Source organism: Lactuca serriola, chromosome 5 (assembly GCF_051521515.1).
Source record: "Lactuca serriola cultivar US96UC23 chromosome 5, Lser_US96UC23_V15, whole genome shotgun sequence".
NCBI classification, from domain to species: domain Eukaryota; kingdom Viridiplantae; phylum Streptophyta; class Magnoliopsida; order Asterales; family Asteraceae; genus Lactuca; species Lactuca serriola.
The window spans coordinates 328,290,709-328,362,797 of record NC_136412.1 but is presented as its reverse complement, the minus strand read 5'-3'; the positions used below and the strand labels follow the sequence as shown (position 1 = coordinate 328,362,797).

The following is a 72,089-nucleotide window of genomic DNA, read 5'->3' as shown; positions in this document are numbered from 1 at the left end:
GTGTTGTTGAAAAAATCATTCCGGTGACAACTGAAACTGTTACCTTTGAGTTTGCATGGGCATCCTTAGATGATAAAGTTGAAAATTCAAGTTGTGTCTCCTCTGATTCTTGTGAACCGAATTCCTTAGTTGTCTCAAAAATGAAATTGGTTCCAATTAATCTTGAGTTTAATTATCCATCCGTAGGACAAACTTCAAAATCCTTATCTCACACGAAGAGTAAACCAATGCCGAATAGGAAGGATATTGTAGATCCCAAAGTAGAAGCTAGAAATGCACATAAAAAGGAAGTTAAGAATAGACAAAATTCCAGGTTCCTTGAAAACTCCACAAAGAGTGTATCTAGGAATTCTCATACATCTACCCATAGCCAAAACTCCTTTACTCCCACTAGGATCCTCAAAAGACCTTCTAAATCTCTCGGTCATATATAACCCAAGAAAGTAGTCAGCTCTACTCAGCCTAAATCTCATGTGAATGCCATGACTGTCCAAAACACTTCTCCCCGGACCGTTTCATCTGTTTTTATTGCTAAATCTGATGGCAAAATTTTTAAACCCAATCTTTCAAAAACCAATGTGTCATCAAGCAAATCCGAAAATGTAAAGAAAACAAAGTTTTCAAAATCTTCAAAGAAAAATCTTGTGTGGAAAGTCAAATATCTCATTGATGAAACAACAATTCTGGAGGTTACAACTGTTTCCAATGCTCCGGAAGTCAAAGGTCCGAAGAAGATTGTTCACAACCCTCAAGTCATTGAATATGACTACTAGATAGATGAAAAGACATTAGCCTTCTATCTGTTTCCAAAGAAATCAAAATGTACCACTAGGAAACACAAAGTTGTTCCTAAGTCACAATCAAAGTCCAAAGCCCGTGCTTATGTCCCAAAGTCTAATCCGGAGCCTAAAAACTCCATTACTCACTAATTTTGTAGGCACTTTGTGCTTTGGAGCAAGAAACAATGTGGTATATTGACAATGCTTGCTCCATGCACATGACGGGGCAGAAAGACTTTCTGCGAAATTCTCACCAATGGAAACTTCTCGATCTCAAATGTGGCATATGTAGCTGATCTGAAACATATTTTGATAAGTGTAGCTCACCTCATCGATTCAAATCGACATGTGGAATTTTGCAAAAAGTACAGGTATGTAATGACTAAAGACTGGAAAGAGTGTTTAATCAAGTCACTTCGCAACAAGAACATGTACCCGCTCGATATCAACATGATTATTGGCAAACTGCAACTCTGCCTTCTCACTGACGTCAATTGGTTATGCACCGAAGGTTCTCTCATCTGAACTTTTGGTACATGAATGATCTCGTATCCGGCAAAATGGTGAGAGCTTTACCTCTTATCAAATTTGAAAATGATCATTTGTGTGTTGCTTGTGAGTGTGGTAAGCAATCAAAGACGGTTCATCCTGTTATCATCGAAAAATCCATTTCAGAACCATTGGAGCTTCTACACATTGATCTTTGTGGACCATCCAATGTAGAAAGTCTTCATCATAAGAAATACATTCTTGTGATTGTTGACGACTTTACAAGGTTCACCTGGGTCTTCTTCCTAAGGCTGAAATCCAAAACAGCTTCAGAGCTCATCAATTTTATCAAAGGAATAGAAGTTCTTATCAAACTCCCAGTTAGGAGAATCCAAAGTTACAATGGATCCGAATTCACTAATTCCACCATTGATAAATTCTTCACAGAAAAAGGAATTGACCACAACTTCTCAGCTCCTTATACTCCACAACAGAACGGTGTAGTCGAAAGACGCAATAGAAATCTCGTTGAAGCTGCTCAATCCCTGTTGAACTTCACAAAGCTACCACTCTACCTTTGGGTTGAAGTCGTATCAACTGCCTGTTTCATTCAAAATCGGAGTATCATCAATCGACGCCTAAACATGACACCGTACGAAGCAATGAATAATCGAAAGCCAACAATCTCGTTTCTGCATGTTTTTGGATGCAGATGCTTCATCAAGAACAACCGTGATCAGCGTACCAAGTTCCAACCTAAAGTTGATGAAGCCATCTTCCTCGGGTACTCCTCAAAATCAAAAGCTTACAGAGTTCTTAACTAGAGAACCGGTGTTCTAGAAGAAAGCATTGATGTTACTTTCGATGACAACTTCATTCAAAATTCTGGCCTAACCCATATTATAACTCACATTATGGAGTCCGATGCTCCACCGCCAGGATGTCCGAACCCGCAAAAAATTCTTGAAGTTGACTTTGAAACATTCTTTGGACCTTCCGAAATAAACCTTGATTTGGAATCTCGAACAAGGCCAATCCCCAATCCTATCTCTCCTTTAGAAACTCCTATCTCGCAAAATGTCTCCGGTTCGATCCCAAGCCTCTCTCCATTTGATTTAGAACGATTTCAACCTTCTTAGGTTGAGGGAGAGAATGCTCATCCCTATCTTGAATCAAATGTGGATGGCTTCCAAGATGCAGCTACGGATTTCGACGACTCCAACCCTATCAACATTGATGAAAAAGAAAATTTCTTTGAGTTTCATTCTGATGATGATGTCAACCTCTCCAGTTCAAAAGTTCAAGGGGAGCATCATCCTCATATTTAAACTATTCAGGGTGATCAAATCAATCCCATTGTTGATATTGGATCGATTGCTGCACAAGAACTCCCAAGGTTACACGTCTAGACAAAGGATCATCCTCCAAACCAAGTAATCAGAAACCCTAATGATGGTGTACAGACACGTTCTGCTACAAGTATCCAAAATGAATGCCATTTCTCAGCATTTATATCCATGGTTGAACCCAATTCCATCAAGGAAGCATTAGAGCATGCTGACTGGATTACAACAAAGCAAGAAGAACTGCAGAATTGGACCGAAATGAAGTTTAGACTCTCATGCCTCCGCCTTCGAATCATCCCATTGTCGGTACGAGATGGGTATTTCGCAACAAGTTTGATGATGTAGGAGTTATTATTTAGAATAAAGCAAGATTGGTGGCAAAAGGATTTACACAGATAGAAGGGATCGACTACGATGAGACCTTTGCTCCTAATGCACGTCTTGAAGCCATCCGAATCTTTCTTGCTGGTGCTGCCCACAAAGGCTTCAATGTTTACCAAATGGATGTTAAGTGTGCTTTTCTTAATGGTGAACCCAACACTGAAGTATACCTTCAACAGCCTCCAGGTTCTATTAATCTTTCCTATCCGAACTACTATTACAAACTCCAGAAGGCAGTCTACGGACTCAAGCAGACTCCTCGGGCTTGGTACGAGACTCTCACCAATTTTCTCAAACACTCCGGTTTCATAAGAGGAATTCTAGATCCTACCTTGTTTCGAAGATCAAATGGTAAACATCTCATGCTGGTAAAAATTTATGTGGACGATATCATTTTTGGATCTACGGATTCATCCATGGTCGTTGACTTTGCTAAACTAATGATCAATCGATTCCAAATGAGCATGAATTGGGAGTTAAGCTTCTTTCTTGACCTCCAAGTCAAACAAACTAACAGAGGAATCTTCATTCACTAAGAGAAGTACATTTCGGAACACCTCAAGAAATACTTAATGGACACCAGTGCCTCAGCTAAGGTACCCATGGGCTTAGGTCACAAGATCTTTGCCGACCCCTCAGGTGTTTCAGTTGATCAAAAGAAATATCGCGAAATGAATGGATCCCTGCTCTATGTCACAACAAGTTGTCCGGATAGCATGTTTTCTACATGTTTTTCTGCCAGATTTCAAGTCAACCCAAGAATGTCTCATCTCTTGGATGTGAAACAAATTTTCTAATACCTCAATGGTACAAAGAGTCTCGAAATCTGGTACCCAGCAAATAAGAACTTCCTATTTCAAGCCTATTTAGATTCAAACTATGGTGGTCTTCAACTTGATAGAAAAAGCACTTCAGGTGGCTGTTAGTTCTTAGGTGGTCGTTTGGTCAGTTGGTCATCCAAGAAACAAAACTGCATTTCACTCTCTACAGCCGAAGCCGAATACGTTGTTGCTGCCAGTTGTACATCTAAGGTTCTGTGGATGAAATATCAACTCTTGGATTATGGTTACCGCTTTCAACGTATTCCTATCTATTGTGATTCTCAAAGTGCCATTGCGATTTCTCATAATCTAATTCAACACTCCATGACTAAGAACATTGATATAGGGTACCATTTCATAAAAGATCATGTTCTAAATGGTAACATTAAACTCATTTTTGTTTCATATAATGATGAGATTGCTGATGTATTTACTAAAGCATTAGACGAAACCAAATTCAATGGTAGACAACTAGGGTTTCGCTAGACAGCAGATTAAGGCGAACGGCCTTTTCATAACACATGATGTCGGCACGAAGAAGACTCAACCAATCCATACCGATTATGACGTCGACACTTTTAATTGAGAATGGCATGAGTCGATTGAAAATGAATGGCTATCTAGAGTTAGAGTACATCCTATGTATATACTGCTAGCGCTCTCTGTCTTACCGTTAGCCATTTCCACAGTGAATGGTTCTTTAAGTGTACGTGATTGTTGCCTAAGTAAGTGAGCAAATTTTTGGTTTACGAAACTCCTCTCCGCTCTACTATGAAACAATATGCATGCATATGAGTTATCAAGGAGAAACGTACCAGTGACCATTGTGGGGTCGGCAACCGCTTCCTCGTGGCCTATAGCCAAAATTCTTCCCACTCTGCCAACGTTTCCTGCTTTCGGGCAGTTTCTCTTGTAGTGACCCACCTCGCCACATCCATAGCAAGCCAGACCCACACCAATGTCGGGGACTGTATTTCCCGACAAGGTCTGTTGTGATGGAAGCTGCACTTGATGCACTTGGGCAAGCTTCTAGCATATTGGTTCATCGGCGCAATAGCAGTAGGGGTTATCACAGCATGAACGGCCATGACCCGTTGCTTTTTCGCAGAGTTCTGCGTCGTGTTCTTCTTCTTTTTATCCCAGAACTTCTGCTTGTTGTCAGCGGATTTGGAGGGTTCTAGGATGGCCAGGGTTGTTGTTGTTGACGAGGTGCGGATTCCATGGTCAATGAAACGCTATGCCAATCGCTTGGCACTATCGAAGGTAGCAGGGTTTGAAGCTAAGACATTCCCCTAATATAGAGGCACCAGCCCCCAGATGTACCTCTCGATCGTCTTTCCCATCGTAGGGACTACTCCAGGACATAGTGCCACTAGATCGCTGAATCTGGCAGTATAAGCCACTATGTCGGAGCCCTTCATGGTCATGCTCCAGAGTTCTTGTTCAAGTTTCTGAACTTCGCCTCTTGGCCAGTATTCCTCGATCATGAGCTCCTTAAGAGCTTCCCAGCGCATATCATTTGCCACTATTAGAGTTAGTGACTTGACATGGCTATTCCACCATGTCAGGGCTCTGTCCGCGAAGGTGCAGGCAGCAAACTTAACTTTGCTTCCTTCCAGACAAGAACAGATCTCGAAGATCGATTCCAATTTCTCGAACCTTGCGAGAGGGAAATGATTCCGCCAGTTTCGTTGAAGGACCTGGGCTTGCAGTTGGTGAAGTTCTTATACTAGCACTCCTTAGAGCGCATTGGAGCATCACTTTGAGTAGAATGCATAGTTGTTCCACTCCCGCTAGTTCCACTAGCACTGAACTGAGCTAGGGCTGCTGTAACAGCCGCATTCACCGCAACTTGGATTGCTGTCGGATTGTATTGTGGAGGAGGGCAGGTTGCGTAGGAGTTATCGAAGGATTACGCCTTGTCACTCTCCGTGGAGGCATCTTTCAACTAAAAGTTTACAAAGATGAAGATGATAGTAAGGATCAATTGTAAGTATAATGAGTGTGGTCCATGGACTAACTCTCCATACTCAAACAAAACAAATGAGAGTATGATTGATATAAAGATCTAGCAGTAGAAGTCTAAAAACACTTGGATATTAATTTCCCAAAAGATTAGATAATTGTTAATAATATTGGCATTAATGATGTAACAAGTTTGGAAAATGACCTAAAAGTAGGTCTTACATCAAACCAAAATGAGAAAATTTTGATAGCATAGAGACCTAGCAACAATACTAGAAAGTTAGGAATATTTACAAGGAAAAGTGCTACATAGAGCATAGATACGAAGGCTATTCCTTAAACCAAAAGAAAGGACGAGTAGAGCATCGTCTACCAGTGACGGGTACCCCTCGGGTGAACCCTAAAGTTTTCCAGCTGACGCTCCATGTCAAGAAGGTGTCATTCATAAACCTTTTAGCAAACTCGGAGCTTTATGACTTCAGCCCGAGTCGTAGCAAACTCTTGCTGCAGGGTCTCATTGTCCCTTATATACCTCTCACGAGCATCTTCAAGACAAATGATGCGGGCTGTATTAACTGCCACATTGGCGTCAACCTCCATGATTTAGTGGATGGTTGTGCTCTTCATTACGAGAAACCCTACGGACCAGAATGGGCAGGACTCTGTCTGCTGAGCCTCCCTCACTCAGGTTGTAGAAGATTCAGTCGCCATGGTATGGCATAGGCTGACCCTACTCCTGACTCCATGCTCCCAAATATTCCGCCCACAGAGGCGTCGGGCCTTAAAAACCCGGACAAGGGTTAGGATTTGGGATTTGAGCCACCAAAGGTAGGTCATTGACTTCTGGCTCGAAGCCAAAATCCTTCGAGAACTTCTCTACGAAGTCATCATCCAAAGGGATTGGATGATTCTCTTCTGGCTGCTCCTCGAACCATCCATCATTACCTTGGTTTGGAAAGTACAGGTCGCCAGGGAGATTGAATTTAGCCATGACATCTACACGCGAAAAGGGATGAAAGAGATAGTTAATAGACGTACTAATTAAGATAATTATAGGATGATTTTTATCAATTACTTCAATACTTGCATAGTTCATACCAGTTACCTGAAATCAAAACAGGATAGACTTTCGAATAAGTGACCCAAAATCTAAATACACAACCAAACAAGGAACATGAAATAAAGCAAAGATCACAGATTCTAAGTCTATGACACCTTAATCACATATAACCTTAGAGTATCCACCAAGCAACTATTGGTTTACTAATAAAGACCTTTAGTTCTCAAATAGGTAATTATAGTAACACAAAATACTCCTATAGTATTTTAAGTTTATGCTTTGTTCTAATGTTTTCTTTGTAGTAGTATTGGTAAGTTTTTGGACTTGTTGCAACACCAAAAACATTCTTAGGCACATGCTAATCACTTCTCGGAGAAATATAGTTGATCAGGCTATATCATTCCCAGATCTGATTATATGTCTCTAAGCCTACTTGTGTTGTTCAACAATTGCAATACTTTTGTTCTGCCCTAGTGACACTGGTTTTAGTATGAATATAGGTGTGCATACTTCAGTTAAATATTTTATTATTTAAAAGTATAAACTCATGGTCAGAGTATTTAAATCCCGTTGTGTATATAGTGTGTATATCTTTTATGGGTTGATATACTCAATTCACTATAAACAATGCTCTGATACTAATCTATCATACCCCAAAACCGGAACAGTGGAAACGTTCTGGGGCGGAGGACGTCATGTACAGTATCACAACAATGCATAATAGTAAACAAGAAACAACATCATCCATTACATTAATAATGTTATTTAACACAAGTGTGTTCTATGTGTAGATTGTAAGACACCAAAAATGAATTATCAAAATAAAGATGAGTCTTAAATGCTCCGTCTTCTCAAAACCTGGTCATCGGTACCTGTCTACTAGTGACCTGAGAATACAAGTTATTTTGAAAGAGTAGATCAGCATTAAGTCTGGTGAGTTCATAAGTATCTTAGTGTTATTATTTGTATGAAAGTGTTTGTAAATGTTTGATGTCAATGTTTGTAAGTGTTTGTAGTAAATGTTTGAATCTCCTAGAAAATCCTATATTTTCTACTAAAAGTAGCCTTCTACTAAGGCCTGAATGTTCTGTATGTTCTTTGTTTATAAAAGTAAGTGTTTTTCCCAAGTATGACTATCGTTACTAAAATATAGTGTACATTACCGTTTATGTGAGAAGATCACAAAGTGAATGCAATGGGAAAAATAACAAGTTAACAACATACTGTAGTTTTGTATATAAGTAACTACTTATGTATTAACTACCTTAAACCAGTTTGTTAATTAAGGTAAAATGTGATGAGGTTGTAACCATACTTGATTGACTAGTAAAACACGACGATCAAAGACGTCGAAATGTTATGATATTCGTCACCCGTAGACCTGTAGGTCCCACTATAGCTAGCAGCAAGGTGTAGGACGGTCAGTCCCGTATAGATCTATAAACAAATTCATGCTCTCCCTCCAGGAGACTCTGGTTACAAAATGTGACACAGTAGTAGATTGCCATGCCATGAAGTAGTGGCTCACATTAATGTTATAGTATTCTAATGTTTGTATAGTATGTTCTAGTGTATTGTATGTTCTCTCTGTTCTAGTGTATAGTATGTTCTCTTGTATAGTGTAGTGTATGTTCTCGTAGTTTCTCATCATAGTATGTTCTTTCTGTTTCTCATAATAGTAAGTTTGTATTGACTTATGAATGAACTGACTCTTGAATGTTTCATTGTACTAGAAGTAGTGAGTAGTAAATCTCTAAACTATACCTATTATAGTTTACTAGTAATGTTGTTTGAATGACTGAGTATGTTTGTACACCCTTGCTACCCAAAGGTGTTGAACTGATGTAAGAACTTTTATATGTATACATATATACCTAATATATAACTAAAATTCAAACGACACTCGGACAAATAACCAAATACCCTAAGTCCACAACCCAACAAGGAATAGGAAATAAAGTGAGTTATCAGTCTCAAGTCCTTTCAACCTTACTTATATAACTATATCTATATAGACATGATTTTGACAAAATATAAGGTTAAAAGAGTTTAATAAAGAGTTTAACATATAAAAGAGTTTTAACCATTTGAATGGTAACGAATGACTTGATGTCAGTTTATAAAATGTTTTGAGGAGTTTGTTTGATAAAACAGTTTAAAGTATAAGAAAATCTACTTGTTTGATAGTTATTAATTACATGTGATTGATATAACAACTATTAAGTTATCAACTTGTATCCCCCCCATAAAAGTATTTAAAATCATTTAAAAGATAAGTTAAGGGGTATGAACTCACCTGCAGTGAGTGATACGAATGTAAGTTCGATTGTAGGATGCTAAGTGCTAAGTGAAATCTCATGCACAAGCGGATCCTAATAAGCATATAATGACACATATATGGATATAATTAGTGTATATAACAACTAATCATGATAGGGAACCACCTTAGGGACTAGGAAACACTTGGATTTGAGTGTTACAATCACAAAGGATTGCATCTAAGGGGTTTACGCCACACAATGGAGTTTACGACCATTGTGTTTACGGTCATGGTGTTTACGGTCAATGGAGTTTACAGACAACACATAAAAAGGCTTGTGTTCATGGCCAAAGATGTTTATGGCCATTGAAGATCTTGATGAGGGTTTATAGCCAAGGGAGATGCTTATGGCCATAAACTCTTATGTTCTCGGGAAATGGTTGTTTTCAAGGGTGGAATCTAAGAGCTTCTATAGGATAACTAGTACATAGAAAGATACTTACATTTTGAAGCTTGAAGGAGGTGTTTAAGGCCCAAAAACTAGTATGCGTTCTTGGTGTTCTTGAAGATCTAACCTAAAAGATGAATTTCATGGATGAAATCAAAGGGTGACACTAGATTAAGAAGAATAACACCAAATAAAATGGAAGAAATGCTTACTCTTTTGAAGATCAAGGTGGAAGTTTGATGATAGTTGAGAGAGAGTTTACTTTTCTTGACTTGGATGTGTAAAGAATGACTAGAAATGAAGGCATAACTCATATATGGACATGAGTTTACGGCCAAGAGGTGTTACGGCCGTAAACTCTAGTTTACGGTCGTAAACTCCTTATGAATGGAGTTTCCGGCTTGTATGTTATACACTGCACTCTAGAATACACTTCCTAACATTCCTTCTTGAAAGTACTAGCCTTAAAACGCCCAAACAGACCTTTAACAGGGCGAAAAGATAGCAGAAACAAGTCTGACTTTGATTGAATTGAATGGATGCACAAGATAGAAATTTCGGGTTGTCACAAGTTAGCCATAGGGTTTTGTGGATGTAAAGTACCCCAATAGAGTGTGTAAGCTTGAGAAATCAATCTATGGATTGAAACAAGCTTCTCGCAGATGGAATCTTTGCTTTGACAAGAAAGTTAAAGAGTTTGACTTCTCAAGAAGTGAGGAAGAATCTTTTGTATATGTCAAAGCTAGTGGGATTATAATGAACTTCCTAATTTTGTATGTTGATGACATACTCATTATAGGAAACGACATTACAACTTTGCAAGAAGTTAAGTCTTGGCTTGGAAAGTGTTTCGCTATGAAGGATATGGGAAAGGCTACTTATATTCTAGGGATAAGGATCTTGAGGGACGGGAGTAAAAGAATAATTGGAATTAGTCAAAGTATATACTTGGACAAGGTACTAAAATGTTTTATTTTGGAGAACTCCAAGATCGGAGAGTTGCCAATACAGAGTAATACCAAACTGAGTAAGACTTGGAGTCCGAGTACCAATGTAGAGATAGCAGAAATGAGTAGAGTTCCATATGCTTCTTCCGTTGGATCTATCCTTTATACTATGACATGTACTCGCCCTGATGTGGCTTTCGCTTTGAGCATGGTTAGTCGTTATCAGGGAATCTGGTATAGCTCAGTGGATAGCAGTCAATAATATTCTTAAGTATCTACGAAGAACTAAGGATTGGGTCCTTGTGGTTGGTGGCAGTGACAACTTAAGAGTAACCAGGTATAACGACACCAACATTCGAACAGACATAGATAACTTTTGTTCTCAATATGTTTGGGTGTTTACCCTTAATAGAGGAGCGGTAAATTGGAAAAGTTCCGAACAAGAGACGGTGGCTTATTCTACCTACGAATCAGAGTACATAGCTGTCACACCCCAAAACCACGAACGGCGGAAACGTTCAGGGGTGGAGGACGTCATGTACAGTATCACAACAGTGTAATATAATAAACAAGCAACAACATCATCCATTGCATTATCAGTAGATTTTTAATACATGTGTGTTATTTCATAATGTACAACAATAATATGAATAATCAAAATAAGGCGAGTCTTGTCTGTGCTCCATCTTCTCAAAAACCTGGCCACCGCACATGTCTAACTGATGACCTGAGAATACAAGTTATCTTGAAAGCGAGTATCAGCTTTAAAGCTGGTGAATTCATAAGAAATTAAGTGTCGTTTTCTTGCTTATGAAAATCTGTTATGAAAGCCATGTAAACCTTTAAATGAAAGTATTGAGGTAAGTATGAAATCCCTAGAAAAAAACCCTTATTCTCTACAAGTATGAAATTTAGTCTTTTACCAAGACCCGAATGTTTTGTAAGTAAAATGATAGTTTTCCTTTGGTTGATTAGTACTAAAGTACTTAGTCTAACTCATTGTTTATGTGAATATATCACAAAATAAAGTAAAATAGGAAAATGATATGATAGTCTTCTACCAAGACCCTAATGTTCTGTTATGACTAAGTAGTCTTCTACCAAGACTCGAATGCTCTGTTATGGCTAAGTAGTCTTCTACCAAGACTCGAATGTTTTGTAAGTAATACGATAACTTTTCCTTTCTATTGATTAGTACTAGAATACTTAGTCTAACTCATCGTTTATGTGAAAGTATCACAAAATAAAGTAAACAGGAAAATATAATCATGTAAGTGTTAGTCGGAGGTACTGGTGCTAACATAATACATATAACCTAATGAACATCCGAAGATTGTCCACTCATCCTCTGTAGCGGCAACAGGATGGAGGGAGGGTTAGTCCTCGCATCGATCTCTTAATACAGATCGTCAACCGAATGATCCTCCGAAGATTCACATCTCATCCACTGTTGCAACAGTGGACAGAGGGATGGTTAGTCCCGTCACTGACTACTAAGTAAGTGACAACCTTAAACATCCTTAGATATTCATCGACCACTGGTGCTAATCAGTGGGATTCGGAATGGTCAGTCCCGCCGAGTTATCCCATTCAACTGGGGTAGGAAAGATAATTTACACAGTAAATACTAATAAATCATCCTCGTATTTCTAAGTACAAGTATCCAGGTAAGTAAATACAGGATAATGCACCTAAGTAACAGTCTTCCTGTATGGTATTCATGTAAGTGTCTTCATGTAACAGTTAAGTATATGTAAACATATTCATGTATCAGGTAATCCTAAGTAAGTGTACTCATGTATCATGTAAGGTATTGGTATGGACTCATGAATGAACTGACTCTTGTGTGATTCCTTGTAATAGTAGTAATGTTTGATATCTTCTGACTATCCCTATGATAGCTAACTGGAAGGTAATTGGTTGTTTACGTAGGTTTATGCACTCTTTCTACCTAAGAGTATTGGAAACTAAATGAAGGGTGAAAACTATAATCTCTAACATATATATGAACATATGCGCATAAGTATAGTTTGATTCAAGAAGGTAAAATAATGGTTTTGCATGATATCTAGGAGTTTTGAACAATAATTTAGAGTGACTTGATGTCATTAAACATTTCAAAACTAATACTTTTGTTATCAAGGTATTTTAAGATAGAAAACCACTTCATGTGTCACCTTTTGAAATATGTGAAATCTACTATGTGAAAACTTAGTTACAAAATACATAAGACTGATTTAATAACATATTGTTTTCTACTTGTATCCCCCCCCCCCCCCATTAAAGCATTTAAAATCATTTAAAACATTGATTAAGGGGTATGAACTCACCTGCAGTAAGTGACTGGAATTGAACGGACTGTTATCGTACGGAAGGATCAGACAAGTGCTTGGTGTCAAGTGAAGACTTAGACACACACAATGATCCTAATTACATATGAAAACATATGTATATAAATAATTAGTTATTAAAACACTAATTATACAAGCATAAACATTTAAACGCGAGGAAAACACTTTTGGACAAGTGCTAGGAGGCTAATGGGTTGCAACAAAGGAGTGCAATGCCCCTATTTGGAGTTTAAGGTCTAATGACCATAATCATTGGAGTTTACGGCCTAGGGGAGTAAGCTCCAAGCCGTAAAATATCAACCAAGGCCTAAATGGAGCTTAGAATTATCACAACTCTAGTGGGGAATTGTTTCAAGGCTTATACAAGTGTTTGGGCACCATATTGACTCCTTTGGGGAGTTTACGGCCCAGAGACCACTTTCCCTTGGATTTTACGGCCGTAAACTCCCTTGGGAGGGTTTTTATGGTGTTTTCAAGTCTCTAACATTTCTAGGAACTAAACTAGGCTTTGGTACTTGGCTTTAGAAGAGTTTATGGCACATTTGGTACCATTCTATGGAGTTTACGGCCCTGGAACCTTTTGGTCCGTAAACTCCCTCACTCATGGAGTTCTAAGTGTTTTTACTAGTCTATAACTCATTTAGGTACATGCCCAAATTGTTTCTTGGCTCAAGGAAGGGTTTAGGGTGTCCTTTGACCCCTTAATAGGAGTTTACGGCCCAAGAACCACTCTTGGCCGTAAACTCTTCAATACTTGTTCTTTTCTTATGTTTTCTAGGTTCTAAACACTTTAGGGTATTTGTCTAAAATAGAGCCCAAGCCTTAGGTGCCATAAAAGCACCATTTGAGCAACTTACATGGGAGTTTACGACCTAAGCTATTCTTGGGCCGTGAACTCCTAACTTGGGTGTTTCTTGGTTGATTTCCTGTCTCAAATGTACATATCTATTATCCTTAACTAGTTGCCTAACAAGGAAATGGGACTAGATGGCCTTTAAGCTTGATCTTGGAGTTTACTCCCCAAGAACGTTCTTGGGCGGTAAACTCCCGGATCTCATGTATTTGACATACAATCTATGTTAATAAACCTAAAACAAGCATTATAACACAACTAGAGAAGTGTACTCATGATTTGGGATGAAAACCCGAAGATCCGTGAGAGAGAATTTGGCTTTTCACTAATTGGAATTCAACTAATGAACCAATTTGGTTCAGAATTCTATTTATAGTCCTGAGATTTCTGGCAGAAAATATTTCTATTCTCGAAATGAAATCTAATGTCCTAGAGTATTGGAATTACAGTTTTGCACAAAACCCTAGTGCATCCACTCTCCTAATATCTCCTTAGATGTAAAATCCTGAAAACTGCCAAACTTATACTCGAAATCTGAGTTTTCACTGTAACTGTTCTACTTCTATTGGCTTGGTGTGGTTTGTTCAGAATGGAAATTTCGGGTTGTCACATCATCCCCCTGTTGAAGGGAATTTCGTCCCGAAATTAGAATTTAGGCAAGGAAGTATTCACGAATGATCGAGTCGTGAGGAGGAAACTTCCTAATTGATTGGTTCTAGCGCACCTAAGTGAAATCGGGTTCTCGGTTGGAATCCCAACGAACCTTCACTATCGGGTGATGGCGCTGCTTCGTCCGCTTGACCTCTCGGTCGAGGGTCACTACGGTTCTAAGACGAAGGCGAGGATCTCGACGAGTGGACTTGCAAGAGTCCTAACGGAAAGGCATGGTTTCACGATCGAGACGTGAAGAGTAGGATGTATGTTACTGAGTTCGCGGAGTAGGTCTAGTTTATGAAATGCAGGACCGATTCTGGTAAGAATCTCGGAGGTCCTAACTATATTGGATTTTTAGCTTTCGACACTTTACGAAGCGTATTAAGCCGTTCCCAGAGTGAGGTTTCCTAAAGAATTTGGTCTCTCACTTGGAATTCCAAATGTTCTTTCTCTCGCTTACTTCCCAGTCAAGGGCCATCCCTTGCTGGGTCAAAGTCTAAAGGGTTTCTGAAATTTGTGGGGAGTTCCGAATGGACTATGATAGTAGGTCTGTAAGACCTAGAATTTGGCGAATTTTCCATTAGTGACTACGGTGCCGACAAATTCCCAACAGTTTTGGATAATTTGACAGAGTACTCAAGAATTTTCACAACACTAATAGTGTGTCTCAGGAAATTTGACTCTAAATTCCAAACTCTTGATTAGAGAACTTTGCGAAAAGTATCTCCGAGGGTAATGTTTCTATGGGTTCTTTCTTACTATGAGGGTAGATAAGTAAGCCATTACATGGAGAAATGACGAACTGATCCTAGTAAGAAAGGCGTACTCCACTCATGTAGCTCATGAATACTATGGACGTACTGATCCTATCCAAGGGGTATCACTACGGACTCGAAGTGTCCGCATCGATTTCGGAGGGTAGTCTTTAGGACATCCTTCCCTAACACTCGAACTGGTAATATTCGGATCTCAAGTCCATTTCTGAAGAAATTCTTTCCCTGTGTTTTCCCGATCAATTCGTCTATGCGAGGCAGAGACAACGATTTCTAAAGGAAATCTAAATGAAGTCTTCGGTTGCCGAGGTACATAGAATGCACTCCGTCGAATTCTGGTAAGACTAAGGTCGGAGCTCTCAAGGGTGAGAAGCCTGGTCTTCTAATTCTATGGTTGAGTAGTTCGTTGTGTTGTCCGGGTTGTTCTTGTATCTTCCGTAGGTGTTTAGACTGAAGGTGATCTGGTTATAAGAGTCAAACTGGGTTCTAAGTTTGTTCCTATGCCAATGCAATTACTCGTACTCCTGGACAGTCTCCGTCCTGAAGTTCATATTAGAATTCGTACGTGATTCAACGATCACAATTTCGTGTATACGAGTTGTATATAATTAAGACTGAAAAGGTAGTCGAATAACTGATTCTTCTTTAATATCACATCCCACCGAGGGAAAAGAAGTTAAAGTGGAATCATCAATTCTAAACCTATAGAACATTGATTATATATCACTCTCATGTATACATTCTTCAGTGATAGATCACCCGTAGGAATCCTGGAATTGAACTTGACGTACTGCATGAGCAATAATGTGGGGATTCCTTCAGAAAGGAAAAGAACTATAAGGTACTCCTTGTATGAGTACTTCGGTGTTCTGATATAACGGCTTTGCTAAAGGCAATTTCTGAGAAAGAGATGTACTTATGAAGTTGGTATTTCGAAGATTAATTTACTTGAGTCGTATGATAAAGTCGGAAACATATGGAAACTAAAGACATTAGATTTGAACATAAGGCGTTACAGACAAAACACAATAGTGAAACCATTAACAGAGTTACTGTACTTAGGATTTATTACAAGACTATTGCTGTGAAACAAGGTATACTACAAAAGACAAGTATACGCAGCACGAGAGTCCCTTAACGGACGGAATCTCGCAAAAGATTAGACTCTGGTTGCACTAGTTTTAAACATGTTTTTGTACATACAAAATACTGACGATTTGGAGGGAACCTATACTATATTAGGTTCCTTAACTGCCTTTTTGCATTCTGAGGTCAAACTCATCCGGATTTGCCGTTGTCCTTCTCCGATGGGCAGTCCTTCTTGAAGTGTCCCATGACGCCACATAGATGGCATATCTGAGAGGTTTGGACATTGGTGGTTAAAGAAATGTGTTGGATCTAGATCCTACAGTGACTAGCTGTATGTCCATTCCTGTTGTAGTGTGAGCACTGCATCTCCCTACAAGGTCCATGGTGGTGATAATTGCATCTGATGCATTTTGGGAGTTTTCCAGCATAAAGTTTGGCTGGTTTGGGGACCATTGGGACGCCCGAAGGGATGGTAGTTGGAGGTACTGATGTCGTAGCTGTGAAGGTTGTTACTGGTGGTTGTTTCTTGTTCGCCCTTCGAAGCGACTTGTCCTTAGAGTTAGTCCAAGTCTTTCGCTTGATACTTGGATTGGAATGATTGTTAACAATCCCGCTAACACCTGCGTCGTCAGCGTTCAGGTGGGTCAGAATAGATGACACGGCAGCCGAGACTGCAGCTTGAAAGGTAGCTGCATCAATCTGAAGAGTTGGTGTTTGGTTGATGGGGTGATCGTTCTTCTTGGGAGCCATGATTCTGTTACTGAAAGAAAATGAATTTGTGAGCGAAAATGATTGAATCTGAACGTAGTTCGATCGCTCGTGAAAAGAATAGAAGTATGTTCTCTAAAGTTCGACCTACATCCCTATGATGCAGTCCTAGTATGGAATGGAAGTATGTTCAGGAAAGTTCGACCTACATCCCTATGATGCAGTCCTGGTAAAGATCGGAATTAAGTTTCTTAAAATGGTCTCAAGATGTTTGTCGTTCGAGCCGAGGTATTGTTGGTTGGTGAATAACATAATCCAACTATTACCAGAGACTTGGAGATGTCTCCCAAGTTAAATTGCTATAGTCCAATGAATTGACTAGAGCATGTTCCAAATAGACTCTAACGAAAGTATGATAAGAGTATTCGAATAAAGAACGACACAGAAGTTAGCGACTGTCAATATCTTTGATATTCATGACGTACAATTTTGGGAAAATGACCTTATAAAAAGGTCTTACATCATATTCAGAGGAGATAGTTCTTGACAACATATAGACCTAACTAGAGTACTTATAGTACAAGATAGTTTCATAGTAAATGCCACATCGGGCATAGACACGAACACGATTCCTTTCTAACAAGGAATATAAAGTAAAGCATCTACTACTGGCGACGATCATCTCTCTGGTGAATTCTCAGTTCAGCCATTTGGCGTTCCACCTCAAGTAAGTGTCTTTCGTACACCCTCTGGCGTACTCGGAGTTCCATGACTTCAGCTCGTGATTCAGCCAGTGCTTGCAGCAGGGTTTCATGGTTTCTCTCAGACCTCTCATGAGCATGTTCAAGGCGACTGGTGCGAAGCATATGCATTCCCCCATTTGTATCGACTTCTGCGATACGTTGTAGAGCTGTCCTGCCCTGAATTTCGTTTCGGGCAACTCTTCGAATCAGAATTGGCATGATTCTGTCTGCTGAGCCCCCATCGTTCAGGTCATAGAAGTTTCAGTCACCATTAAATGGCATGGGCTGATCTTGTCCTTGGCTCCAAGTTTCCAAACATTCCACCCACTCAGGTGTCGGGCCTTGAAAAGTCGGATGAGGGTTAGGAATCGGAAAAGGAGCTGCCTGGGGTAGGTTCTCAACCTCGGGTTCGGAGATGGCATCGTCTGAAAGGTCGTCAGCATGGTGATCATTCAGAGGGATTGGATGATCATCATCTGGTTCTTCTCCAACCCATCCAGCAATCACTTCTTTCGGAAGGAACAGGTTGTCGTGGGGATGGAATCCAGCCATGTTTTCTACGCGAGAATTTGGAGATATAAGAAATAACTATATAGACGAATTAACTAAGATAATTACAGTAAGGCCAAATACCCATATGGTATTTCTTTATGGTGGTGTTGGTAAGTTTTTAGACTTGTTGCCATATCACAACCATTCTTGGGCATATGTTAATCACTCCTCGGACCAGCATAGTTGATCAGGCTATGCCATTCCTAAGACTGACTATATATCCCCAGGCTTACTTGTGATATTCAACAATCGTAATACTTTTGTTCATGTCATTGTGACACTGATTTTAGTATGAATGCAGGCACGTATACTTACTTAAATATTTTATTATTTAGAAGTATAACTCTTAGACAGAGTGTTTTTAATCCCGATGTATTTATAGTTAGTATATCTTTTATGGGTTGATATACTTAATTCACTATAAACAATGCTCTGATACCAATCCGTCACACCCCAAAACCACGAATGGCGGAAACGTTCAGGGGTGGAGGACGTCATGTACAGTATCACAACAGTGTAATATAATAAACAAGCAACAACATCATCCATTGCATTATCAGTAGAGTTTTAATACATGTGTGTTATTTCATAATGTACAACAATAATATGAATAATCAAAATAAGGCGAGTCTTGTCTGTGCTCCATCTTCTCAAAAACCTGGCCACCGCACCTGTCTAACTGATGACCTGAGAATACAAGTTATCTTGAAAGCGAGTATCAGCTTTAAAGCTGGTGAATTCATAAGAAATTAAGTGTCGTTTTCTTGCTTATGAAAATCTGTTATGAAAGCCATGTAAACCTTTAAATGAAAGTATTGAGGTAAGTATGAAATCCCTAGAAAAAAAACCCTTATTTTCTATAAGTATGAAATTTAGTCTTTTACCAAGACCCGAATGTTTTGTAAGTAAAATGATAGTTTTCCTTTGGTTGATTAGTACTAAAGTACTTAGTCTAACTCATTGTTTATGTGAATATATCACAAAATAAAGTAAAATAGGAAAATGATATGATAGTCTTCTACCAAGACCCTAATGTTCTGTTATGACTAAGTAGTCTTCTACCAAGACTCGAATGTTCTGTTATGGCTAAGTAGTCTTCTACCAAGACTCGAATGTTTTGTAAGTAATACGATAACTTTTCCTTTCTATTGATTAGTACTAGAGTACTTAGTCTAACTCATCGTTTATGTGAAAGTATCACAGAATAAAGTAAACAGGAAAATATAATCATGTAAGTGTTAGCCGGAGGTACTGGTGCTAACATAATACATATAACCTAATGAACATCCGAAGATTGTCCACTCATCCTCTGTAGCAGCAACAGGATGGAGGGAGTGTTAGTCCTCGCATTGATCTCTTAATACAGATCGTCAACCGAATGATCCTTCGAAGATTCACATCTCATCTACTGTTGCAACAGTGGACAGAGGGATGGTTAGTCCTGTCACTGACTACTAAGTAAGTGACAACCTTAAACATCCGTAGATATTCATCGACCACTGGTGCTAATCAGTGGGATTCGGAATGGTCAGTCCCGCCGAGTTATCCCATTCAACTGGGGTAGGAAAGATAATTTACACAGTAAATACTAATAAATTATCCTCGTATTTCTAAGTACAAGTATCCAGGTAAGTAAATACAGGATAATGCACCTAAGTAACAGTCTTCCTGTATGGTATTCATGTAAGTGTCTTCATGTAACAGTTAAGTATATGTAAACATATTCATGTATCAGGTAATCCTAAGTAAGTGTACTCATGTATCATGTAAGGTATTGGTATGGACTCATGAATGAACTGACTCTTGTGTGATTCCTTGTAATAGTAGTAATGTTTGATATCTTCTGACTATCCCTATGATAGCTAACTGGAAGGTAATTGGTTGTTTACGTAGGTTTATGCACTCTTTCTACCTAAGAGTATTGGAAACTAAATGAAGGGTGAAAACTATAATCTCTAACATATATATGAACATATGCGCATAAGTATAGTTTGATTCAAGAAGGTAAAATAATGGTTTTGCAAGATATCTAGGAGTTTTGAACAATAATTTAGAGTGACTTGATGTCATTAAACATTTCAAAACTAATACTTTTGTTATCAAGGTATTTTAAGATAGAAAACCACTTCATGTGTCACCTTTTGAAATATGTGAAATCTACTAAGTGAAAACATAGTTACAAAATACTTAAGACTGATTTAATAACATATTGTTTTCTACTTGTATCCCCCCCCCCCCATTAAAGCATTTAAAATCATTTAAAACATTGATTAAGGGGTATGAACTCACCTGCAGTAAGTGACTGGAATTGAACGGACTGTTATCGTACGGAAGGATCGGACAAGTGCTTGGTGTCAAGTGAAGACTTAGACACACACAATGATCCTAATTACATATGTATATAAATAATTAGTGATTAAAACACTAATTATACAAGTATAAACATTTAAACGCGAGGAAAACACTTTTGGACAGGTGCTAGGAGGCTAATGGGTTGCAACAAAGGAGTGCAATGCCCCTATTTGGATTTTAAGGTCTAATGACCATAATCATTGGAGTTTACGGCCCATGGGAGTAAGCTCCTGTCCGTAAACTCTCAACTAAGGCCTAAATGGAGCTTAGAATTATCACAACTCTAGTGGGGAATTGTTTCAAGGCTTATACAAGTGTTTGGGCACCATATTGACTCCTTTGGGGAGTTTACGGCCCAGAGACCACTTTCCCTTGGAGTTTACGGCCGTAAACTCCCTTGGGAGGGTTTTTATGGTGTTTTCAAGTCTCTAACATTTCTAGGATCTAAACTAGGCTTTGGTACTTGGCTTTAGAAGAGTTTATGGCACATTTGGTACCATTCTATGGAGTTTACGGCCCTGGAACCTTTTGGGCTGTAAACTCCCTCACTCATGGAGTTCTAAGTGTTTTTACTAGTCCATAACTCATTTAGGTACATGCCCAAATTGTTTCTTGGCTCAAGGAAGGGTTTAGGGTGTCCTTTGACCCCTTAATAGGAGTTTACGGCCCAAGAACCACTCTTGGCCGTAAACTCTTCAATACTTGTGCTTTTCTTATGTTTTCTAGGTTCTAAACACTTTAGGGTATTTGTCTAAAATAGAGTCCAAGCCTTAGGTGCCTTAAAAGCACCATTTGAGCAACTTACATGGGAGTTTACGGCCTAAGCTATTCTTGGGCCGTGAACTCCTAACTTGGGTGTTTCTTGGTTGATTTCCTGTCTCAAATGTACATATCTATTATCCTTAACTAGTTGCCTAACAAGGAAATGGGACTAGATGGCCTTTGCTTGATCTTGGAGTTTACTCCCCAAGAACGTTCTTGGGCGGTAAACTCCCGGATCTCATGTATTTTACATACAATCTATGTTAATAAACCTAAAACAAGCATTATAACACAACTAGAGAAGTGTACTCACGATTTGGGATGAAAACCCGAAGATCCGTGAGAGAGAATTTGGCTTTTCACTAATTGGAATTCAACTAATGAACCAATTTGGTTCAGAATTCTATTTATAGTCCTGATATTTCTGGCAGAAAATATTTCTATTCTCAGAATGAACTCTAATGTCCTAGAGTATTGGAATTATAGTGTTGCACAAAACCCTAGTGCATCCACTCTCCTAATATCTCCTTAGATGTAAAATCCTGAAAACTGCCAAACTTATACTCGAAATCTGAGTTTTCACTATAACTGTTCTACTTCTATTGGCTTGGTGTGGTTTGTTCAGAATGGAAATTTCGGGTTGTCACAATAGCAACGAGCGAAGCATAGAAGGAGGCTATATGGTTGAAGAACTTCATCATAAATCTTGGAGTTGGTCCAGTCATTAAGGAGCCAATAGAGATTTTTTGTGATAATGAAAGGGTTGTTTCCTTAACAAAGGAACTAAGAGATCATGGCAGATCATGACATATCGACATAAAATATCATTTTATCAAACATATAGTAGAAGAAGGTCACATCGTCGTGAAGAGGGTATCGTCCGAAGAGAATCCAGCAGATCCTCTCATAAAGGGTCTGAATAGGATTAAGCATGTTCATCATGCGAGGAACATTGGTCTGAATGATGATATTAGTTTTATCAGTTAGATAATTGTTTAGAAACTTTTAACAAAATAAATGTAATTGACATTTGATGATAAAGTAATTGAGAATTATTTATAAGTATTGTCTATTGTCTTTTGTCAATTGTTTATTCTTGTGTTTCAATTTTCATGCTTTACTTCCAAAATAATTGGATTATTCAAACATCCACATTCGATCATACTTTTTGAAGTAAGAAGTGAATCAAGATTGTCATGAATTAGATTGTAGATTGTCTAAAGGGTTTGGACATAGAAATGGTTTGCTGCAACATTCGTGAGTAATTTGAAATAAAGATTTAAGTATTGGATTAACCCATGCTTAGAGAATTACATCACGAAATTTATCACGAGTAATTCTAAGATGATAATATCTTATAATGTTTAAACTGAGATATATGAGTTGTTGTTTACGAGTTGGTTATGCATTGATAATACGTAAACACATCAGTAACTTGATTTATAAAACTTATTGTTGTACATGATATTTTGAGTAAACAGTGGACGCATATAATTCAAAGTTTATCTGTTCCTTTTTCCCTAACGGGAAAAGCGATATCTTGGGTCCCTCGATGATTTGGTGTTGACTTATAGTGACGGGCCCGGCTAGGACTAGATTGATGTGTTTGATTAGTAGTTCTTTGTCATTAAAAAAATCAGAAATCGGGAAACAAAGTATTGGACAAGGAGATTGATTCTGTTCTATGTCATTTTTCCACATGATATCTTGTAGAACGGAGGATTATATAATCACATATCTTAGGACACACAACTGACTAGGCCAGAGTTCGACATCGGCTTTGAGAGCTACAATTTGCTGATCAGTTTTAGAAGGGTATACTAGAAACTGTAGTTATTAGACTTATCTAAGTGGGAGACTGTTGTATTTGGTGTCTAATCCCATAACTATAATTGGTATATACTTCAATTGATAGTAGCACAATCCTTTTGGGTTTCCCTCAAGACTAGCAACTAGACATGATGATTTTGGAGAAAGATGTTGAATTATTATTTAATTAATAAATTGAAATAAATAAATTGTTAATATATTATGATAATAATATATCAATTATAAATAGTAATGTTTAATTAATATATAATAAGAAATTAATTAGAATTAATTTTGGGATGAAAAGAATTAGTTAAAAGTGCAAGGGCTGGATTGTAATTGTTCAATAGTTGAGCAAGAGGCAATCTAGAATCCTCCATAGAGTATGGATAGTTTTCTAGAGCCTTAGGGTTTCTAGATTAATATTCTCTTATGGATAATCAGGAAAGTGGATAATTACCCGATTTAAGATAATCTTAGATTTAGGCTTATCTAGGGTTTCCTGACTGCACTATAAATAGGGTTGATACCCTATGAATTTTGGCCACTTGTTCTTGAAGAGTACCAGCCGAAAATTGCAATCTACCCCCTCCTTTTCAATCATTCTTCTATTGCTAGTGTTGGGTGTGAACCATTAGAGGCGTCACAATTGTGATGCTTGTTCTCAAAGTCTCAACAACACTAAGGATTTGGATTTTTTGTTGCTATATAACAATCAAATGTATGTTTTGTAACCCTATTTATGTATTTTTTTTTTTATACACTAGTGTTCTAGGGTTTCTACATTGTATGTTCAATTAGAGAAAACGTAGATCAAATTTACAGCTGCATGCACACATAAGATTTTTTGTTATGCTCAAATCCCATCACTTATTCATTGTTGTATAGAAGACGCTATAAAATTAGTGTTTCTTTTCTCCCACTATAAGTCTTCAAACCCTATCTATTCAAAGTTATATATTGGATCCTATGTTGTCTCCTGTAAGTCATTGTTGTCTTCTTATCTTCTTGTTGTGATCTAAGTTACTAATCTCTGGTCCAATAAATCACCAGATGTTGATGATCCTCTTTATATCTACCCTACTCATATTGAAACCCAAACTATTAATAGATTCAAACTAATTGGAACCGAATTTTTTTTGAATCTGAATAAGTTCCATTACCAAAGCTTTAAAGGCAAAAAACAAACTAGGGTTTGTAGATGGGACAACTGTTAAAATAACAAATGATCATGTTAAATCCCTTAAATAGGAAAGAGATAATGTTGTCGTATGTTATTGGATTCTTGGATCCATATATGAGACCATCTATGTAGGAAATGCATGCTCTGAAAAGGCTATTGATATTTAGAATGATTTAAATGAAACATATTACAAATATGATGACTTTGTTGTCTTCAAGATCCATCAACGAATCAATTCCTTAACAAAAAATGGTCTTTATGTCTCTAACTATTATAACAAAATTGATTCTATTTGGAATGAATTTGACGGTTTAGCTAATCTTACTGAGTATGTCTATCCTGCTGCAACTCATTTAAACATTCACTCAAAATTAATGAAACTTATGCACTTTTTAAGTGGATTAGGTGATTGGTACAACCAATTTAAAGGTCATATTTGGTTAATTGATCCTTTACCAAATGTAAGGAATTACTTTGTTATAATCACTAGGGAGGAATCCTTTAAAAAAAAAGGTTTCATGTCTAATACACCATCCAAACCTCAATCAAAAGCCTTCAATAGTAAATCCAATGACAACAGAAAGAAAAGATGTCCTAATCAAAGCCTTCAATAGTAAATTCAATGACAATAGAAAGAAAAGAGATCCTAATCAAAACCTTCAATGTAAAAATTATGGTGTCAAAACCATTGAAACGTTTTTTAAACTTTTTGGATGCCCAAAGGATTTCAAACTAAGAAACGGTTTCAATAAAGGCTTTAACAACTCAACTAGTAATAGTTTTTCTGATAATAATTCTGAGAGATCCTTCTCTAATAATAATGTTACATCTAATATTAGTATATTACTAATGGTGGCACTTCTACATCTAATTTTACTTCTTCTGGTCTTGGGTCTCTCACCGGGGACAAATTCTCCAAGCTTCTTCAACATATCAATGAAAAACAATTTGTGGATGAAGTAAATGCTAGTACCAATACGGTTTGGTACCTCCTATAACTTTGTGTTTAATAGTTATTTTCAATCTAGTAAATGGATTGTTGACTCGGGGGCTAATGAACACATAACCTCATCTGAATCTAATCAAAATGATGTTGTTAATGTGTCTAATATTAATTTAATAATGGATAATCCAAATGGATCCACTGCTAAATTTTACAAAATTGGGAATATGAATCCTTCTAATAAATTAACCTTATTTGATGTGTTTGTTATACGTGAGTTTAATGTAAATATGTTATCAGTTCATAAACTATGCAATGATAGTAAATGCAAAATACTCTTTGATGAATATAATTATATAGTGCATAATTCATAGTCCTTGGAGACTGGTAATGAGGGAGGAGGACTTTACTATATTTCTAGTACTACTTTAGGTATGCCCTTTTTCAATTCTAGTGGTATTAAATGCTTTGTCTAAAAAATAACTTGGCATAGTTGGCTTGGTCATCCTATAAAGTAGGCCTTAGCTGTTTTAAAAGATAAGTTGAATTTTAATAATAAGTCCCTGACTCCTTGCGAAATATGTCACAAAACTAAAAAAAACTAGGGAGTCCTTTACTACCATTGTTCACAATTCAAAAAACATTGGGTACTTAATTCACCTTGATGTTTGGGGTCCTTACAGAAAATCAAGTATTTGTCAAATTTTTCTCACTATTGTTGATGATTTTTTTAGGGGACCATGTGTATATCTTATTAAATCAAAAGAGGAAGTGTTTTCATGTATTTCAACCTTTTTAAACCTTATAGAAAATCAAGTATTTGTTAAATTTAAGATCATAAGATCTGGTAATAGGATTGAGTTTGTAAAACATGAAGTACAAAATCTCTTTAAAACAAAAGGTGTAGTTCATCAAACTTATTGTGTCTACACTTCACCACATAATGGTGTTCTAGAGAGAAAGTATAGACATATTTTACATGTACTCATATCTCTATTATTTGAATTTGGTTTTCCTCTAAAAGTTTGAGGTGATGTTGTTTTAACTATAGTTTTTCTAATTAAACATATTCCATCTTCTATTTTAGGTGGTATGCCACCTTATGTTTTGCTACCAAATTGAATGTTTTAGATAAGTTTTCCACTAGATCTGAAAAATATGTTTTGATTGGTTATTCACCTGAAAAAAATGGTTATAAGATTTTAAGTATTGACTCTAGTGTTACTTTCTTTTCCAAAGATGTGAAGATTTATGAGAACGTTTTTCCTTTTAAAATGAAGAAACAAAGTTCTACTGAAAAGGATTTAATCTCTAATCAAATTAATTTCATGTCCTTAGATCCTTTTTCTATGATGAGTTTGTTCTCCTGATTCTATGATTGATAAATTTAATCTAGAGAGTTTATGAGTAACCCATTAAACTAATGGTTCTAGTACTGATCACTCGGTGAATAATACAGATACTACTCATGATGATACTTTAGGCGTGCCTTCGTTTGATGAGGATGACCCCAATATATGTTATCAGGCTGAGGAAAGTAGTCAATCTCCTTTAAGTCCCTCTTCTAGTCACTTTGATTAGACCTGTAGACTTCATAGGACTACGAAAGCTCCTACTAAGTTTAATGACCATGTCATTGAAGGAAAGTACAGATATGGAATTGAAAAAACTATGATTATTACTCATTTTTAAATAAAGAAAACGAGTGCTTTATTTCAAACTTAAATAAAACTTTAGAACCTCAATCTTATTTAGATGCTTGCTTCGATCCTAAATTAAAGCAATGAATGGTGAAATAGAATCCCTTTTACATAAATAATATTTAGGATATAACATATTTTCCTAAATACAGAAAACTAATAGGGTGTATGTGGATTTATAAGATCAAATGTAAATCAAATGTAGAGATAGATAGCTATAAATCTAGACTTGTGGCTAAAGGCTATAATCAGACTTGGTATTTTAATTGCTATTTGTAATAGTTGAGGTTTGTTTCAACTAGACATCAATAAGGCTTTTTTGTATGGAAGCCTTGACGAGGATGTAAGTATAACATTGCCTCAAGGATATCATACAAGGGGGTCAATCATGTTTGTAAATTAACAAAAATATTTATATAGGCTTAAATAAGTTCCTCGTAAATGGAATGAAAAGTTGTGTAATTCTTTATCTGATTTTGCTTTTAAACGAAATATAAATGATTTATCATTGTTTGTTAGAGTTAAAAATGGGTCAATTGTTGTTGTGTTTGTTTGTGTGGATGATATATATCTTATAGGTGATAGTATTGCTGAAATTGAAAGTGTTAAAAGTTTTCTAAAATCACTTTTTTTATTAAATATTTTGGAAAGTTGAAATATTTCTTAGGAATAAAAGCCATTGATATTGAAGGAGGTGTGTGTTTATCTAAAATAAAATATATTTTGGAGTTATTGCATGAGTATGGTATGCTAGGTTGTAAGCCTGTAAATGTTCATCTTGATCCTAATCAAAAAAATTAATAAGGATGCCATGGACAAAAATGATGTTTTGTTGGTTAATGTTATTGAATATCATAAATTAAGTAAAAATTTAATATATTTCACTATTACCAGGCCAAATATCTCTTATATTATGCAGACTTTGAGTCAATTTATGCACAGTCCAAGAACGTATCACATGGAAGTAGCCTTGAGATTGTTAAGGTATTTAAAGTTTAGTCCCGGTAAAGATGGTTCAAATTCTTAAAAACAGGTCTAATGAAATTTATGCTTTTGTTGACTGGGCTAAATGCTTGTCTACTAGGAGATCTATAACACGATATTACATTTATTTTGGGAAATCCCTTGTTTATTAGAAAAGTAAAAAACAAATCACGGTTTCTAGGAGTTCTACATAATCTAAGTATAGGAATTAGGTTCTATCACTTGTGAAAAATTTTGATTATTAAAGTTCTATTTGACCTTGGATTTAATATTTCAAGTTCATCTAATGTATATTGTGACAATGACTCAACTATAAAACTTTTAAACCCAGTTTTTCATGAAAAGACCAAACATTTTGAGGTTGATCTTCATTTTATCAAGAAAAGATTTAAAAAAAAAATAATAAAGTTGGTTAATATTGATTATGGAAAAGAACAATAATGATACATTAACTAAAGCGCTCAATCTATCTCAACATGCGTTCCTTGTTAATGCGCTAGAATTGTTTGATCCCTTTAAAGTTGTTTGATTATGTCAACTATTAATTTGTAGGGAGGTGTTAAAATAATAAACAAGTCTTATTTCCAAATTTATTGTTGACTTATTGTGGACTTTATGCTCATATTTGGTGTGTTATATTTTTTGTGTATATTGTGTCTATTGCTTGTTTTTATAAGGGTTACAGGTGGAGATGACGTACTATGCACGTAGATCTCTGCCGATCTATGGGTTAATGGTTAACCCAGCTGTTGTGAACTGAGTACTTAATGTGTGAAGTTGGTGGAGAGGTCATTAGTCTGTTAAGAAAATATTTGTTATATTCTCTCCGTTATGTTGAGGTATCATCTTGTGTCTTTATAATCGTCTTCTTATTTTGTTAGATCTTTATGAGTGAAACATTTGAGAGAAGAATAGGTTTATATAGTGAGTTTTCCTTTGTAAGTACATGTCAAACGAATCTGTTTATTATTTTGCACAAGAAGCAAGAGAGAAGATGCATCGGAGGGGATGGTAATAGCGTTCACATGGGTTATGTGGATCTGTAAGGTGAAAACAACTTGTTTAGCTTTTGAGGTCTAAGTTCTTGGCTTTTTTATAAATTAAGGATACAAGTAAACGGGGGAAAGGAGTTGATTTGGGATTTATGAGTTGAAAACCCATTTGTGCTTCACATTGTAATCTCTTCTCTTTATCTAATAAAGTCATGTTCAAAAAAAAAAAAAAGACTGTAGAATTGACATCCCTACATACATGTCGCTGGTATAATATTTATGAATTTAGTTTTAAATATATTAATTTCTATTTGGATCTCTTGAAAAGGGATACATTCAACCTCTCCATGTACAATTGCTACTTTCATTCTCGTGATAAATACATGTAATATCCTGCAGAAATATTTGTTTTATTTGTCCCCCCAACCCTACTGTACAAGTTCGTAAATGAGGCTGTAAACGGCTCAGAAATTGAAAGCTTTGATGTACACTATTCACAAGACTAAATCGCAGCGTCGTGGATTTTGTGTTTGTATCCTATACACTCTTTGTTTAGGTTATACCATTATAAGTTGGCAATTCAGGATATACTATGATTTATATATTCAAAATGAGAAAAAAAAATGTCAAAAGAAAACTTTATTAACTATCATGTTTTTGACAAAAGCATAATCACAAGAGTAAATTGCAAAATTAAAATTTCCATACATATTTGGTCCCTATAATATACCAAAAAGTATAGATTTGATCCCTCGAGTTAACTCTTGTTTAAAAAAAATGATTCAGACTGCATAAAGTACAGTTTAAGTCATTTTTGTTTAGATTAGACCAAATCTGTATTTTTTGGTATACCATAGGGACCAAATCTGCATAAAAGTTTTAATTGTGGACTGATAATACAATTGAACAAAATATACATCCAAGTCATTCAACTGTATTTTTTGAGATACCACTAGAACCAATTTTGCAATTTACTCTAAAAACAATAAAATTCCAGCATATTTATATAGTATGAAAATTCATAAAACATTTATCAGGAGCATGTATAATGATATCTAAAACTTAGATAATCAACATTATATTCAACATGGAATCGAAGATTTCATATATACTCTCCTATCTCCTGAAAAAAAACTAAATCACATTTTGACATAATGTATACACAAATGTCTTCATAGCTTGCTTAGCATCTTTGAGAAAGCTGAATGTTTATCAGGTCCAGGGCATATCAGTCTTTTTTTCATTCGAGGGATAGTCTTTTACCACAAAATTCAAATCTCATAAGTTTGTTCTAATTCGATTAAAAACACCAATATACATAAAATAAACACGATTTGAATACATGTGAGCAGCAGATAAGCTGAGCGACAAGAAGCCCAACGATGACAAACATTTTGCCTGAAAAAAATTTATTGAACAGTCAAATCAATATCATAAACCCTTAATTTCCGATAATCGATCGACATAGTAGCTAAGAAATAGTCCTTAAAATGTCAGATTCGATCTCAGAAAATAAAAATAAAAATAAGATTATTAGGCTAAATTCGAACTCAGTACATAAAAAGCGAAGAGTATTTCAAAATATTTGAGAAGTTGTCACATGGAGAAGATCGGGTCGCGATGGTTATCCGGTGGTGGCGTTAGGGTTTACACAGCCAGCGGCTTCTAGGGTTTGTAAAGAATGCGGCATCATCTAGCGTTACACTGACAGAGTAAGAGGTTGAGGGAGGTTTAGGTTTTCAAGAGATGTGGTCAGGTGGTAGTGAGATAGTGGCGTTTAACAGTCACACTCATCCCCACCGGAAGGTGTGACTTGTGGTGATGGGTTAGATTAGGGTTTTTTTAGAGAAAGAAAAACAGGGGCAGAGGCCGGTGATGATGAGTGTTTAGGTGTGATGGTGGTGGTGCAGCGGTGGTTCATAGGTACATTTGTGGTTTCACTCTGAATTCCAGATCTGCCAGTGGCGTTTAACAGTAAGTGCGTAGGTGTGGTAGCGGTGGAGTGCTAGGCTGTTGTACGCTTCTGGTGGCATCGTGGCGTTGCTGGTGGTGGCAACGCAGTGATGATCGCTGATAATGGTGGTGATAAGTTAAGGTTAGGTGTTTGGCAAGATCGAGAGAATCTGGACTAAAAAGAGAAATGGTAAAATTTTAAAAGATTTTATGTGATTAAACTTCAAATTAGATCCTTATGCTTAAAAAAAATGGACAGTCTAAAAACTTTTTAACTTTTTGAAAGGGCTAAAAAGTTTAATCTTTGGTTCAAAAACATTTTTTTTAATGGTTTTGGTCTCTAAAAATATTAAAAAGATTATTTTACCCTTTTAATTCTTTTTTATGAATTATTTTTTATATTTTCTTAATTCTTTTTTAATTTGAAAAGAACAAATTATACGAATGGTCCTTTAGCTTTACAATTTTTCCTTGAAATGGTCTTTACGGAACTTTTTTCCCTGCGATGGTCCCTATGCAGCAAACCTTGCATATAAATGACCTTTTAGTTTTAATTTTGTCCCAATACTGGTCCTTTTGATTAACTCTGTTAAAGTTTTGTAGTTAAACCTATATGAAATTACCAATACACCCTTAATGACTTTTTTGTTTTCTTTTTAAATTGATATATAATAAAACCTTATAAACCGGCCCTCTCTCTCTCTCTCTCTCCCTCTCCCTCTCTTCTTTTTCTTCATGCTTCGTGCCTTATAGATTCTACTTATCTTCCTCTTTCATTATTCATTGGTTTTGTTGTTTTATCACAATCTTTTAATCGGCTAAAAAAATGGTGGTAGCAATTCAATCATATACCAACACCACCAGATCTGGAAAATGATACACCTGCAAAAATCGCCACAGACACACACTTGGAGATCAAATCACACACACATACTGGCAAATTTGATGAAATTAGGGTTTCTTGAAATTGAAATCGAGCTTAGATAAACAACAATGACAAATCTGATGCTCGAATAACAATGGCGGACCCGATGCAAATTGAGGTTAAACTTTGAAAAGTTAGTGCATGTCTTGAACTCAAAAATCAAAAAGAAAATGTCCTGATACTTGAACTCGAAAATCAAAAGTTGAGGATGATGTTTTAAATGTTCAAGATGGTAAAATCTGATGGAAACGTGCTTGTTCTTGTAAGGTTTTCTTATGGATTGTGGGGGAAGGTGACGATATAGAGAGAGATAGAGAAGGCTCCAGTGAACCGCTATCTTAGGAGGAGTACCGATTTCTTCCATCAGATCTGCTTTGGCGTTTGCAGATTCTGATGAACCAAGATCTAAGGAGGAGATCGGTAGTGGATTGGTGGAGAGAGCTAGCGAGAAAAAGCTCAATACATATCTGGTGGTGGCGGAGGAAGGAGTAGTTGCCGGTAGTAGGAGGAGGACGACGATAATGGACTTTGGTGATAGATGGTGGTGATGGACGGTGGTGGTGGCTGATGGTGGCAGTAGGTGGTGTGTTCTTGAGAGGGTGTGTGTTCTTGAATGTTTAGTGTTTATGTGAAGGAGATATATATATGTGTGTAATGATGTGCAAGGGCAATATAGTCTTTTCATTTAATTTAACAGAAAAGCTAACGGTGTTAGTCAAAAGGACTGTTTATGTGCAAGGTTTGCTCCGTAGGGCCCATCTCAAGGAAAAAAGTTCCGTAAGGACCATTTCAGGGAAAAATTGTAAAGTTAAAGGACCATTCGTGTAATTTTTTCATTTGAAAATTAATAAAAAAAATAGCAAAGCCAATCCCTCATCGTACCCCTCCTACCCCTCTCTCTCTCTCTCTCCCTCTCTCACACACAGAGACGCATACACACACAAGATAAAAAAAAACCCATCGATTAAACCCAACGTCTTCTTCCTCCGACACACATTCTACCTTTGATGTCCCCACTATTTTTGTCACCAGCAATATCACAACACTCAGACCACCACCAATTAAACATGGGTTTAAGTTGGCTTTCGAAAACGAGAAGCAAACAGTAAAGGTCGCCATAATCGTTGATCTAGACCGCTTAAAACAGATGAGTTTGTGGTATAAATCCCCTATGACATCCTCTCTTTTGACTCACCTTCATCTTCAGCCCTGATATCCCCTTCACACTAGCCCTTGTTTCCCCCCATCCTCCTCCTTCAGATACCACCAACTCACGCCAGTAAATTCATCTGAAAAGGGGTGACCACCACCGTTACCGAAAATAACATCCCCTTTAGACCTTACCACAATTAGGGTTTCGATGCTTCAAACCACTAGTACATTTGAATGTCATACTCCTTGCTGCTTCCCTTAAGAAATCCTAAATCCAATCATTTTTTGATTTGTTCACATGTGGAAATCAAAGAATATGGACTGCTTTTCTTGTCTGTGTCTCACCTTTCCCCCTCGAGGAACTGATTTGCAGGTCTATTATAATTTTGAAGAACAGATGTGTGTTTTTACTTGTTTGTATTTCTGATTGTAGGTGGCGGTGTTAGCTATTGATATGATAGAGGGGTGAAGATGGTGATGTGGGAATCTCAGTGAACAGTGGTGAAGATGGTTAATGTGTAAATATGGTAGCTTGGAGAAGATGGCATATGTCATGGAGGTCTGGTGTGAACTCGATGGTGATATGGGGAAGATGAAATCCAATTACAAAGCACAATTCTTGATTTTAATCCATTATCCCATTCTTTATAGTCTTTTATGTTTAGATTGGTTTATTGGAATGGAGGTGAAGGAAGAAAGTATTTGATATGTTACCTCAAAATAATCATAGAAGGTGTGAGGTTTCTTTGATTTGAAGAACATGTGATGCAGAAGTAAGAACATGCTCATATATATATATATATATATATATATATATATATATATATATATATATATATATATATATATATATAGGTTCAGGTTTATTTGATATATATATATATATATATATATATATATATATATATATATATATATGTTCAAGTTCATTTGAGACCATGCTAATTTTGTGAGACCGTGAGACCAAATCTAAAAATAATTTTAAAATGAAAACTAAAAGGAAAAATCCAAAAATTCTTTTTTTTAATTATTATTTTCGGAACTTTATTTACCTAAAAAAATAAAAATAATAATAATAAATAATAAAAAAATTACCGTCTTTTTTGAAAATTACGTAAAATATTCTAATAGAATATTACACTGTACATTTCTAATATGATTTTTATAATGTTTAGAATATTCTACTAGATTTGTTAGATATGTAAAATATTTTAAATATTCTATTAAAATATGTAAAATATGTATTTTTTTGGTATTTTTTTTTTTTGGAAAATATATATTCTGAAAATAATATTGGAAAAAAAATCGAAAATTTTCAATTATTTTGCATTTTAAAAATGTTTTTGTTTTATCTACTAAATGAGTGGCTAGGATTGCGTCTCACGTTCTCACAAAATTAGGCCATCTCATATGAACCTAACCATATATATATATATATATATATATATATATATATATATATATATATATATATATATATATATATATATATATATATAGAGAGAGAGAGAGAGAGAGAGAGAGAGAGAGAGAGAGAAAGAAAGAAAGAAAGAAAGAAAGAAAGAGAGGTATACGAGGGGTGTGATGGATGGATGGGGGTGGGTGGGTAGTCTAATTCTTTTTTTATTATGAATTTTTAAACTAAAAAGAATTAAAATAAATATAAAAAATGTAAAAAAGAAATTAAAAGGGTAAAACAGTCTTTTCAACTTTTTCAGGGAGCAAAACCACAAAAAGTTTATAATTTTGGACCAATGGTGCAAGATAGAAAGATTTTAGACGTCATCCACATTTTTTTTCCTAACGATAGGGACCAAATTTGCAGCTTAGTCTTTTTATTTTCTGTGTAAGAGAGTGGGTCATGCATGTTTGCATTTCATGAATAATTTATTCTTATTAATATGAGTAAATTGCAAAATTGGTCCATCTAGTTTACCAAAAAATGAAGTTTCAGGCAAAAAAAAAATCACTCTACCTAAAAATCATTAAAATTATGTCGAGCGCCCTCTCTCGCAATGCTTGTCTTTCCATGGGATGTTTATTTTTCAGATGCATCTTGTGTCGCCTATGCATACACTGATGAACACTAAAGTTAGAATATGTTTTTTTTACCTAATATAGACAGATTGAGTAAACGGGATAAGCCAAAAGTCTTGGCTTAATGTATTAAGACCCCAACATACTTTATGCATGTATATTTACATCAACTTGTTAATGTGTGTGTGTGTGTATATACATATATATATATACACACACACACACTATATGGGCTTAATGTATTATACATTTTTTCAGTCCAAGTGGTTAATTAATGAACATACTTTTACATGTTTCCATATCAAGTGACAAATTTAATAATGTATTAACAAATTAAGCTCTTAATCCAAATTGTACAAATAAATGAACAACCAATCAGACAAATAATTAATATAGAATTAGTAATATACTTACTTGATATATAGATGCACTTCATGTGTAGTTTTTAGTACTAAGAAATGTGCTTTGATAATGAATTTTGGACACACTTTAGAAGTATATGCAGCTGATAGTACTACTTTGTCTACATTATTAGTTGTGTTATGCTTATCATGTGGAATACCAATAGTTTGTATGTTTTTGTGGTATTCACTTAAGAACTCAATTGTCTCCTTTGCAACATTCTCTTCAGCAATGCATCATTTCGATTTGTTTTTGTTCAGGACATGACCTTTTATTACCTTCATGCATCTTTCAAATGGATACATCCATCGAAAGCATATTGGACCACATATTCTTACTTCCCTTGTAAGGTGAACAACTAAGTGAACATTAATATCAAAAAAAGATGGAGGAAAGTGTTTATCTAGCAAGTACAATGTGACATGCAGGTCTTCTTCCAAGTTATCGAGCTTGCCACTACTATGTCTTTGTGAGGAATATAATTGAAAAAACATAATCTAATAATAACATGTCTTGTGGATTTTTGCAGTATCAATTGTATTTCAATTGGCAAAAACGGTTGCATTAGCAGGTGATAGTCATGCGATCTAAGTCCAATAAGCTTATGCTTATTTTCACTCACCAAATTAGAAAACTTTGAAGAGTAGCCTTTTGGAACTCTTAAATATTTAAGTGTTTGCAAAAAAGTGTCACTTTCTTCTAGGGTTAAGGTACAACTTGATGCAGGCATTAGTAACTGGCCACCTTCTATTGTTTTTGGTACCAACTCTGGTTTTAACCCCAAGCTTTCAAGATCTTGGCGAGCTTTCAATATGTATTTGGTCTTGTTAGGCACGTTTAACATAGTACAGCTAAGACTCTCACCCACGTTCTTTTTAACATGCATGAAATCTATACAATTTGGGACAGAGTGAAACCGCCAATACTTAAGGCGTTTATCCCAAATATTACATTTCTTCCAGCACTCCTCCTTGTTTCCCCCTGAAGTCGAGAAATCTTCTTTTGAAGTTTTCTTTTTCTTCTTACATTTCCCACCATTTCCATTAGAAGTTGAAGTGACCTTCCCCCATTTATTTCGTATATATTGCACTACGTTGTATATCTGTTCCCCATTCATAGGCTCTAGGGCATATTCTAACACCCTCTTTCCATTGAAACCATTGTTTTGACGTCTGATTGGATGGTCATATGTAAGATAGCACCTATGACCGACATAACTTTGTTTCTTTGATTTAGGAATTCTAATAGAATGAGTATTTTTCTGACACAATACACAACCTTTGTATCCGTTGTAAGGGCATCCATATAGTACACCTAATGCATGGTAATCATTTATAGTCCATAAAACAACTGTGCATAGAGTAAACTTCTATCCTACATATGCATCATATGTTTCAACCCCCTATTCGAATAATACTTGAATACTATCAATCAAAGCTTCTAAATAAACATCAATATCATTACATGATGAACCGTATATTAGTAATGACAGCATTATGAACTTCCTTTTCATACACAACCACGGTGGTAGGTTATAAATGACAGTTAAAATGGCCAAACACTGTGATGGTTGTTTCCTCTGTTTATGTCAACCCCATCAACTGAAATGCCAAGTTGTAGATTTCTTGCATCATTAGCAATTTCGGTGAACTTTTCATCTATGTTACGGCATGCTGGTGTATCCGTTGGGTGACATAGTACACCATCATCTTTCCAACCACAACTAGGCTTGTGCCATATTAGATCCTTTGCAGTGCTCTTTAGTTTAAAGAGTCCTTGAAAGCATGGAATGATGGGGAAGTACCATAATAATTTAGCTAAAGTATTAGAGTACTCTTTTTTTTTTCAACTATTTGTCCACCTTCCATCTTGATTCCTCATAAATTGGACATTTATTCAAATTCGAATAGTTATTCATGTATAAAATGCAATCGTTGGTACAAGCATGTATATTTTTATGTCCTAAACCCATTCCCTTTAGTGTTTTCTTCGCCTCATAAGTATTTTTAACCATTTCGTTATCCTTAGGTAACACACTCTTTATCAAAGGTGGTAATTTATTAAAGAACTTATCTGATGCACTGTACTTACTCTTCAAGTTCATAAGTAAACTACTACAAACAACTTTGTATACTTATGACATCCTTTGTAAAGGGGCTTCTCAGCATCCTTCAACAGTAATTTGAACTTCTCTAATTAGTCTAAGAAATTCTCTTCAGTTCCTTCAACCATTTTTATTGTATCTGGAGCTTCTGGTGGGATTCTCGATTCAAAATTAAAAAAAAAAATCATTATTATTAACATCATCAACAGAACTACTATGCCCCGACTCATATTTTTCACCATGAATAGTCCATATCATGCAGTTTGGATGAATTCCCTTAAGATATAGATGATAATCTACCTCGTCAACTTTATGACAGATGTGGTTTAAATAGGAGACACATGGACATGGAGTTGAAGGAGTGAAGGACTTCGTAGTCTACTGCGATGCATCCATAGCGGGATTGGGTGTTGTGTTGATGTAGAGGGGGCACATGATAAATATGCGTCGAGGTAGCTAAAGCCTCACGAGAGGAGATATCCTCACCCATGATTTGGAGCTGGGGGCAGTGGTATTCGCCCTCAATATTTGGTGCCACTATGTCTATGGTGTCCGATGTACCATATACACGGACCATAAGAGCCTGAGGTACCTTATGGATCAGCCTAACTTGAATATGAGACAAAGGAGGTGGTTGGATGTAGTGAATGAATATGATTATGAAATATTGTATTATCTAGGCAAAGCTAATATGGTAGTTGATGCCCTGAATCATAGAGCAGCGAGTGCTCCGATTCGAGATGTATGTATGGAGATGACGGTGATGACTCTAGTCTTAGATACCATCCGAGAGGCCTAAGCGGTGGCCATTAGACCAAAGAACCGCAAGAGAGAGCGAGTGATCGGGAAGATTTTGGAGTTTGAGAAGGATAGTCGGGGGCTTATGACCATTCATGGGCAGATATGGGTGCCATATATGGTGGAGCCCGACGGATTTTGATGGAGTAGGCCCATAAGTTGAGGTTTTCCATCCATCCTGGGGCCACTAAGATGTATTTGGATTTGAAAAATGGTTATTCGTTGCCCTGTATGAAGATAGATGTGGCATGGGTTTTCGAGAGATGTTTGAACTGTCGCAATGTCAAGGCAGAGCACCAGCGTCCTTATGGCCAGTTGCAGCCTCTAGATATACCCCTATGGAAGTGAGAACAGATCTCCATAGATTTTATTACAAATTTACCAAGGACTGTGAGGGTTGTCGATACAATCTGGGTGATTGTAGACCGATTGACAAAGAGTGTTTACTTCCTCGCTATAAGTGAGAACTCTTCTGCGGAGAAACTTGTTGAGGTCTATGTTCAAGAGGTGGTGGCTCGACATGGAGTGCCGACATTGATAGTGTCGGATCGTGACGTGCGCTTTACTTCCAGGTTTTGGAAGAAATTTCACGAGGAGTTGGGTACCCGACTATATTTCAGCACCGCATATCATCCACAGACAGACGGGCAGAGCGAGCGAACGATTCAGATGCTCGAGAATATGCTATGTGATTGTGTTATGGACTTCGGTGGGAGTTTGGATTCCTATCTTCCCTTGGCTGATTTTTTATACAACAACAACCATCACTCCAACATTGGGATGCCTCCCTTCGAGCTCTTATATGGGAGGAGATGTTGAACTCCTATCTGTTTAGGGGAGGTCGAACATAGAGTGATGGGGAGCACTGAGATAGTGCTCAAGACGACATACGAAATCCAGCAGGTTAGACAAAGGTTGCTGATGGCCCAGAGTCGTTAGAAGAGTTACGCAGATCGAAGGCGTTCCGAGCTAGAGTTCCAGGTCGGCGACTTTGTTCTCCTGAATGTATCCCCATGGAAAGGGGTGATCTGATTTAGGAAGCAGGGCAAGCTAGGCCCTAGATTCATTGGTCCTTTCAGGGTGATTGCCCGGGTAGGTAAGATAGCTTACTGGTTAGAGCTGCCTGAGGAGTTAAGCCAGATTCATAACACTTTCCATGTATCCCAGCTGAGGAAGTGTGTAGCCGATGAGACATCAATGGTTCCCTTAGAGGACATACAGGTTGATGATCACCTGAACTATATTGAGAGGCCGGTAGCGATTTTGGATAGGAAAGTAAATACTTTGAGGAACAAGAAGGTGTATCTGGTTAAATTTTAGTGGCAACGTCGTAAAGGTTCGGAGTGGACTTGGGAACCGGAGTCCAAAATGCCCGAGCAGTACCAGAGCTATTTTCGGAGGATGACTTCGAGGGCGAAGTCTGATCCTAGTGGGGGAGAATTGTAAAATCCTGAAATAAGGTATGTATCGATGACCTTAACTTTTATTGCAATTGTCAATACTATCCCTTATTTGAGAAAAGATGGTAATTGAGTACATGGGGCATACACATGTGTACGCCCAGTGTACTCATGTGCTTAGTAAGAACGTGGAGGCCACCTATTATGGTGGGCGTACCAAAGGGTACACTGGGCGTACTAGGCTCAGAGTGTAAACACTAATTGTGTTGTGTGTCCATATTTAAGGAACATGATGGCCTCATTTCTAGCCACCTCCCCTCAAACCCTAAATCCCATTTCCATAGCTTGTGTTAGCATTTATGGCTTATTGAGTGTTCTTGTGAAATTGTTTTCTGAAGAAGGACCCTTGAAGGAAGAAGAGTTGGTGTCCAAGCTTTTACATCTGAGCTTTTCTGTAGTTGGTGCATTTTCCAGAGGTATCAAGCTCAAAGCTTTCTCATTTTTTTTTAATTATTTCATGTTTTGGTCCATTTTTAGGTTTTTATGTCCCAAGATTGAATCATTATGAGTTTGATGAACTCCAGAGCATAATACCTGTCCTTTTAGGTGTTTCTAGTCGTTTGGACTCATAAAAATGAGATCTTGGTCGTCAAGATCTCCCCATGCATGAGATATAAGGACCTTTGTGAGTAAAGGATTATAGTTAATGAGTTTTAGACTTGTCCAACCATGCTAAGGCTTAAAGTCACCAACTTTGTGAAGTAATAGACTCTAGTTAGCCCAAATATGAGATTGTAACAATGGTCTTAATGAATTAAGACCATGTGTTGAATCAAGAAAGTGACCCTCTTAAACCTCTCAATCTGAAGTCTACTTCTCTACCACAACGAATTTCCTGCTACCACAATCTCAAGTGAAGAAGTCATTTGCAACAAAGACTTATTATTTTGTTTGTTATCTTATCTGTTTACATTGTATTGACCAGTGTGACTTGCATGGACACTTTATCGGAAAATTAGTCTTTGTTTATTCACCATGTAATTTCTCGAGACTCTATAAATAGAGTTCTCTTCTTCTGAATGAAATTACCTCTCATCTCTTAATTACATCTTCATTATCTACATATCTGAATTCATATCTTCTTCTCCTATAAGATCTTACTGAACTTACTATCAAACATATTAAGATCAAAATCTCCTTCAGAGCAAGTCCTTGTGACTTCATTCACTTTAAGTTGATCATGTAAACTAACTTGGTTTGATTGCAATCCTTTTTAAGAATCAACTTAGTGTTTACCTGATATATAACTTGCTGTCATTTATAACTTAAGAGAAGAAAAAATAGATATGATGCGTAGAGACAAGGTTTGAAAACTTAAACCTTGAGTGAATGCTTAAGATCAATGTCTGCTTACTAATAAATGTTCAAGTCAAGGCTGGAAAGACCAATCAAGTCTTAAATAATATATTCAACGAATGATCAATTCATAAATGAAGTATGAGAATAAATGATCAAGGTAAAGCTAATAAATGAAGAACAAGAAGAATGTTTGAAAGAAGTCTTAAATAACTTAGTAAGTGCCGAAAGTTAAGTGAATGATCTATATTTGACTTTGCATTGAAAGCTCTTATAAATAGGAGTGAAGGTTACAACAAATTAACTACAAAGCTTACATAGGATTGGACAATATAAATGTTTCTGACATTCAGATTCTCTAATATTACAAAAGACTAAGTCCTATGAATAGTTACATCAATACAAAGACAAATTTAATAAATGCACCAAGACAAAAAAAATTGTGACTTCGGATCTTCATCCATTCCGGACATGAGAGTCATTCCGGAACGTCTTCAACTTCTCATCTTCTTCTCTTTAGGTCCGGACAGATTCTGGACCACTCTTCATAGTTGACTCCGGACCGTGTACTTTGGAATTCAGACTCAGGATTACTAGAGGTTCACTTTCAGGTTCCAACAATCTCCCTCCTAAGTGAACTTAGCAATCCATTCAACTATATTGCTTCTTCCTTGATGAAGGTGTAAGCCCGGAACAACCATTCTCTGACTTCAATATACCAGGCTAATTGACTTACAAACTTTGCTTTGACCTTTTCCGGAGCTTTAGACTTTGAAGCTCTAGAGATGAACTTCCAAAGAGCTTTGGATGGGACTAGGTGTTTTTCTAAGACACAGAAAAAGTCCTTCTTGTTTGTCTTCTTGGTAGTATAGACAAACCCTAGAACCAGATCATCAATTGGACTATCGTCAAGTAGTTCAGCTTCCGGAAAAACATAGGTGATCTTCGCAATGAAGTCTCTTCAGTTCCGTAGAGATGAGCCAGCTCATAGTCGCATCTACAAAATTCTGCGACGTAATCTTTGAGGAAGCTTAGAGCGGCTTGAAAAGCACCCATGTCGATATCATTGTTTTGCATTCCTCAAAAGTGAGCAGCCAGAGTCAAGATGTCGTTCAGATTCAAGGAAGGGAAGTCTGCATCAGTAATGGTTCGATGGGTAGGCTTGTTCTGGAGGACGTGAAATCGAAAGAGTGGGCAGTTAAGTTCGAATTTCACTAAGATTTTTCTTGCAAATCCATGGACTTGAGTGATTCTCTTTCTGTTCAACACCTCTTGAAACAGTTGAGCATTCTTGGAATAGAATGTTTCAAGCCTTTCACGTTCCGTCCGGATGATTACTTCCGGATCGTCATTTGGGTGAAGAGGAGCAAATTTGATGTAGTACTTGCTGAGAGAGAGGAAGATTGAGCTGTTCGGAATCATTGGATGGAATATCTTAGTACATACACGAAACAATTTCTTGGTCTCGAAGTATGCCTTCACGGCAGAGAGGAGATATCCCACGCATCGGATCAGGATTCTCCTTAAGAGCTTGGATCCAGATGCTATCCTCTAATGTCTGGTTGATTTCCTCCTTGGAGCATCCTTGTTTTTGCTTGAGATAATGTCCGGAGTGGAAGGCTTGTTGATCCGAAGTCATTGGCTTTTTGCCTTTGTCTCTATTTAGAGCGGCCATGATGACCTGCATGTTTTCATCCACTACATATTCTGGAGTGGGGTTCGGAAGAGGATATTCCGGTATGTCATCAGGGATCCGGAGTGGAGAGCCCTGGTCTATTGTATCAATTTTTGGGGTCGTAATGAGTGGGACCATAGAAGGAGTGGCTCCGAAGGCTTGAGCTGTGAGGAAGGTTTTGGCTTTGGCCATTTGAATGGCCCTTTGAAGAGCATCCGGTAAAGATGATGGACAAGAGGTTGCGGACCATATCCTCTTCTCTTCCTCAATCAGTGCCTTTGGGAATAGCTGCTTTGGAGCCTCGAGACCTAGAACTCCTTCAGTGACATATTTTTCTTCTTCACTATCTTCTTCATCTTCGGAGGAGTTTCGTAGAAGTCCGGACATGACTTGGACTTCATCGTCGGAATCCAGGTCTTCATTTCGGAGTGTAAACTCGTAGGCGGGTTTCCAAGGTTGGCTTGGGCCTTCTCCCCCTCTTGCATCAGGAAACCTTTGGACCGGTGCAAGCATTAATGACTCCTTCACTTCATCAAATTTCTCGGAAGTCATAGGCCTCAGAAGTCGGTGCTTGAGCAGCCAGGTGATCGAATAGATGCCCCAGGAAGGCTAACATCTCATCAAAATTTTGATTCGGAACTTCAACAATGTTCCAAGTAGATCGAATAAGTTTGATGAGGACTTGTTGGATGATGAGATTCATCTCGTCCTTCTTCTTTATCTCCTTCTCCAGTCTTTGGATTTGTTTCTCATGATGCACATGGGTCTGCTTAATGAGATCATTGGTAGCAGACACCAAGTCGTCATGGACTTTGAGCATGGAGGTGATGGTGTCAAGATAATGTTCAACCGAAGCATCGTATTTAGCCTCAACTTCTTCCAGTGAGTGCTTGATCATGATAGAGATCAGTTGGTCAGGCTGGGCTTCTCGTTCTGCTGCTGAGGGCCCTGACTGATGTGACAGAGACTGGAGGATAGCATCAAGTTTGGAATCAAGTCTGGAGACTTTTTGGTCCATTTTCGTGTTGAGCTCTGTTATAGATGTTTCGATTGATGACACCTTCTTCATAGTATCTGAGACGTTGGTCTGAATCTCGAGAAGAGCGAAAGGGTCAATGTAGTCACCACTTGATGATTCGAAGTCAGAGTCCGAGTGTTGCGTGGGAGCTTGTCGTAATGAAGTATGTGTGGAGGGACCAGGCTTGGTTGTGGCATCATCTTCATGTAGCTTGGAGTTAAGTCCACCATCCGGAGTGGTTGACGAAGAAGATCCAAAGTCAAAAAGCAGACTTGGATGTTGATAGCTTGGATTGAAAGCGGATGGATGACATGAAGTGGGGGCCCAAAACTGATTTGCCTTCATTAGGGAGCATGATTTCTTCGGAGAGTTCTTCATCCGGATCACTTTGGAAGACGTTGGTGTGAGTGGTGATTGGAGCTTGTTCCGAAGCCAGTTCTTGATCAGCATCATCATCGGTAGGAGGAACATAAGGAAGATTACTTTGATGAGCTCTTTTGTACATAGAAGTAAGAGTGGCTTCCACCTGAGCTCTTGTCAGATCCGGACGTCTAGAAACAGCCCTATTGACATAATCTTCCCATTTAGGATCGTTAGCACATGGTCGTCATGTACACCTTCTGAGTATCAGACCAGTTGAGGCATCCGGATTCGGAGAGACAGCTCCAGCTCCGGAATGCTTAGGGTCCAGAACAGGGGTTCTAGAGTGTCTGCTAGTGTGAGAAACAAGAGGGATATTAAATGAGACTCGTGGGTCTATTCCAGGGGGCTGCAAGGAAGTATGATCAACACCGGCATCAACTTTTTGGGAAGGTGAGGGTGGATTATGTGGAGACTCCCCGTGTACATGTGCATGTGATGTTGAAAGATTGAGGGGCACCTCAGATGAGTGGGCAGGTGGGGTGCTCGAATGGCCAGAGTCAGCTTGAATGTCATGAGAATCATACTTTGGAGAGGAAGAGCTGACTTTGGGTCTCTTTTGAGGCTTTGGCTTAGTGGGAGAATTCTTCCATTTGGCAGATTTTTTAATCTTAGATCAAAACACGGAAGGTTTGGCCTTTTTCGAAACAGGCTCAACGGAGACTGGGGCAGGTTGTGTTGGGTCAAACACAACTGAAGTCTCCATATGATGTTTTAAGTAAATGGATTCGGAAGGTATTAAGGCCAACATATGGTCCGGAAGTCGTCTTATCAGACCAAAATAGGATTGGTCCTGAATTCTATAGGCCTTAACAACTTTACATGAGACACATACCTCCGGAGGAACTACGGAAACCGGAAGTGGTTTGGAAAGCTCCTTGAAGAGTTCCTGAAGCATCAGTGCTCAAAACCTAGGGCTTGAAATCTCATTGTCCTTCCTCTTGATGGCAAATTTGCAGAAATCTTGCCATAGGACCTTCGGAAGATCAACTGCATTGGCACGTCCGGAGTAAATGATGTAGACCACATGTAACCAGTCCTTGCTGAGGGTATGTGTACCACCATGCTTACCAGACAGCCCTCGAATGATGAAGTGCATTAGCACTGTCCATAAACCAGAGACGACTGATTTCTTGAAGTCTTTGGCCTTGTAATCTTGATTGTAGCCGATGTGATTCAGAAAGGTCTGAAACTCTTCAGTTGTGGGCTCTTGAACTCTAAAACCCTGGGGGGTTTTCTTTCACACCAATCTCCTTAAGAAAAGTGGTCTTAAAAATAGGCATAATCCTATCACCGATGATCTTTGTCTACAATACACCGTCATCAAGTTTGATGCTTTTGGATGCTCTGTTGAGATGATGAAGTGGAAGAGGTGGTTTAGGAACTTTGGTGAGGGGACAGAGATTGGATGATTCACGATAAATTCGATCGTAACCCTAACAGATTCGTCATAATCTTCAGGATTTAGGGAAAATAGTTGCGTCGTGTCCCTTAGAAACAGCTCAGGGGATGTTGATGATGAAGAGCCTTTTGATCGTTTCTTCTTGGCAATGGATTTCCTGGGAGTTGAGGTGGTTGGAACAGTTTTTGGTGCTGAAGAGTGGGAAGCCATTGTTGTAGAGAGATGAGAGTTTGATGAACACGAAGAGCACTGAGAGAATTTGAGGGTTTTGAGAGTATTGGGCGCGTAAAAAGGTAAAAGGATTAAGCAATGGGTATTTATAGGTAAACAACAATGCAAAGTAGTAAACAAGCAACAACATCATCCAAAAGCTGAAGAATGGGAAGTCCAAGAGTGAATAAAGCAGCAATAGCACAACTAATGTGGTTCAAGAAAGTTCTGATAAAGGAGACGATGGTGATGTACTGACTGTATGAAAATCAAGTTTTGATGATGCTTGGCTCTTGGATTCTGAAGCATCCTATCACATGACGTATAATCATGATTGGTTTAACTCCTTCAAAGAGTGGGATGGCACGTTCAAGATGGGTGATGATTGGGTGAGCAGTATCAAAGGTAGTGGCACGATGCAGATCAAGATGCATGATGGCATGGTCAAGAAGTAAGATTGATGGTACGTTTCGGAACTTCAGAAGAATCTTATTTCTCTTGGCACATTGGATAAGAATGGGATGAGGTATGTTGGTGAAGGTGACTGGGTCAAAGTGACCAAAGGATCTCTAGTTATAATGAAAGGGAAGACAACCGTGGAGGGATCTATATCCTAGAGGGTAGTACAGTTATGGGAATGGTGGCTATCTCCCATTAAATGAAGGTTATGACAAGACATAGTTTTGGCATTGTAGGTTGGGGCACATGAGTGAGATGGGCATGTTAGTTCTAAGTAAACAAGGACTACTTGGTGGAGAGGCTACTGGAAAGATAAATTTTTGTGAAGCTTGAGTTAAGAGAAAGCATCGCAAAGTTAAGTTCGGTATCGGTCAACACACAAGAAAGGAAATCCTGGAGTATGTTCACTCAGATCTGTGGGGTCCTGCACTAGTGAAATCTCAAGCAGGATGCTCATATTTTGTAATGTTCATTGATGACTATTAAAGGAAGGTTTGGTTGTACTTTCTGATGACCAAAGATGAGGTGTTTGGGAAGTTCAAGGAGTGCAAGACCATGGTTGAGAAAAGGACTGGAAAACAGGTCAAGACTCTAAGGACTGACAATGGGTTGGAGTTCTGCAATGCTTCATTTGATAATTTCGGCAAGGCAGAAGGTATAGTGAGGCACCGCACTCTACGACACACACAATAATGAAAAGGAGTGGCAGAACAGATGAACAAAACACTAATGCAACATGCAATGTGCATGTAGATATTTGCTAACTTATCCAAGCAATTATGGGCGGAAGCAGTTAACAATGCTAGCTATCTGGTGAACAGATCACCACCAACTACTATTGACATGAAGACTCCTCAAGTGGTATGGTCCGAGAAAAACCTCTGACTATTCTGGTTTAAGTATATTTGGATGCCCCGCATATGCTCATGTGAATGATGGTAAAATTGAGCCAAGGTCAATGAAGTGCATATTTTCTAGGATATGCAATAGGAGTAAAAGGTTATTGACTGTGGTGTACAGAAGAATGAAGAAATCCTAAATTTATCATGAGTAGAGATGTGACCTTTGATAAATCTGCGATGAGTAACCAAGTAGGAGGTGATATAATTTAAGTAGGGAACAAAGACGAGGGTGCAAGCCAGAAGGTGGAGTTTGTAACTCAAACTCTAGACAGAGTTGTGATAAGTGAGAAAGAGCAAGGCGGTAGTGAACAACCTAGACAAGATGAAACCCAAGAGCAACCCATGGGATCTTCGTCAAGTGGTGATGATGCTGGGAAGGATGATATGTCTGAATCTTTATCAAAGAGAAGATTGAAGAGGGTCATTCAACAACCTGATACATATGTGGGATGTGTGAATTTAGGTGAACCTGACACCACTGTTTTTGCTTTAGCAACTAGAGAAGACATTAACATTGAGGATCCTCCATCATATGAAGAGGTTGTGGAAAATACAGAAGCAAATGACTGGTTGTTGGCCATGAATGAAGAAATGCAATCTTTTGAGAAGAATGAAACATGGGATATTGTTCCATTACCTAAAGGGCAAAGCCATTGGGATGCAAATGGATCTTTAAGAATAAGGAAGGAATACCGGGAGTTGAACTGGCTAGGTTCAAGGCAAGGTTGGTGGCAAAAGGCTTTTCTCAAAAAGAAGGAATTAATTATTACGAGGTGTTCCGACCGGTCGTGAAGCATAAGATAATTCGGGTTCTTTTGGCCATGGTGAGTGCATTTGATCTGGAGCTTGAACAACTTGATGTGAAAACCGCATTTCTTCATGGGAACTTAGAAGATAAGATTTATATGTCCCATCCAGAAAGGTTCCTTAATTCTAAGAAGGATCATGTATGTTTGTTGAAGAAATACTTGTATGGTTTGAAGCAATCTCAATGACAATGGTACAAGAGATTTGATTCATTCATAATCTCGAATGGCTATGCTCGGAACCAGTTTGATAATTATGTCTACTCAAAGAAATTGTCACAGGATTCCTACATATATTTGTTGCTATATGTTGATGATATGCTCATCATAGCCAAAGACATGGCTGGAATAAATGAATTGAAGTGACCCTAAAGAATGAGTTCAAAATGAAGGATTTGGGAGCAGCAAAGAAGATACTTGGAATGAAGATACTAAGGGATAGAAAAGCAGGCAGATTGTGTATTTCTCAACATAAGTACAGTGAGAAAGTTCTATAGGCCTTCAATTGTGATCAGTCCAAGCCAGTTGGAACTCTTTGGCGGTTCACTTTAAACTTGGTCCAAACACTATGCCCACTACTAATGAAGAAAGGAAGTACATGAACAAGGTTCCATACTCAAGTGTTGTTGGGAGTATCATGTATACTATGGTCTGTACCATACATGATTTGGCTCATGCAATGAGTGTGGTCAGTAGGTTTATGAGTAATCCAGGGAAGAGTTATTAGGAAGCCGTAAAGTGGATTTTGCGATACTTGAATGGAGCGATGGATGTTTTCTTAGTGTATGGAGCAAATACGAAGAGTGACTTGGTGGGATACGCTGACCCTGATTATGGTGGTGACTTGTTGAAGCACAGGTCATGGACGTGCTATATATTTAATTTATTCGGATGTGTCATTATTTGGAAGTCAACGTTACAAGATACCGTTTCTTTGTATACAATTGAATCTAAGTACATGTCCATGACAAAAGGAATAAAGGAGGAGATGTGGCTGCAAGGGCTTATTCATAGTCTTGGTCTGAAGCTGGAGAAGCCTGTTTGGTATAGTGATAGTCAATGTGCTTTGAGTCTTTCAAAGAACCTTGTGTATCATAAGAAGACGAAGCACATCGATGTCTGGCTAAATTTCATTCGGGATATTCTAGAAGGAGACAAGTTTTCAACACTGAAGATAAATACCAAGGTCAATCCATCTGATATGTTGACAAAGTCGTTACCCATAGAGAAGTTCAAGCTTTGCTTGGACTTGGTTGATGTTTGCAGGAGGTAGGTCCCTTCGAGGAAGAATGACTGGAAGGGGGAGGAAATTCTTGTTTGAAGTGGAGTTCAGAGGATTCTCAAGTCAAGGTGGAGATTGTTAAATGTGACTCGAGCATTTGGATCATGTTCATGTATTATTTGGATCATGTTCATGGAGAATTTGGAGCACATGGAAATCAATGGAGCACTTGGGGTTCATGGAGCATGTGACAAAGGAACAGACCATCTGAGAAAGGAATGTATCATCTGATAAAGGAACAAATCAAGTGCCAAAGTAACGGATCGTATAGAAGGGGGTTTGGAGCACTTGGGAGTGATATGGAGAAACAATGGAACCTTTTTGCGCCATATGTTGAAGGGATGGGCCAAGAAGGATGCTGTTGCGCCAAGGGAATTCCTTGTTGCACCATTTTACTCCCTCTTACGCCATGGGGTACCCCTGTTGAGCCATGGAGTATGCTCTTGAGCCATGTACGACCTTGTAGTGCCATGTATGCTCCTGTTGCGCCAAGGTGGTGTTGTTGCTCGAATATTGATGTTCTTGTGCCACACTTAAAGCTTGTTGCGTCGTACATACACTTGTTGTGCCATCATGGCGCAAGTTGGTCCCTCTTGGTCCTTGATGAGCCAGGTATGCTATGAATTCCTCTATGATCCTCAAGATCCTTCAAGGAAGCTGAAAAGATGGTATTGCTCAAGGATTACACCATTTAGTGCCACTATGATGGTTGTTGGGCCATTAGTGTTCATGATACGCCAATTATACATCATACGCCAAGTGTTCATGTGTGTTGCTAATGCTCATGATTTGTATGGCATGGATGAATATTCCATGTTACGCGGTGTCGTGACGATTTAGCCATAAAACTTCGACGGGTCATAACTTATTTGTTATAAGTCGGATTCAGCGTTCTTTATATGTACTGAATCATTGTGACATATACAATAACTTGGTTAAGATTATTTACTCTAAATAATATTCTATCAAAAAGTCATTTTTTGATGCTTATTGACTTTAAATGGACTAGCCTGAATCTGCGGGTGTTACAGCTCTTCCATGAGCTCCAAAATCTCCTCCTTGACGATACCAAAGATCACGGGGGTAGCGTCAAGAATACCACGAGTAGCCTCGGATGCTATGAGCTCGCACAACCTCTCATCAATTGGTTATGAGCTAGAGCTAGAACCTGAACCCGATCTAGAGCCAGAACCAGAACCTCTCGTTCCCAAACGAGTGACCATCATCCTCAAACTGAAACACAAGATATAAACAATCAGCAAAAGGAAAACCCTAAAAGCACTAGTATAATTTAAAAAATCATAACTAGAGTTAGTAAATATACCTTTAATTGTTATGTCGTAATAATAGTGAAAATCCAATGTGGTTGCTTGTTTACTACTTTGCATTGTTGTGATACATTACATGACGTCCTCCGCCCATAACGTTTCCATCGTTCTCGGTTTTGGGATGTGACAAAATCTGTATCTGTTTTTCTCGTATCATCGATGAAACCACCAAATCTACCACCTTCGTCACTTTCTATCGTATCTATTTCTTCCTCTATGATATCTGAAGAAACACATCTGAACCTGATGTATTTCATGTTAGATCTAGATCGTCCTCCTCCACTCCTTACCGTCTTCATACTAATATGATAAGCATTACCGACCAATGGTAATTTATTGACAATGATTTTTTTAGATCTGAAGTGTTTCGGTCCAGATCTACATTCTCCGATGAGAGATCTACGAGCTTCGGTGGCTGATCTATGATTTTCGCCACTAGATCTACTATTTTCGCCTTTAGATCTACGAGTTTCAATGACATTGGCTGACTAGAACTAAAATCCACGTTAACCTCCACCACCGTTGTTTCCTTGTTGCTCTGGTGAAACACTGCTAAATTGTCTCCATCACTTTCTCTCTGATCTCCGGTGAAACACCAGGTATGTCTATTTTTGTATGATTTTTTTTTTTTGTTTTTTTTTTTTGTTTTTTTTTTTTTTTTTTTTTTACTTTTGTTAAGCTGTAAATTTAAGCTTTTGATCTCTTATTAGTTGTTTACTTGCCTTAATATTAGTTTTAACTACTATTAAGTTGTGAATCTAAGTTTGCTTTTTATTTGTTATAATATTTTCATAAAATTGTTATTCACACTTTATGCTTTAGTGTTATTATGTTGTGAGTGAACTTAGAATGCGTGTTATTATATTAGTGTTTTCTCAAATAATATGTATTTAGTTTTTTTGAACTGTGAATTGTGATGTTTTAATGTTTTAGTTATTATTTAATTCTATTAAAGTTAGTTTTAACTGTATTATAAAAAAATATTAAACTTAAAAGTTATGAATACATAATTATTTATAAGTTTTAAGTTGTGAATCTAAGTTTCTTTTCTTATTTGTTATAACATTTTAATAGAATTGTTGTTCATAATTTAAGTTTTTTGGTTGTTATGTCATGAATTGTATTTAGAATATATTATTATGAAAATGTTTTCTCAAATATGTGAATTTATGTTTTTTAAGTTGTGAATTGTGATGTTTTAATATTTCACAAATTGTTTAGTTATGTTAAAGTTAGTTTTAAGTTTTAACTATTATTAATAAGAAAATAAAAGTTTTATGTTGTAAATACATGAATTTTATTAATTTTAATCTGGGAATCCATGATTTTTTTTATAAGTTTAATTTGTTTTTTAAATTTATCTGAATATCTTTTTGACAAAACTGCAAAAATGGTCCATGTGGTATGCATTTTTTGGGGGTTTTAGTCCAAATTATGAATTTTTTTGATTGGTGGTCCTTTTGGCCATGTTTGTACGTAGATTTGGTCCATCGTAAAATTGAAATGACTATAATGCCCTTCTGTTATAATTTATTATTTTTTTCCATTTAATTTAAATGAAAAAGAAAATAAATAATTAATTTGGGTCTCCCTCTCTCTCTCTCTCTCTCTCTCTCTCTCTCTTACACACACACACCACATCAGAAATCAACAACCTATGCCTTTGTTTCATACCTTCCCTACTAGACAAATTATCCCATTTTTTTGTTGTTTTCTTCCTTCGCCGGATCTGTTAGCCACGATCGCAGCCACATTTTCCGTGCTCCCTTTCCTGTCAAACAATTCAACCAAACACCCGTATTTGTTCACCTGTTGTTGCTTGATTTCCCCCGGATTCGCTGCTACCGGCGACGAGGAGTAGACCCAAAAGGAACATGCCGGAAATCTATTGTCCCATCCACCGTTCCGTCGACTGAAAAACCCAACCCAAATACACCAAGAAGATCGCCAATCTGCCTAGACTTCTCCCTTCGTGTGTGCTGCAGTGTCAGAATGGAAGAGACGACGACGACCGTCGTCGGATGCTGCCTTTGTTTCCCCTGATTATGTTCAATCGCTTCCACCAAATCACTCCTCCCTTCACCTTCTTCCTCTTCTGATCCCATCACTCCACTTCTGATCGCATCAACCCCAAACCTCCGAAGGTCTCACTTCGTCGCTATTGCTGCTCGCGATACCCATTGGACCCTTCCTTTTCTTCGGTAGTTGACCACCGGATCACGCCACTCGGGTGCGATGGGTCTACAATCGTCGGTCGAGAAAGAGAAGTGTAGTAGTGGTAAGTTATTAACTGGATTCGTTTGCTGGTAGCAATTATACACAAAATAGTGAATGGATTTTCCTTTTGATTTTGGGTTGCAGGTGATCTACCGGAAGAAAGAAAAATAGAGAAGAAGGGGTGTGTGGGGAAGAAGACGATGGAGGAGAGAGAGAGAGAGAGAGAGAGAGAGAGAGAGAGAGAGAAATAGATTTTGTATTTATTTATTAATTATAAAATGGTTAAAAAAAGAAAGGAAAATGAAAAATAAATATGTTAAGGGTATTTTAGTCTTTTCGATTTGGAGAGGGAACAAATCCGCAATGAAACTAGCTCAAAAGGACCACCAATCCAAAAAAGTCGGGGTTTGGACTAAAACCCCAAAAAAATGCATACCACAGGGACCATTTTTGCAATTTTGTCTATCTTTTTTATAGAGCACACAAACTATTTGATTAAACTATGAATGAAAGTCCTGAAATGCTTTATTAAGTCAGGTGGTGTCTTCCTTCTTTGAGGTTGAGGGTTCAAGTCCTGCCGTGGACATAGGTGGAATTAGGTGGTATTAGTTTAGGAGTAGATTAGATTTGCCGGTTCAAAAAAAAAAACTGTGAATTTGTGAGGTGCACACAAGGTGTTTGATGAAAATGTTTCAACAAATCAAGTATGTTTTTAAGTTATGAATACTATGAACGAGAGCCTTAAACTACTTTATTAAACTATAAATGGAATTCGTAAAATGTAAGTTTTAAGTTGAGAATATAAGTTTTGAATGTATATTTTTTGTGCATTAAACTGTGAATTCGCTATATTAAGCTGTGAGTTTTGTGTATTAAACTATGAATTAATTTCATTAAGTTGTGAATTGACTGTATTAAGTTGTGAATTTAACATATTAAGAAGTGAATTGACTATATTAAAAAGCAAAAGATTTATATAAATTAACTTTGAAAGAAGAACCAACTTATAGATTATAAGTTCTGAAGGTATAAATATAAGTATTATGTTGAGAATATGGTTGTGAATGTATAATTTTTGTGTATTAAATAATGAAATTATTATATTAAGTTGTAAATTATGTGTACAAATTGTGAATTGATTGTTTTAAGCTATGATTTTTTAATGAAATTTGGGTTCAAATATGAATGATTTATGTAAGTATATTTACATTGATTTTCCACTGAATATATTTACTTTTTGTGTTGTATAAAAATGCAAGAATGTATTAGGTTTAATAATTATTTTGCATTAAACTCCAAATTATTGAATTTTATGGTTTATTAAACTGTGAATATATTATTTAATTTGTGAATCCACATATGATTTTATATGCAAGTTTTATTTGAAAAGAAGGATGGTTGCGACGGTGGCACAGGTGGTTAGTGGGGGGATGTGGTAGTTGGTGGTGGTAAAGTTTGGGTTTGGATTGTAACAACGTAAATTTCCAAACAAAATTTTCATTTTAAAATCACATATTCTCATAACACATTTCACAAAAAAAATCTCATTTATTAAGTTTACAAAACATAACTCCTTAATTCTTTGGTTAATAACCTAGGATCCTCGAAACATAACTCTTTCTCTGGTGTGTACAATCAAGTCGGTGCCTTCCCGCGATCCAGAGAAAAACCTGAAACACATAACACATAACACGGTAAGCAAGAAGTTTAGTTAGTTCCCCAAGATACCACACACGGCTAATTAGCCACTCGAGGCTATAACACGGTAAGACCCTTCGGTTAATATGTCTTAGTGGGACCCACCAGTCCCATAACTCTGGTGGACACTCCAATCCTAACTCAGTAAGCACAGAATAATACACAACATAAATCACATAGACATAATGCAGGATATCTCAGTACTCAATATAAACACATAAACCTCTTCGTTACACAAAGATACCACTCATGGTAAGTATAGTGAGAAGACTCACCTCGACAATAAGCAATCATCCTAGCACTCGAATCACGAACTAGCCACCGCCTAACACATAGGGTAATTATCTCAATAAATACTCGATTCTCGACTCTAAGTAAACCAAAGGTTATTCTTCGTCTTTCTAACTCTTGAAGTGGGTAAAAGACCATTTTACCCCCCCCCCCCCCCCGGTCTCCCTTACTCATGTTTGACCAAACCCTAAAGTCAACAAAAGTCAACTTAAGTCAACAGTCCATGTTTGACCCGACTCGCCGAGTGCACCTATGTGACTCGTCGAGTCCACTCGTTTCCTCAGAAGTCTCGTGAAGGTCCAACTTAGCTCATCGATTTGACCCCCAACTCGTCGAGTTATCGCTTGATCAGGCTCATCGGGACAAACCCTAACCCACTCGTCGATTCGGCTCATCGACTCGGCAAGTCCATGAAAAATCAATCTTAATTCAGATGATTCTAAGTAGATCTACAACTCCACACTCCATATCTATCCTTCTAGGGTCGAATAGCACGTAAAGCTACAAGCTTTACATTCATGCATGGCATTTAAGGCTCATAATGCCAATACACGCTCCAACAAGGGCTAGATGCACAAGAGCTTGCCTCCATCTTAATAAAGCTCGGGTCTTTGGACTCACAAGGCCACCTATAGTCCAGATCTGAGGTACCAACCTCAAGCCATGCCCAATTGACTCCATGACACAAGATGGATGGGAGAAAGCCCTCAAGACTCTCTAAAACAAGGTCTTATAAGGAAATGGTCAAGTTAGCATCTTTTTACCTCCATCCAACGCAAAACTCTAAAGAATCTCTGGATCCAAAAGCCTCCTTTCGATCCAAGCCTTAATGCTCTCCACTTCTTCCTCAAAAAGGTCACAACATGCCCAAAATTATGTGTCTTCTCTCTTTTAGCTGCCTCCAAGCGATTAGGGTTTCTCTCTGGAAGTAAGGAGGTTGGTGAGGTGGCTTAAGGTCCTTTAAATAGGACCCAACCCCGAGAAATTAGGGTTTCTCTGCCTAGCACCTACTCGGCGAGTCGGATCTCTGAGTCGTCGAGTCCATTCATTAAACTCACGCGGATAACTCGACTCTACTCGACGAGTTGAACTCACAACTTGTCAAGTCGCTCCTTAAATCTTAGAATTACCCACACAGTAATATACCTGGAATTCCGGATGTTACAATTCTCCCCCACTTGAATTAGATTTCACCCCCGAAATTGCTCCTCCACAACACATAGATCGAACCCAAAAACCCGAAAGGTACCATCGAAAGGATATAATACCACACGACTATCTTCCTCCATGAACACCTGAATCCAAACATAAGCTCCCAAACCTGGAAAAGGACAGACCCTCCTGCCGCTACATTATCCCTTCTGACTTTCCAGAATCTAGAAACTCTAGTGGCCTGTCTCACTGCCAGACCGTCCTTTTCAAGATATCACTTCACTATTTTCTCCTCGAATAACAGACCCCGATAATTTAATGCCCTTCTGATTCTCTCGTTGCGACTAATAAAACAAGTCAATACCCAAAATTGGCTACCGATCACTCTTCAAACATCCAAAACAATCCAGATCATAGTCTAATGAATAAAAGGATCACATCACCGATAACTCACCAACTGCAATCAAAACCCATCTGAACGGTGAACTCTCAACACCCTGTCCTCAGACACAAGAAAATGGTCACTCTTTCTTAGAAGTTTCCCCTGACATCTAACATTCATAAGCCCCAGCTCCCTTCTCAAATATCCCTTTTAACACTGAGCACCAGGTCAACCGCTGACCCCACAGTTGAACCTCCAAAGGTTACCCATTGTATACCTCAAAATTTATCACTGACTCCCTTCTCACACTAACTATCTCGGCCCGGTGTGACACACAAGTCACGGAGTTCGGTTTACCCCAAATGAATACCACAACCCCAACTGAAATTGTCTCACCCTCGACCTCTGTCGTCCATTGCTTATTAGCTCCATATGTATCGCGATCATTTTCATGCAACCGAACTGACCCACACAGGTATAAGAGATCAGATAACACACAATATCCCTCAAATGGAATCCACCTCTAAGCCCGAACTGACCCACACCGGTATAAGACATCAGATGACACACTAGAGCCAACTCAGACTCGAGATTCTGGCCCGATGTAGAATTGGAACCACCCATTTCCAATCTGATACTCGATTCGCACCCGCGATCCACGAATTTATGCCCACACCATCTCTCCAATTCCTTCCACTTACGATAATCCCTTCCCAACCCAGGGATACAACAATCCTCGACCGACACAGAGACCCTAGTCTTGCTCCTAGTCCGGCAACCAGGTTCCTGAAGACTCAAGTGGTAAGGCTACCCAAACCTAATAACTCCTCTACGTCATACTCTGACTAGTGAATACCATAGCTCCCCGCAAAACATTATTCACTCTTATCTACTACTACGTGCTACAGCTCCCCGCAGACTTATGACACCCTCTCACTAACCTGTGAGTACTACGGCTCCCTTACAGTATCACAACACTCTCTCACTGACTAATGAGTACTACGGCTCTCCGCAGTATCACAACACTCTCTCGATGACTAGTGAGTACTACGGTCCCCCGCAATATCACGACACTCTCTCGATAACTAACGAATACTACGGCTCCCCGCAGTACCACGATCCCCTTACCAACTGACTCATGGATGCTATGGCTTCCCGTAGTCTTACAACATTCTCTCGTTTACCGACTCACCATTGGCTCACTCCATGGTTTCTCCTGATAATCCCAAGTGATTACTTCCACCCGGATCCACTGGTTCTCTTATTACCCCATAATCTCATCGTCAAGGCATCACTATATTGAGTTCACCAACTCATGCTCCGCATCTCAACATAGATAGATGCTTACAACCACTTGGCTTAAGCACCACCACTCCTGATGTAAATTCTCATAGGCAAGACACTTTTCTCAATACAAATACACCGTTACACAATCCCACTCTGGCGACACTTAACTGATGGGTTCCCACTAGAACAAAAGTCTCTCGGTACTCCACTCACCATCTCACAACTCGTGTCTTATCATGACCAAGGATTAGGAAATCATACACGGGTACATCGGTACACCATCACAGTATCTCCCGATGTCTTGCCTCCACTACTGATTCTCCACTCACGCCACTCGAAACCTCGAAATGCTCCCATCTACAAATTGAATAATATGAATGCTCCCATCTACAAATTGAATGATATGAATGCTCCCATCTACAAATTGAATGATATGAATGCTCCCATCTACAAATTGAAATGCGAAGGAATCTTCAATGACTGAAAAACAAGCTGACGACAATTCGAAGCTCCATCCTCTACTGATCACCACCCATATGAACTACTCATACCGACTCTAAAATTGGTTGATAAATCAACTGCTGCCCCTCCTGGGGTATAGATCACAATCTATGCCTATACCTGTAAATCTCAGCTAGTGTACCCTGAACTCAACGATCCTACCGCCTCAAACTCGACATTTGTAAACCCAAAAAATCTCCGACAACAATAAATTCTCTGACCAATGGCCACCTGCCATGGATTCATTCATCCTTTCTTAAACACATACTCATTCATCTCCCCGCCTTGCGCCCCACCTCATCCACCAAATACCCAAGTCTCATGTGTTCGCACCGTAGATCTCCATAACTAGTTCTCTACCCGCAGTTGAACAAATCGATGATCCTCCCAATAGAATACCCAGTTCTTTCCCACTCAGGGTTCGAACCATCACTAATTAGCATACCAACAATCTACTCCAGGCTGTTTTACCGGGTACATCACACTTGACTCTTGGAACGTACCACGTAATTATTCAATGATCTTCCCAATGGAAACCAACCAACTCCAATATCCCGCAACTCAGACAAAAATCTCAGAATTTTCCCAACGTGACTGCCTCTAGTCATCTTGAAGCCTCAGACCGACTCACCGCCGGATACTTCAACTATCCCAATTAGTCCTGACTCTCAATCTGAAAATAATACACTATCACACACCTTATCCCTGATTCCTCGACCATCCTCCCATTGCGGGAATCATCATAAAAGCAAGAGACCTCACTCTCACAGTCAATACATACACAAACGATGTGGGCCACTGCCCCGATATACTCCTCTTGATCACCTGAAACTACTACTAAAAGTATGCCTCCCTCAATAAGGCGCCTCCTTACTCTCTTCTATCTTGGTCCCACAATGACTCTCTCATGGTATAAAATACCTTGCAACAACATACTGCCTAAATAATCTGGTGGAAAGGTTGCAATCCTATGCTACCTCACGGGGTTTACCTCCAACTCTGAAACTGAAAACTCTTTGATTTATTATGTTAATTTTGTTCAATAACACAGCAAAATAAACATTACATGAGATTGGTAAGATTATGATCATGACCTTTTGAGTTAATTTTGATATAACGCTCACCTTTAGTTCTCAGGTTCTCGGCAAACTATGAGTTCTCAACCGATCTCACCCCTATATATTAGAAGGATCATTGGAGAACTCATAGTTTCCCGAGAAGGCTAGAACTAAAAGTGGAGCGTTAGATCAAAACTAATTAATTAAGGGCATGATCGTAATCTTATCAATCTCATTTAATGTTTAATTTTTTTGTGTTATTATAAATATTAATAGAAATGTCCAAAAAATTACATAATAAATCAAATTTTCGGATTTAAAAAAAAAATAGTATTTTTCAATTTTTTTAAAAAAGTGCAGATTTTTTAATTTTTTATAGAAAACAAGAATTTTTGAAAAAAAATTGAAATTTTTTTAAAAAACCTGCTATTTATTTTAGAATCATTTAAAAATAAATAAAATTAAAAAAAACTAAAAAATTTTAAAATACTATAACTTTTTAACTAAAAACATCAACATTTTAGGTATATTTATGCATATTTTTACAAATGCATATATGCATATTTCATATACTATAATATTTGTAAGGAAATCATAAGAAAACTCAATTTATTTATTAATTTATAAAACACTATATAATAAGTATTTTATTTGATACAAAATAAAATAAAATAAAAACAAAAAAATGCTACAAAATTTCAAAGCGTTTTCATGTCTTCGTGTCAATATTTCCATATTTTCTTCAATTTAATATTTTCCAGCTCTTCAATATTCACCATAAATTCTTCCAAATCTACAAAAAATTAAAAAGAAATTAATTGATGCAAAAACACTAAAAAAAAAAATACATATGTGATTTACATGTGAATCATATGTAATTTATATGTGAATCACATGTAATTCATATATGAATTATATGTGATTTACATGTGAATCACATGTAATTCATATGTGAATTACAAGTGAATCACATGTAATTTATATGTGAATTACATGTGATTTACATGTGAACCAAATGTAATTCATATTAGGGCTGACAAATATGTACCATAGAGAACCAACCAACATGTTACCAACCGAACCAATTAAATTGGTAGCCAACATGTTCGGTAGCCAATATGTTTGGTCGGTATTGTCATACCAATTAAGTAAACTTGGTACGGTAACGGTATAAAATTTTGAATACCACGGTTGTACCGTACCAACCAATTCATATATATATATATATATATATATATATATATATATATATATATATATATATATATATCAATTAATACATATGAATAAATATTTATTATCACATTTTTATGTTTCAATTACGAGTAGCAAGTCTGGCATTACGTATACATTACTCGATTACTGGTATATTACTCAAAACAAGAAAAGCAAAAACAATTAACTAATCACTTCTCAGACTAGTATATATTTTTTTGTTAATTCTTTATATATAATGTTTACAATTAAGACGATGAGACAACGGTATAGTTACTATATAACAACGTCGTAGTTGAATACATTTACTTTATATTTAGCATGATAGTTATTTTATTTTATATGCATATAAAAGGTACTAAAATCAATGACAATTTTTTTTGTTTAATTTGTTTTCGATTATGGAAAATTTTCTAACTGTTCGGTTGGATGATGATTACAATGTGAAGCCTAATATAGTTAATCATGTGTTAAACTCTTCAAATATAAAAATTAGTTAAAGCATTTGGTATATACCAGTACCAATATGTACCAACCAAATTTTTTGGTAGCCAAATAAACTGGTACCAAGTATAGTTGGTACGGTACTGGCAGTTAAATTCTCCTACCAACTATAGTTGGTACGGTACGCGGTTTGAAGAAAAAAAATCGGTACCGTACCAATTCCACCTAATTCATATATGAATTACACGTATATATGAATTACATGTGATTCATATGTAAATTACATGTGAATCACATGTAATTCATATGTGATTTACATGTGAATCACATGCAATTCATATGTAAGATACATGTGATTTACATGTGTATCACATGTGATTTACATGTGTATCACATGTGATTTACATGTGTATCACATGTGATTTACATGTGAGTCACATGTAATTCATATGTGATACACATGTGATTTACATGTGAATCACATGTAATTCATATGTGAATTACGTGTGATTTACATGTGTATCACATGTGATTTAGATATGTGTTGAATCATGAAAGTGACCCTCTTGAACCTCAATCTGAAGTCTTACTCACTACCACAATGATATTTTTAGTACCGCAACGTGAAGAGATGAAGTCATCCGCAGCGACCTCATCTGGAACAAAGAATTAGGTTTTAACTTATGTATTTACAATGTATTGTCCAGTGTGCCTTGCACGGACACTTCTTTTGAATTATAGTCTTTGTTTATTTCTACTGTTTGTTCTCAGAACTCTATAAATAGAGTATTCCGCTTTAATGCAAATCTTACACCTATTATCTCACATCTCTTCTCTCATTAATTACTATCAGAATTCTTTCTTACTCTCAAGATCTTTCTGAACTTATATTCATATATTCAAGATTTAAATATCAAACTCTCCTTCGGATCAAGTCCTTGTGACTTCAATCACTTTAAACTGATTGCATCTACTAACTTGTGTTTGTTTGTAAACCTTGTTAAGAATCAGTTTAGTGTTTACTTGATATATAACTTGTTGTCATTTATATTTCCTTGCATTTTCGCAATTACCTTTCCGCATCTAATCATATAACTATCTAACAGCTCTACCTCCTTATTATTGTTGAGCTTTATGATCCTTTGAGTTAAACTTTATTCCGCAATATATAACTTGTTCTAACATTTATTCCGCATTCTATACTCTTTCATCTTTCGACCGGAGTTTTTCCCCAGAGGGTTTTCTCCGATAGGGTTTTCTTTGATGAGAATGTTTGATGCATTGTTTGAAGATACAAGACATATAAGAACGATGATGATTCAATGTAAATCTAAGCACCAAAGAGAGAGAGTGTTGTAATTCATACCATACCAATGGTTACTTCTATTTAGGTATTTCATAAGTTTGAGTTATGTAATAAATTACACAATTTTTAGTTTACCCAACCTTTTGCTTGTATATAATGGGTTATTATATAATTGAAAATAGACATATATGATCAATGAGAATGTTAAAAGCAATCATTAAGTTGAACTAGGTTTCCCTATAACAATAAATATGTATCAAACATCCATTTTATGCGGAATTTTTTAATAATACCGTGTAACACCCCGTTTTATTTTATATTGTTTAAAAGGGGGTATAAATGTAAGAATGATTAAATATATAAAAAGAAGAAATTACTAGCATTTCAATTATTAAAAAGAAAGAATTAAGGATATTTAGGTGATTTTATAATTGGTTTAAATAAATTTAAATAGATTTTAAAGTAAAAAGATAATTGAAGAAATAAGAGAGATTTTATAAAGAAATATTGAGATTTAACTAATAGTTAAATAAATAAATATAAGAGTAACAAACATTATTAGGTTTTAATTACAATTTTGAAATAATTACTTAACCTAACCAATGTTTCGATAAATTTAAACTTTTAAAATACTTATTTATTCAATATAATATCCCAAAATTTCATTACTTAAACAAAATATGTTAAGTTAAATCATAAATAAATCATCTGACAACTTTCATCTAAGTTCACAAACCAAAAACTAACAATGAAATTAAAAAAAAAAAATTAGTTTTCAAGACAAGGATAAAAATCTTATGTTCGCACCACTTGTACAGTCAAACCTTGTCTTTTCCATTACTTGTACATGCAACTCCTGACATAGTTGTTTAGAAGCGAAAGGGTAAGCACGAAAGTTATTGAATTCCAACACAACATAATATAGAGGTAAAGTATCTTACTCATACCATTCGGTACATCTATCATGTCAACAAGTAATAATCTAAACATACTTCACAGATCAGCAAACACATTCATACAACATATGCAAGTTGAAGAACACATCAATAAACAAGCATACCATAAGGACTCAGTATTACTACCTTCTGTCCACATACTTGGCATCACCGCCTTCAATCCCATGACTCGACACGTCTTCCTTCAGTCAACCGGCTCAACCTTACGACTTTTAGCCCAATGTCGGGATACATATTTGTATAGATTTAAGGATGCAAAATATATACATTATACTTATAGTTTATCAGCTCATTATAGACAGTCAGTATTGTCTAAGTAATTGTAAATAATATGACTTAGACAAGCTGATATGTCATATTGTGTTTAGTTAATTAATCTAAAGATATGATGATGGAAGTTCATATATCGAAGACTGAAGATCACCCCTAATGACCGAAAGACACTAAAGACACTATCAGAACCAAAGGCACGAAGACAACCATTCACTAAAGACTGATTGATGTATCCATACACTAATCAGGTGATACATTGATGACACATGCTGATGGTTATTCACTCTAGCTGAAGCTGAAGCTGATCAGCGTGACTCCCTGACGCTGATGCTCAGATCAGCGTATGACATGCTGATGTTGATATACGAGTCTGGAATAGATCAGATTTACTTACTGAATAAACATTCTAAAGATTTGATCTAGTCCATTCCTTATATAGCAGATCTGCATTTATCATTGAAAAATCAATCCTATTAAATCAGGGATATGATATAATTAGAAGATCTAGTGTATCTACAAAATTCTTATCTCTTAGGTTTAGACTAGTATTTATACTAGCCTCTCTCATTAGTTGAGAGCTGATGATTTGTATTGTATTTTAAGAGTTAGAGTTTCTTTATAGATAGATCTGAGAGTTCTTAGTGAGTTCTTAGATTGTGATCGTTCTCTTTGTGAGAGCATTGTTCTTAATGAAAAAACCCGATAAATAATATTGGTTATTGTTTGTCAAATACTTGTGTCATTCTTACGTGTTTCTATTAGATTCATACAAAAGTATTATGTTTCAGGACCATCACCCAACATACCATAAAAATCAAACAAGCCATACAATCTCGTACTAGTCACACATGTCCTAATGACACACACACGAACTAAGAAAGACATAATACATCAAGGTCATGAAGTAAGGAACTTACATCATGTCACATGTAAGTCGCAATGAGCACGCACCCAAGCTCTATGAAATCAAGGTACCTCCTTCTTTCCTTTATAAAGTGTTTTAAACTGTTAATACAAACTATTAACCCATGATTCCACTAATACCTCCTTAAGGTCATTATTAGCTTTTTACATGACAACAACAGTTTGTTCAAGACTTGTTTTGCCTTCTTAAACCCTTTCATTTCAGAATATAGAGTTGTATTCATATATTTCAACTCATTATCTTTCAAGGTATATATTATACCCAGTCTATTTATTTTTCTTTGATTTATTACGAATTTTTCAAAACTGTATATTAATGAAACTAATTTTGGGCCAGTTAGTGAAAATGATGATTTTCACCCTAATTAGAGCCAACATCAGGTCAAGGCAAAAATCAGGGACATTCTAGATTAGAGATCTGAACTTTGGGCTCTGGTGGATAATAAATGTAAATCTCTTTGTTTTTTCTATAATTATTATAAAACATGTCATAATAAGTATTTTACATTAATTCCCGGCTTTGACTTATTGGGTTAATTTGGCATCTTAACACAATAAGTCACCACTCAAAGACCCCATACAAATAAAAAATTGCTATCCTAATAGTATCCATATGGCATTGAGTCTCAGTTGTAATCAAAACTTTAAACTCAAACTCAAAGTACATTAACAAAAGTGAGAATCCAAAGTATGTTGTTATAGGATAAGTTATACACCTACAGGATTTTAACTTGCATCAATTCAACACCCAACTCAATTAAGGAACCAAGAATTATTACTGGAAACAACACTACCCACGACCACCATGTCAGTGGTGGGCGATGGTGGCTGCTACCAACCTAATGATGGTGGACATAAAATCAATTAAGAAAAGGAAGACGGGGCAAGGAATAAAGTGTAGAATACCTTGAAAAGAGAGCTCCAGCCCAAGACAGCCCTAGATCAATGATTCCTTCTTCTCCCAACACTCAAATTCCAATGAACTAAGGAGAAAGAAGGAAGCTACGGTGATTTTCCATCGAGATGGTGCCTTGGTGGCTTGAACGACATCGGCAAGAGGGATGAGAGAAAAGAGAGAGGTAATGCTAGGGTTTCTCCTTGGAAGCTACTACGATCGACGAACTCAATGGAGAAAGAAATGTTCTCTCGTCAAATGCATACACACGTGCACACATATGCATAAGTTTCTGATAATTGGAAAAAAATGGTCCTTAAACCATAATCCTTTACATGTACAATCACAAAATAACGAAAATCGCCCCTACACATCAAAGACTAAAAAAAAAAACCTTTCTGAATCAATTCCAAAAATCATTTTATCATTTTATTACTTTAGGGTATTTTAAATAATATAATTAAAAATATATCGAGAATCAGGGTGTTACAAAGGTGGGTGGTTATCTACACCTGATCCCATATCGGTTGGGAAGGAGAACTAAGCATTCATTATAAGGAGTTTGGACAAATTCCCTGTCAGAAAGAATTTTAAAACTGTGAGGGCCGAAGATCCGATAAGAACTCTATTGTCAAGCATGCCTAAGTAAGAGTAAATCGGGAATGGGTGACCCCCTGGGACTTTTTCGTGCCAGGATCCCAAAGCGGACAATATTATGATATGTTCTAGAGAGAGACATGTTACAAACAGTATCAGAGTTAGGGCACATGTCGATGTGTTTGAAATGGACGCCGAACCTTATAAAAGCGGGGGGGGGGGGGGGGGGGGAAGGTGGGTGGCCACCTACACATGATCCCACATCGGCTGGGAATGAGTACTAAGCAGTCCTTATAAGGAGTGTGGATACCTTCCCTATCACAACACATTTTAAATTCATTGGGGCAACAAATCTCATAAGAACTCTATATTTAAGCAGACCGAGGCTAGAGCAATTCCAGGATGCGTGACACCTTAGAAGTTTTCGTACCTTCACCTGATATCACATCGGCTGCAAAGGAGAACTAAACATTCCTTATAAGGAGTGTGGATACCTTCCCTATTACAACGAATTTTAAATCCATGAAGACAGCAAATCCCATAAGAACTCTACAGTTAAGTGTTACTAAGCAAGAGCAATTTCTGGACGCATAACCCATTGGGAAGCTTTCATACCAGGAGCCCAAAGCAGACAATATTGTGATACATGCTAGAAGGGGATGTTACAAAATTAATTTCTTATAATTTACCTAATTTGAGTACTCCCAAAGTACTCCTTGCCTAGGGAGAGTACTCACTGCTCGTTAGTTGACCGACCTAGAAATGTCTAGTGGACTTTACAACATGAAACCTAACATGAAGTATATTCTAGGTAAGGGATTAAAAGTTAATTCTTAAACTTATTATATATGAAATCTATGCTTGAGAGGTAAATACTATCAAGTGATCGAACCTATGGGATGAAAATGTAAAAGTCGGATCTAATAGCCAGATATCGGGATCAACCTATTTCTTCCTTTCTCCTTTGTTGTCTCACCATACGTATGTACAAAAACCTTGTTCCCAACATTATCCATTATGTAACACCCTGAACTTCCCCTTTTGTATGATTGTGTACATGTCATCGGTTTTAAGAAAAAAAAATGAAGCAAAGAAGTTGTGAGAGGGGGAACAAGATCGCCAAAACTGTTGAAGCATGTTGATGGGTCTACTGACTGGGGGTGTTCACTAGTATATGGATGGAGGATAGTGGGAGGTGGAGGTGGTGTTGCAAGATCGCTTGACTGGTAAGCTAATTCCTTATCTAACTCTTTCCTTCTTTCTTTTATTCAATTAATGTAACGACCCAAAAATCATGACTAAAAATTTATTTTAAACATTACTAAAAATAGATTTATAACAACGTATCATAAGTCAAACATAACCTTTGAGTATTAAATTCAAAACGTAATATCATTATCAGAGTCAAACATTCCCAGGCTAACTGACTATGGTGTGTGCTCTGCAATCTTCCCGAGCTCCTCTTTCGCAAACCGAGTACCTGAAACCAAAACTGAAAACCGTAAGCACGAAGCTTAGTGAGCTCCCCCAATCTGCCACATACCAAACAATAACATATCAAGCACTTACTGGGGCCTTGCCCCCTCCATCGAACCGAAGTCCGAAGCTGACTGACTGGGACCTTGTCCCCTACATCAGACCGAAGTCCGAAGCTGACTGTCTGGGACCTTGTCCCCTCCATCGGACCGAAGTCCGAAGCTAACTGACTGGGGCCTTGCCCCTCCATCGGACCGAAGCCCGAAGCTGACTGTCTGGGACCTTGTCCCCTCCATCGGACCGAAGTCCGAAGCTAACTGACTGGGGCCTTGCCCCTCCATCGGACCGAAGCCCGAAGCTGACTGTCTGGGACCTTGTCCCCTCCATCGGACCGAAGTCCGAAGCTAACTGACTGGGGCCTTGCCCCTCCATCGAACCGAAGCCCGAAGCTGACTGAACACAGCATATCATAACATATCAACTGGCATAAACTCACATATACTGCATACTACCTCGGGCCGTAGCCCGGAACACATAACACATAAATCCTGTCTGAGCCACGAAGGCCTCAAACATACTAACTACTGCATCAGATCAAAATCTGAAAACTACTGCTAGCTAAACGGGCCGGCATTATGGCCTTAGACCCATTCCTACTGGAAGGAAACTCACCTGAACTGCTGAGCCCTGCTGATAAACCTCTGGCTGCTACTCGACAATCCCCTGAACCGCTGCTCCTCTAGCTCTCCAAGCTATCAATATACATATAACACTTAGTCTGACAGTCAACTAAGTCAACTCTGGTCAAAGTCAACCTTCCAGGTCAACCTTACTCGCCGAGTCTTCCTAAAGACTCGCCGAGTTCATAAGCTCAGGGTCTTTCTTATTCGCGACTCGACTCGCCGAGTCAGTCCATGACTCGCCGAGTCCAACTAGTTCCATGACCTGTCCCGTCCAACTCGCTGAGTCACCACCCGACTCACTGATTCGAGTCTCAACTCAAAGGGTTTAGGGTTTCGCGATCTGACTCGCCGAGTCCAAGAACAGACTCGCCGAGTTCAGGACAATCTTCAACCAACTCGTCGAGTTGTTCATCCAACTCGCCGAGTCCATGCCTAACTTCAACCGACTCGACGAGCTGTTCATCCTACTCGTCGAGTTCCTCCTCATCTTCAAGCTACTCGCCGAGTCCACTCGAAGGACTCGCCGAGTCTATCCAGTCTTCAATCCATGCAGTGGCTTTTCGAGCCAAACAGAACTTCCAACTCATAGATCCATACTTCTAGGGCCTATTCCCCACGTAAAGTGGCAAACTTTACGTGTAGATTGAGAGATCTAAGCTCAAAACACACTAAACTAGGGTTTATGGCAAACATGCTTCTTCAACATACCAAGGGCTGATACTTTAGGGGATTCAAGACCAAAACCAACATGGATCTGAGGTAGCAACCTCAGATCTGAACCTCCAACTCGAATTGGTTGCATAACATACCAATAATGACCAAAACTCACACATAAGAATAGATCTAGATGCAAAGGGAGTCTAATCAGCAGCTTATTACCTCCAATTGATCTGAAATGTCTTCTCAATCTCGGATCTACAGTCCCTTCTTGCACTTCCAAGGCTTTTCTTCCTTCTCCAAGCTTATAGTGCTTTCTTCAATGCAAGATCTAGCTCAAAAACGGATATGGCAGCTAGGGTTGATGTTCTGGGGGTAAAGAGGCACTAAAGGAACCCTAGGAAAGAGGATGAGATGCTTAAATAGGCTCCAAGTCCCGGATTTAGGGTTTTCCTCGATCAGACCCAACTCGTCGAGTCTCCTTGGCCGACTCGCCGAGTCGGTCGCTTTCACCACAACCCGGATCCCGCTCGGACTCGCCGAGTCCCTCCATGGACTCGCCGAGTCTCCCCTAAACTTGAGGTTTTCTTTCTTTTTTTGGCTTTCCAAACTTTGGGGTGTTACAACTCTCCCCCACTTAAACTAAACTTCGTCCTCGAAGTTTGCTATGATCAACTGCCTGCGAACTGCCTCCAACTCTCTGTCTGGAAAATCTAACACCCTTTTGTCCGACACTCCAGCCACTCACCATATCGATCATTACCGATGGAACATACTGGATCCTTCTCTTTTCCATAATTTCCTCCACGTTACATCCTCCGACTGAAAATCCTGCTGCCTCCCATCCGCCTACCGGATGCACTGAGACTATTCTGGTCTAACCAATCTCCCGATATCTGAGTTACCGGACTCCCACCGGTCACTACACTCTATCGCAACTCCTAGACTCTTCCAGCGACTCCCGAAGATACTTCAACTATCTATAACCATTCTATCCATTCTGCCGCTCATACTGAAACGAGGCTACTGGAACCTTCTTGCTTTTATCCCACCTGATTACTCATCTTCTACTAACTCGAGCCTTCCCTCCTGAATGAAAAGCTACCTGTCTAGCTATCCTTACAGATCACTTATACTCGGCAAAAGGCTCAACTGATCCTGCTGAGAGGGACTTGCCAATCTCAAATCAACCAACTATATCGTCAGCACTCGCATTCCAACGCAAAACAATACTGACCCAGAACCCTGAAACCTTCCAAACACTGAACTGCCTGCAATACTGAATCATGCCTGAAACACTAAAATGCCCGAAACGCTGAACCGACTGAGACGCTGAACGGCCTGAAACACTGAGCTGGCTGAAACGCTGAGCTGCCTGAAACACTGAACTCCAACCCAACTGTGGAGTCAAGGGGCTGCTCTGATACCATTTGTAACATCCCCCTCTGGCACGTATCACAATATTGTCCGCTTTGGGCCGCTCGGCACGAGGACTTCCCAGGGGGTCACCCATCCTAGTACTACTCTCGCCCAAGCACGCTTAACTGCGGAGTTCTGATGGGATCCGGTGCATTAGTGCTGGTATGATCGCACCCGAACTGGTGGTTACTGCTGCCTTCCCGCGTCTAACACGCGCTCATGCTACCTACCAATCTGATAAAAGGTTATGACTACGCTCGCGAACTTACAACTCTCTAATACTATCTGGCTGCTAGTGGATGCTACGGCTACCCCTGCAGACTTACAACACCACTACTGCTATCTGACTGCTAGTGAATGCTACGGCTACCCCCGCAGACTTACAACACTACTACTACTCTATCCCGAGGACATCCTGTCTATCCCTAGTCCCGCTAGTGATTCCTCATCCTGATTTCTCAAAACAGCCCTTATACTTCGAATACTGCATCAACCTCAACATCTTATATCCTTGATATACTTAGCGCTTCGTCGAGGAATTCTTCGGCTTGGTTCCCAAACCAACCGTCTATTAGTCCGGATACAAGAAGTTATTGTTGGGAAGTTTCCAACCTCCCAACTCCCGAATCTACGCAACCTGCATGCCGCCTCAGACACTGGCTACTAATACAAAAACATCTCTTGATACCCGTTCTCAGGATCCTCATTCCGACTCTCATGCGTCCGACAGGTGGTCCTCCATTCCTGGATTCCCAACCAGCTTCTAACCATCTCGATTACATGAACTAGCTGCTGGGAAAAGTTTTCGAACTCCCAATTCTGAACTTCTCAATCCATCCATCACTGTGCTACTACCATTTCTTCTCGGAGGCCGCGCGCTCATCCTGAGTCTACGAGACTCTTATCCATATATACCCGGAGGGTTCTCCCCCACTTCGATCCTGCTTACCCCTTGCTGCTTCACACTCAAAAAGATCCTGATCTTCACTACCATTCTGGAACATCTACTAGGGAACCCAAGCCTGCCAGGTAGGAATTTAACCGATCCATCCCAATCACCAACCACTCCAAACTAGTGAAACGAACCCAATCTCTCTCAACCATGCTACAGTTACTGCATCCTCCGAAACCTTCTCCATAAGAGCACATCCCCTAACTACCAACCAATTATCCGAGGTATGCAAATGGCATATAACATAATCACAAGCAAGCCACACTATAACACAACACTTATACCACAATTTGATGCAGAACCATAACAATATAATCATGACATAAGCTGACAGAAAAACAAAAGTTACGTACCTTCATTACTCAGTGCTGCTCGAATCCCTGCTGAAACCTACCAGAAAACTCGGCTCTGAGCCGTAGGCACCCTTGCCCGGCCTCAACAACTGCTGGCGGTACTCGAAGTCCCAAGGGCAGGAGCTGGCACCTGCCCTGCTGGATACAAACTTGGACAGTGGGCCTTCTTGTGGCCCCTCTGACTGCAATGGAAACATAACGGCTCAAGCCCCTGGGCGATGGCAACAACACAGTCTCTGCTAAAATGACCAATCTGGCCGCACTTGAAACACCCAGCATCGCCACCACTTCTACGCCTACACACACCCATGTGCGTCCTTCCGCACTTCCCGCATCGACTGCGGCTCTGATAGTTCCTCGTCCTCAAATCTGGACCCTTGGGCCACTTACCCGAACCTGTGGCTACCTGAGTCTCATCAAATTTCCTTTTCCCTTCCGACTCCCTGCCCGACTCTCGCTCCTGCGTTACTCCAACGGCAATGCCTGTTGACTGAACAACAGATGTCTGATCCTGAAGCCTCGCTATCAATCTATCAGTGATCCTCACGACCATGTCGAGCAGATCCTCGCGAATGGCTCGCGAAACTTCCTCAACTATCCAATCATGCAATGGTCTCTCTTGGAGACAGAATTCCCCACTCACCCCTGCCCCCTGATGGCAGGAACTAGAAATGGGATCTCCCTCCCTGATGGATCCCTGAACTCCATAAGATTCGGGACCTAGACGAGCCCCAATCTGTCCTGAAACTAACCCGGCCTTAAAGGCCTCAAGACGACTGT

The 72,089-nt window shown here is 38.0% G+C and overlaps 1 long non-coding RNA gene and 1 other non-coding gene across 2 annotated transcripts; both read right to left on the bottom strand.

Moving 5' to 3' along the window:
- Positions 1–30,220: 30,220 nt before the first annotated feature.
- LOC145051974 (uncharacterized) lies at positions 30,221–31,100 on the bottom strand. Its single transcript, XR_013683883.1, has 2 exons — positions 30,502–31,100; positions 30,221–30,342 (listed from the first exon to the last, which is right to left on the bottom strand). It is a non-coding gene; the product is annotated as an uncharacterized LOC145051974 (long non-coding RNA).
- A 38,959-nt stretch (positions 31,101–70,059) lies between these two features.
- Positions 70,060–70,180, bottom strand: LOC145055791 (5S ribosomal RNA). Its single transcript, XR_013685349.1, has one exon. It is a non-coding gene; the product is annotated as a 5S ribosomal RNA (ribosomal RNA).
- Between the last annotated feature and the right edge of the window lie 1,909 nt (positions 70,181–72,089).